Below are 72,089 nucleotides of genomic sequence, written 5' to 3' on the forward strand. Positions count from 1 at the left end.
TATTGACTAGAAAACTCTCCAGCAGTGAAAAAGCAGGTTGCTCCTGGATAGCCAGTCTTGCATTAGTACCGAAAATGTTCAGTGGAAGTGATGGCAGCTGTGTCATGTACCTGGAAAGAGCACTACATTTCAGTGGGAAATCCAAGTCTTCACTACGACAAGCCCATTTAGCGTTGCTGAAAAATACAAATTCCTTCTACGCTATAGATAATCTGGGTCAATGTGATGAGGTAGGTATTAGTGACTTTGGATTGGGAGGAAGGCTGTTTTGAGGAAAAAGCAGAGAAGAGAGAGAGTTTATTTTATTTTGTATTTATTTATACTTGTATCCCACAATTATCCAAAAACGAGTTTTGGTTCAATGTGACTTACATTTAAGTTGTTAGAGAGTACATTACATTTACAAGGTTATATGATGCTTTGTTTTACAGTGGTTGGCAAGATAACTATTAGTGCTTATGGAATACTCATTGGTTTCTTGAGAAGGTATGTTTTAGTTCTTTTCTTAAATGAAAAGATTTGTTAAATCTAGAGGGGTGTTGTGTATTGTTGTTCCAAAATGATTAGTGCATATTTTACTCATAGAATTTCCTGAAGAGGTAGGTCTTTTAGGTCTTTTCTGAACTGGATGTAGTTCGTGATGCTTCTTATGACTATGAGAATTGAGTTCCACCATATGCCCAGGTAGCTAAATCCTGCCGTGTAGGTGGACTTGTATAGTATGTTTTTGCAGTTGGACAGGTGAAGTAGTTGGTAACTTGTGGTTCCTGGGTTTGCATTTCTTGGTGATAGTCTAATCATGTCTAGCATGTAGTCCAATAACATGCCAAACAGTATTTTGAAAATTGTACTAGTTTTGAAAAATAGTGTGGCCTTGATCGGGAGCCAATGTAGCATTATGAGTAGTGGGGTTGCTCTATCATATTTCAACTTTTTGGATATCAATCTCACTGCTGTGTTTTGGACGGTCTGCAACGATCGTAGTAGGTTTTCTTTGTAGCCTACATATGCTGCATTACAGTAGTCTAGTTCGGACATTATAAGACAGAATGACTGGGGAAATAGTCTCTGATTCTTCTCAGTTTCCATAGTGTTTTGAAGCTTTTTGACGTGATTGCAGCAACTTGGTCTTCAAGGATCAGATGTTTGTCGAGAATGATGCCTAATATTTTTATTTGTGTTTCAATTGCACAAGATTGTTGATCTGTTATGAGGTTTTGGTAAGTGGTGGGATTTTGCTGGCTGGATAGAACCAGGAGTTTGCTTTTGTCTCGGTTTAGTTTGTTTGACAGTTGTGGCTCAGTTTTCCATGAGGTCGAGTCCTTTTTTGACCTTATCCAGCATCTCTGAGATTCCTTTGTTGAAAAGTATGTAGATTGTGACATCATCTGCATATACGAATGGGTTTAACCCCATTTTATTTTCCAGTTTCTTGCCAAGTGGAGCCATTAGGACATTGAATAATATATTGATGATGTCAGGGAACCCTGAGGGACCCCGCATTCAGGGATCCAGGAGGCAGAAAACTCATTGGATATCTTGGAGATAGGATCTAGTTCTTAGAAAACCATTGAACCAGGCTGCTACTACTCCAGTTATTCCTATGTTGTTGAGCAGGGTTATTAGTGTGATCTACTAGGTCGAAGGCGCTTGACATATTGAATTGTAGTAGTAGTATTGACTGACCTTGGCTTATTATTCTTTTGAATTTTGTGATTAGGGTGTGTAGGTTATGACTGTTTCAGTGCTATAATGCAGAGTAGAGGCAAGGCTGACCAAAGGATGAATCCACCACTGGAGACAGTGCTTAAAACACTATGGGACAAGAGGACCCGACACGGTCCATGTTTCAGCGTCACAAAACGCCTGCCTCAGGGTTCTTGTTAATATTCAAAGATATATACTATGTAAGCAAAGCTGCCCAAAGGCATTCACTCAAAGAGAGATACTGTGCAAAGAAAGCTGCCCGAAGTCATCTGCTCAGGTGAAGATTCTGGATGGACCAGCGTTCCCCGATGGAATCTGCGCATTGAGCAGTATGGCAATACTTATGTACTGTCTACAGCAGGGGTCCTCAAGTCCAGTCCTTGAGTTCCACAACCCAGCATGCTTTTCAGGCTTTCCACAATGAATATGTATAAGATCTATTTGCATACAGTGGAAGTAGACTGTCAGCAAAAAAGATTTGGCAGCCTTTGATCATATTCCCTGTTACATAAGTACGTAAGTATTGTCATATTGGGACAGACTGAAGGTCCATCAAGCCCAGCATCCTTTTCCAGCAGTGGTCAATCCAGGTCACAAGTACCTGGCAAGATCCTAGAACAGTACTTTCCCAAGTCTTTTTAATAACGGCTTATGAACTTTTCTTTTAGGAAGATATCCAAACCTTTTTTAAACCCCGCTAAGCTAACTGCTTTTACCACATTTTCTGGCAACGAATTCAAGAGTTTAATTACACATTGAGAGAAGAAATATTTTCTCTGATTTGTTTTAAATTTACTAGTTGGTAGCTTCATTGCATGCCCCTAGTCCTAGTATTTTTGGAAAGAGTAAACAATTGATTCATGTCTATGTATTCCACTCCACTCATTATTTTATAGACCTCTATCATAGCACCCCTCAGCCATCTTTTCTCCAAGCTGAAGAGCCCTAGCCTTTTTAGCCTTTCCTCATAGGGAAGTTGTCCCACCCTCTTTGTAATTTTAGTTTTCCTTCTCTGTACCTTTTCTAATTCCACTATATCTTTTTTGAGATGCGGTGACCAGAATTGCACACAGTATTCAAGGTTCGGTCGCACCATGGAGTGATACAAAGGCATTATAACATCTTCGTTTTTATTTTCCATCCCTTTCCTAATAATACCTAACATTCTATTTGCTTTTCTTTTCCACCGCAGCACAGTGAGCAGAGGGTTTCAGAATATCGTCAACGATGACTCCTAGATCCTTTTCTTGGTCGGTGATTTCTAATGCAGGACCTTGCATCATGTAGCTATAGTTCGGGTTCCTCTTTCCCACATGCATCACTTAGCACTTGCTCACATTAAAAGTCATCTGCCATTTGTATGCCCAGACTCGTAAGGTCCTCTTGCAATTTTTCACAATCCTCTTGCGATTTAACAACTCTGAATAACTTTGTGTAGTCAGCAAATTTAATTACCTCACTGGTTATTCCCATATCTAGATCATTTATAAATATGTTAAAAAGCAGCGGTCCCAGCACAGACCCCTTTGGAATCCCACTATTAACACTTCTCCATTGAGAATACTGACCATTTAACCCTACTGTCTGTGTTTTCTATCCTTTAACCAGTTTTTAATTCACAGTAGAGTACTACCTCCAATCCCATGACTTTCCAGTTTCCTCTGGAGTCTTTCATGAGGTACTTTGTCAAACGCCTTTTGACACAATATCGACCAGCTCACCTTTATCCATATGTTTGTTCACCCCTTCAAAGAAATGTAATAGATTGATGAGGCAAGATTTCCCTTCACTAAGTCCATGTTCGCTTTGCCTCAATTCATGATTATGTATACGCTCTGTAATTTTGTTCTTTATAATAGTCTCTACCATTTTGCCCGGCACCAACATCTGGCTCTCACTGGTCTATAATTTCCCGGATCACCTCTGGAACCCTTTTTAAAAACCGGTGTTACATTGGCCATTTTACTATGGATCAATCCTACACAGACCTTCAATGCTAGCAAAATATCTGGCCTCTTTCAGGCACACAAAGCACACAGACCCCCACCAAGAACAGGATAATTTAATTATGAAATGAAAATAGAAATATGTAAACAAAAATTAAACTGAAACTCCAGGAAACCAGACTCTACAGTGTAGCACCAGTGATGTATGTCCCTTTTGTACTGTGACAAGCAAACGTACAGTGGATCCAAAAATAACCTCTCACAATGAGTGTCTTCCTGAACAAGGTCTTTATTCAAATCTGCACAACTGACCCAACACGTCACGTGTCGGGTCAGTTGTGCAGATTTGAATAAAGACCTTGTTCAGGAAGACACTCGTGAGAGGTTATTTTTGGATCCACTGTACGTTTGCTTGTCTTCGTTTCTTCTGTGGAGAGATCACCTTCTGTGGGTGTTTGCTCCTTTTGTACTGTGCACAACAGATAGCAGCTGTAAATTTCAAAAACTGATACATTTCAATCACTAAATGTAAATTTCTTTTTTCTACCTTTGTTGTCTGGCCATGTTTTTCTAAATGTGTTGGTCCTAGTATCTTGTTTACACTTTCCTCTGTCTTCTCTTAACTTTTCCCAGAATCTCCTGTCCATTTCTCATTTTTGTCTCTGCTTTACTTCCTCCCCTACATCCATCTTTTACATTGATCTTTTCCTTTCAGCTTTCTTCCATTTATTTTTCTCTCTCTCTAACCACTCGGATTTCACGGCTTCCTATCCAGTCTTCAGTCTTCCTTTTTTTTTTACTGCTTTCATCTTGTTCCCTCACTTTGACCTTCCTAGCTCCTGTCTTCTCAATTCCCCCGTCTTTTGTTACCTCTCCACTTACTCCCCCTTCCATCCAACATCATGGTTTCTCTCTCCCTCTGTTTTCCCATCCATCCATCATCTCTTCTCTCTCCCCTCCCCCACTGTCCAGCATTGCCCACCTTCCCTACTCCTCCCACTGCCTCCAGCATCTCCTCTCTGTGACCCTACTTTCTTCTGCTCCAGCATCCTGTCCTAGCCTTCCTTTCCCCCTCCCTGAGCCAGCATCTCCCCTCTGTCATCCTATCAGTTGCATACCAAGGGCAAGGCGGTGGGGACGGTTCGCCCTGGGTGCACAGTGCAAGGGGGTGCAGGGAGCAACCATGTGGCTGTCTGCTTCGCCAGTTCCCTGCTCCATCTGGCGTTACTTTCTTTCCGGGGCAGGGAACCAGCAGAACTGACAGCTACACGACTGCTTCCTGCACCTCCAGAAGGTAAGAGCGATGCGCTTGGGGTGTAGTGATTCACCGGGGGGGGGGGGGGGGGGGTCTGATTTGCTTGGAGGGGTGATGGGCTGGGGGGGAGAGCAGTGGCAATCCACCCCACCCCCGGGTGACAATCGACCTAGGAACACCACTGCATCCTATTCCCAACCCACTATATTCCCTTTCTTTTTCCCATCTTCCAGCATCTGGTCTCCTCTTTCCCCTCCCGCTTCCAGCCCTGCTGCTCCCTAGGAGCCGCAGTACCAAAACAAAAACAAAAAAAGAGCATAAATGTGATCTATGCTACCCATGGCTCTATGGGTCCCACCCCTCAGAAAAAGGAAGTCCCTGTCAGAGGGGTTGGTATCAACACATTATTAGTGGTGCAGCCTAGAGAGTGGTCCCACATGTGATGTGGTTTTGTGTTTTAGGGCTGGGCAGGGAGGGGTTGGGCGGAGTTGGGGAAGGAAGATGGTGGATCTGAGGGCTAGGCACATTTTTGCCTGAACTCAGAGTCAAATTGACAAGCACTGTAAATAACAGTGCTTCCTGTTAGTTTGACTCCAAATCTGGAGGGTAGGTCGCAGATGGGCCTAAGGAGACTTACCTTCCCCAAGCCCCCCTCCCCCTACAAGTGTGGTAGTTTTGCTGTTCGATTTTTCTGTGCTAAAAACTTTCGGCATCGGGAGTAAGATTAGAATGGAAACATTGGAAGTAAAGTGCTACACTAAAGAATACATTTGTGAGATGGAGAGACTGAGGCCTGTGAAAAGGAAAGCTCTGCCTAACTGGGAAAAGATCTGGGGGCCCTTTGTGAAAGCGTGTCCTGGATAAAAGGTGAACGGTTTGGAAGGGGAGAGGGGGCATTTGGAGGGGTGGGGGTAGGGATCTAGGAGGGAAGGGAGGTTTTTGAGGGGAGGGGGGTAGGTAGGTTATGGGAGGATACTCACAAATAAAATCGAAAAATCTGAAGTATAATCTGTATTTGAATAGGCATTGCAAATTTTCTTTTGCATTCTTTGTTATGCATTTGGCACAATGTTATGTGTACTTGTTCTATTTTGTACTGAGGCAGTGTTGAGTACACTATGTTCAGCATTAACAATGTTCAATAAAGACTTCTAAAAATTTTAAAAAAATAGTTCTACACTAAAGGATAACACAGCTTATTACATCAGCTGTCCCCAGCAACAACTTTCCCTCCCAACTGAAAGTCAGACTGACAGGAATTGGGGAGGCAAGGGCCTAGTCACCCCCCCCCCCCCCCCCCCCACCAACACACACACACACCCCTGTCCAGCAAGAAATCTTTCTGAATCTGATTTGCTGTTTTCTGTTTTCTTAACTGTCTTGCCTTTTTCTTTCTTTCTGTTCAGTTCACCAATGCTCAGCTCCTTCTGATCTCACCGGGGTGGTTGTGAGCCACAGTTTCTTGCTGTGCAACTGTTTTTGTTATCTGGTGCGTATTGTGCTTTGGGGGAAAAACAATTATGTAAAAGTACAAAAATGTTTTCTTTTTCTTTGCTTTGTACATGCAGGCAGAGAAATTGAAAGGCATGCCTGTGGAAGATCGAAAAGCAAAAGCAGCTGCGGTCAGCACTAGCCGACTCCTGACACAAGAGGACTTTCAGAAGATACGCCTTGCCCAGATAGCAACAGAAGTGAACGCTGCCCCAGGCAAAGCACAGAAGAGGAAGAACATCTCTATAGAGAGTGATGAGGAGAGCAGGTAGCAGACAGATGGCCACTCTTCAGAAAGAAAAAGAGAACTGGCTCCTGTGGTTTGACCATAGCGCTGTAGCACAGGGGACTGTGGGTAAAGTTGGCTGGTGGTGCCTGAATTGCAGTGTTGATGTATGTGAGCTCCAGGGAGGGAGGGAATGTGATGGACAGTATTACAGTAACTGCTGACAAAAATGACAGTTTTGGAAATGATCTCCTCTCTAGTCTTTGTCCACTGAGTACCCTGGAGTCTCCTGGGCATTTCGCCTGGGGGCACAGAAGGAAAGGAAGGACTTTGAAAACTGGGAGGAAATTAAGGCAGTAATCACATGTGTAGACAGTAGCTGGTGGCGGTGAGGGTCAGTGACAATTGTGGTGCATCAAATACACCCAGGGAATTTGAAAATTATGTAAAACTATAAAAAATGCTGTCATTTTTATACAGTATATTAGACTAGAATGTTATAAATCTTTAGGGATGAGAGACTCAGTACGTGTGTTAGTACAGTAGCAAGGAGCGCACAGAGTGATTGTGTGTTATCTGTGCTGTTGTAGTGATGAGGGAGTACAGTGTGTGCGTATGCTGCTTTAGGGGTGAGCGGCACACAGTGAGCTGCAGGAGTGAAAAGTGTAGTATGTGGGAGGATACTGGAGTGAAGGGTGATCCCAAACCCAGAGCTCTTCCTTTAACTCCCCTGCCACATCGGTTACCCTAGCCTTTCTCAACCCTCTCCCGTGTCAGGTCGCCTGCTTCTCTTAGGACACCCTCCTCTCCCTCACCAGCTTCCCTCGTCTCCCCATCGCCTCCCCCTACTTCTTAGAAAACTGGGTCCCAGTTCTACACTATTAACTGGGGTAGAATATCCCTGCATTACATGAAGAGAAAGGTAGATGACTTTGCTTTTCACCAGTTTCATCCCTTTTCTCTGACCTGGTTCGAATTCCACTTTCTCTTTCATCATTTCCTTCCTCGTAAGTTCTCCAGCCCTCATCTCTGTCCTTGGCACTCCTCCACCAATCGGCACACACTGCCAGTTCATGTTTGTGCAGTTTTCTAGCCTGCTATATGAATCATTCCTGCCACTGTGGCTTGTCTCTTGCTGCCAGAAGAGCCTAATATTCCTGCTGCCACCATATTGCTGAACACTATCACCATCCTCTCTCCCCCCCCTTCCCCCACATAGTGCTGGAGCTCAGGGGTTTGGGGCAAACAATGCCAGATGGCCTTTATTTTGTTTTCAACACTATATTTTATTTTATTTATTTGGTACATTTGTATCCCACATTTTCCCACCTATTTGCAGGCTCAATGCGGCTTACATAGTACCGTAAACGGCGTTAGCCGATTCCGGTATGAATAAATACAAGGTATGCACAATTACAAGGTGATATTGTGGTAGAATGAAGTATATGCAGAACGGGAAAGGTAACCTGGTACAAAATCACAACAGGGAGAAAAGAGAATGAGGAGAGTGTTGGTCAGCATTATTGTTCATCCAAAACACCCTCCAGTGGGCTGTGATACCAGCAGCTGCTATTAGCCTTGCCTAGAGTGGTGGTGGAGGGAATTATGCAATTTTATGCAACTTTATGTATTTATTACGGTTTATTAACTGCCTTTATGAAGAGATTTACCCAAGGGGGTGTATAGCAGGTAAAGTTTAACACAAAACGTACGATTTTGTCGGCAGCATAAACACCTTTAAAGAAGGCATGGTCAAAACATAGTAACAGTAGACGATGGCAGATAACGACCTGTACAGTCCATCCACTCTGCCCAACAAGATAAACGTCTTCATTCCTGTATCGGTTACCATAGAGCTTTTTTTTTTGGGGGGGGGGGGATCCACTGTAAATAAAACTAAAAATTCTCATTTTCTGACCAGTAAGGTAAAACCTAAAAAATGAGCATTGAGAACCAACCAGAGATCTGCCCATATTGGCCAACAGTAGTGTCTCAAAAAAGATATAGTGGAATTAGAAAAGGTTCAAAGAAGAGCAACAAAAATGATAAAGGGGGATGGAACTGCTCCCATTACTGTACACCACCTTGAGTGAATTCCTTCAAAAATGCGGTAAATAAATCCTAATAAATAAATATGAAGAAAGGCTAAAGAGGTTAGGGCTCTTCAGCTTGGAAAAAAGACGGATAAGGGGAGATATGATTGAGGTCTACAAGATCTGAATGGTGTAGAACGGGTAGAAGTGAATCAATTTTTCACTCTCAAAAAGTACAAAGACCAGGGGACACTCAATGAAATTACATGGAAATACTTTTAAAACAAATAGGAGGAAATATTTTTTCACTCAAAGAATAGTTGAGCTCTGGAACTTCCGGAAGATGTGGTAACAGCGGTTAGCATATCTGGGTTTAAAAAAGGTTTGGCAAGTTTCTGGAGGAAAAGTCCATAGTCTTATTGAGACAGACATGGGGAAGCCACTGCTTGCCCTGGGATTGGTAGCATAGAATTGTGCTACTAATTGGGTTTCTGCCAGATACTTGTGACATGGATTGGCCACTGTTGGAAGCAGGATACTGGGCTAGATGGACCATTGGTCTGACCAACTATGGCTATTCTTATGTACACATAGAGCCTTGGGCCTGAAGACAGAACAAAGTTATTGTGCTTGGCTAGTGCTGCTGTTTAAAGATCACCGTGTCTGTATGTTAGTGTTATGGGACTAAGCACTGTGGCTTATTTTCAGACTGTTCCCTGTCTTTGTAATTACAGAGGTGAGCTGCTTTCACTCAGGGACATTGAGCACCTCCATAAGAAACCGAAGTCTGACAAAGAAACGCGGCTGGCCACAGCCATGGTAAGCAGTCTTGTACTCCAAATCCTTTGTTAGGCATGCTGTATGGGTACATGTGTAATGCTTACACGCAGTGTCTCAAAGGATAATCTTGCGACATGTAGGAACAGCAGGTGTCTGCTAAGACCAGAGCAAGCTGCCATATCTGCTGCTTCAGTGTAGTGCTGCTCAGAATGTGAGCTGTGCCTGCTTTTCCTCCTTTGACTGAAAATATTTTACATGTTGCTGCATAAAGTGTCCGGGTACTAATAATAATAATTAAAAAAAAAGCAAGTGTGGGTTAATGTTTTAACATATTATTATAGGTCTCTGATGTACAGTCTGATTTCTCTTTATGTATAGATTGAAATGCTTCCCAGTAATAAAGGGAAAAATGTTTATTAGCTGTCGGTTGTCGGAGTAGCTGTACTATAGGAGAATCTGTTTCAAATCTCCAGACTTAAGTAGAGAGGTGTGGTAGCCGTGTTAGTCCACTTTTAAAGGTAATCAATAGAAATAAAACATGGAAAAGAAAATAAGATGATACTTTTTTTATTGGACATACAGTGGGGGAAATAAGTATTTGATCCCTTGCTGATTTTGTAAGTTTGCCCACTGACAAAGACATGAGCAGCCCATAATTGAAGGGTAGGTTATTGGTAACAGTGAGAGATAGCACATCACAAATTAAATCCGGAAAATCACATTGTGGAAAGTATATGAATTTATTTGCATTCTGCAGAGGGAAATAAGTATTTAATCCCTCTGGCAAACAAGACCTAATACTTGGTGGCAAAACCCTTGTTGGCAAGCACAGCGGTCAGACGTCTTCTGTAGTTGATGATGAGGTTTGCACACATGTCAGGAGGAATTTTGGTCCACTCCTCTTTGCAGATCATCTCTAAATCATTAAGAGTTCTGGGCTGTCGCTTGGCAACTCGCAGCTTCAGCTCCCTCCATAAGTTTTCAATGGGATTAAGGTCTGGTGACTGGCTAGGCCACTCCATGACCCTAATGTGCTTCTTCCTGAGCCACTCCTTTGTTGCCTTGGCTGTATGTTTTGGGTCATTGTCGTGCTGGAAGACCCAGCCACGACCCATTTTTAAGGCCTTGGCGGAGGGAAGGAGGTTGTCACTCAGAATTGTACGGTACATGGCCCCATCCATTCTCCCATTGATGCGGTGAAGTAGTCCTGTGCCCTTAGCAGAGAAACACCCCCAAAACATAACATTTCCACCTCCATGCTTGACAGTGGGGACGGTGTTCTTTGGGTCATAGGCAGCATTTCTCTTCCTCCAAACACGGCGAGTTGAGTTCATGCCAAAGAGCTCAATTTTTTGTCTCATCTGACCACAGCACCTTCTCCCAATCACTCTCGGCATCATCCAGGTGTTCACTGGCAAACTTCAGACGGGCCGTCACATGTGCCTTCCAGAGCAGGGGGACCTTGCGGGCACTGCAGGATTGCAATCCGTTATGTCGTAATGTGTTACCAATGGTTTTCGTGGTGACAGTGGTCCCAGCTGCCTTGAGATCATTGACAAGTTCCCCCCTTGTAGTTGTAGGCTGATTTCTAACCTTCCTCATGATCAAGGATACCCCACGAGGTGAGATTTTGCGTGGAGCCCCAGATCTTTGTCGATTGACAGTCATTTTGTACTTCTTCCATTTTCTTACTATGGCACCAACAGTTGTCTCCTTCTCGCCCAGCGTCTTACTGATGGTTTTGTAGCCCATTCCAGCCTTGTGCAGGTGTATGATCTTGTCCCTGACATCCTTAGACAGCTCCTTGCTCTTGGCCATTTTGTAGAGGTTAGAGTCTGACTGATTCACTGAGTCTGTGGACAGGTGTCTTTCATACAGGTGACCATTGCCGACAGCTGTCTGTCATGCAGGTAACGAGTTGATTTGGAGCATCTACCTGGTCTGTAGGGGCCAGATCTCTTACTGGTTGGTGGGGGATCAAATACTTATTTCCCTCTGCAGAATGCAAATAAATTCATATACTTTCCACAATGTGATTTTCCGGATTTAATTTGTGATGTGCTATCTCTCACTGTTACCAATAACCTACCCTTCAATTATGGGCTGCTCATGTCTTTGTCAGTGGGCAAACTTACAAAATCAGCAAGGGATCAAATACTTATTTCCCCCACTGTAACAATACATTTCTTGATTAGCTTTCGAATGTTGCCCTTCTTCATCAGATCAGAAATAAGCCAATGTTGGTAGATGACAGTATATATAAGTGAAACATCAAAGCATTCCAGTGGCAGTCTAACAGGATGGGGGTGGATAGGTGAGAGACAGGAAGAGGGACAGGTGAGATATGCATGGAGACAGGAGGGTGACAAAGCAGTACAATTTTCAATCTCCAGACAAAAGGGGCTGAGGAGGATTGGGGATATCAGAGATTGAGGCCCTTGAGCTCCAAATAAGGAGGAGGGCAAGGCTGTTATTACAGTGACCCTTACTGGCAGAAAGACAGCATTGAAAGTTTCTCTCGAAACACCTCTATGGAATAGGAATTTTACAGGCAAGCTTATGGAAAGTATGTATTTATTGCAGCGTGAGCCACTTGCTCTATAAAAGAGATCCAAGACAGGATAAGGGGAGAGGAGGCATTGATCACTAGAAAGAAGCAAAGTTTAAAAAAGAGGAGGACGTGGGGAGGAAGAGAAGAGGCAGACTGAAGAGGAAAGGAAGAGACGGGGAGGGGAAGAGAGGACTAGGCCGGGAGAATGAGAATATTGTTTCACTCCTTTGTAGCCTAGGTGTCCTATAAAAAAAAACAAAACTATAAATCCAAGGACCCTGTTCACAAAGGCACGCTAGCATTTTTAGCGCTTGCTAACCGTGGCAACGCCCACAGGAATATTATGGGCTCCAAGTTTTGAAAATCAACCATAACAAAGAAATTTAAAAAAGCCCGATAGATAATATCCCTGGATTTTTCTAGTATTGTTTGCTAGGAGTGTGAAAGTCAATTTCAGTATTGCCTTTTGCATAGCACTTGAACTTCCCTCTAAAGGAGGGGAGCAGGGGAACTAGTATTATTTATTATATAGCCTAATTCAGCATTCACTTCAGAAAAAGAATGATTTCACTTTTGTCCTGTCTGCGGTCAGAACCATGATGTGACTTGGTGCATGCTCTATTAGTAAGTCAGTAAATGAAAGAGGTTTTTTTTGCATTTCCAATTTCTCTGAGGACAAGCAGAATGGCAAGCCCTCACGACATGGGTGATGTCACCAGCAGAGCCCAGTGTGGGAAATACTACTCCAGCTTAGAGTTTCTAGAAGCTTTTGAGTAGACTTGCAGCACATGTATACCAATTCCCACCTGCCACTGTCATGTGGGACCACTTCAGTCTTCATCCTTCCACAGAGACAGTTGGATATGTATCACCAGAGCTCACATCAAAATGTAATTTTTTTTGAAATTGTTCAAGAAGTTTGTCGTTTCTCTTTGTGTTCAATTACAGTCATGTGGTGATTTTTCCCATTTGCACTTTTAGTTACGTTTTTCTATTTACTTTCATTTTTCACATTCAGCTTGCTGTGGGCTCCAGTCAGGTTGTGGCCTCCCAGTTGAGCTAAGTTTTTCATCAAGTCATTTGATTTCATATTGGCTGTTTTTCCAAACAATATATCCCAAAAGAGATACCCCAGTGGCTTTAAGACATGCATCCAGGGCAAGAGGACAATATCCATAATGGGTACTTATAATTGGTTCCTTCAGTTCCCTGGAGCCTGACATCATGAGAATGCTCGTTCACAGAATCCTTACAGATGTCCAGATGAGAATGCAATTCTCTTCTTGTATCTCCTATCCTCAAGAAGGCGACTTGATGTGTACAGTCCAGAAGGCTCCTGGATTCAAAAAGGAGCAGCTTCTTCACCATTCCATTAGGGCAGATCTGCTCTCAAAGAGCCAGAAGTACCAAGACTCATTTCTTGGTGCCCCTGCAAAAGAAACGCGGATATTTTTCAGAATGCTATGCTCAACATCTTACATAACCTTTTACCAGATTTTCATGCGCATGTACTTCTGGGATACTGTATGCAGTGTGGCAGAATTTACTGACACTCTTCCTTGGGAAAAGGCCAACAAACTCCATTCACTAGTGGACAAATGGAAGGAGTACAGAAAATAAATAGGCCAAGTGACCTGTAATGTTTTTGATACAGCATCGAGAGCTTCTGCAGTGGGTATTGGCACCCAGAGACTCACGTGACTTTGGTTCTCAGACCTAAAGTAAAATGTATAGGAATTGCATGTTGTTGTGCTATGCTGTGGAGAGAATCTCTTCAGGGGTAAGATGCAGGAGGCTGCTACTTTGATTAAGCAGCGTACTGACATTTGTAAAATCCTCTCCAGCCCCACTTCTGAAGACATATCAGAGTGTAGAGCAAAGGAGCTTCTACTACTCTGAGGCACAGGCGTCTTTCTCCCTTTCACTCATCCCAGACAAAAAAAGGTTGTCGCTTGAGACAGCAGAGGGCCCCAAAAACCCCAGAAGTTTTGTCTGCCTCCACAAGACAATAGCCAACATTTTGATGTCTCTACTGGACAACCTCCTGGTAGGAGACTTTTTTTTGCAAATCTCTGGCCCTTATAACTTCCAATTGGTGGGTTCTAAAGATCATCTGACTTGGATACCATCTTCATCTATTCAACCTCCCCTCCAAGTCGCCCATTGAGAGATCACGGTCAAGCTCTCGGGACATGCTTAAAAAGGAACTCTCTTCTGTCTCCAGTGCAGTAGAACCCTTTCTTTGAGGAGAAAGAGGGCAGAGGTTTTATTCCAAGTATTTCCTGGCCACAGAAAAGATGAGAGGATTCTGTTCTACCTATACCTGAATAAATACCTACTTGGGTAGAAGTTCAGGATGGTTTCCTTAAGCATTTTAATCCCTTTCCTCCAAAGAAGAGATCAGTTATGTACTTCGGACTTAAAGGATGCTTACACTCACATAGAAATACATCACAGTTGTAGGAAGTGTCTCTCAAATTTGTCAGGAAAAATACCACATACTGTCTTTTGGCATTATGTCAGCATCTCCAATATTCACAAAATGTTTTGGGTTGTAGCAGCGTATCTATGCAAACTGGGAGTGCATGTGTTTGGACAAGTGATTACTCGAGAGCATGTTTCTGAAAGGGGCAGGAAAATCAGTGTGCACAACCATTCTGGTGCTGGAGTTACAAGGATTTGTCCAAGTTTCACCTAAGCCCATCACAGCCCTGCTGGACCTGATTTAGGCAACAGCCTTTCTTCATGGCAGAGGATCACCACCTTGGGGGGTGGGGTTGGAGTTCTTAAGGTGTGACAAAAGGCATATGTTTTCTGCACCTTGATTTACCATGGGAGTCGGCAACCTGTGGTATTCCAGTGGCCTGAAAACGTTGGGCCTCAAAGCTGCAGCTCAGTGGTACCAGGCTGGTGCTTTAAGGGGCTACGATGCCAATCCAGACCCCTTATCCCTCAAAGGACCTCCATATATCAGCGATAGCCTAAGGTCTTGTACCTGATGGGCTGGTGGTCCTAGGGCAGGAGTGATCCCCCTTCGTTTCTGCTCTGGTGCTGTCTCCAAAATGGTGCCCCTAGTAGTAGTCTAATGCTATTAACACTATGGGTCATGTTTCTCTATAACAAAAAGAGGAGGGGTCTGGTTCAGAACTGTGGCCCCTTTAAGCTTTGGCCTGGGAGCATGTGGCTGCTGTTTTGAGGCCTAATGCACCTAGCACAGTAAAATAACCCCAGCCAAAAGCAGGGATTATTTTACCATGATTTTATGGCCATAAACCAACTTGCAGTGCGCACCTGGTGTTCAACGCAAGTCGGGTTATGGTGTTTACATAATAATAAGCTGCTTTACATTTATTTATTTATTGCATTTGTATCCCACATTATCCCACCTCTTTGCAGGCTCAATGTGGCTTACAATGTATCATGGATAGTGGAAATGAAAGGAGAATTGACATCTAGTGTTACAGAAGTATTTTGGGTTGCATGGTAACGGAAAACATGATGATGATATAATGTTAGGCATTCTTAACTATTAGATATATGTGGGGGTTTCACATGTTTTGGTCTTTGTGGTATGTCTTGTCGAAGAGATGGGTCTTCAGCAGTTTGCGGAAGTTGGTGAGTTCATAGGTCGCTTTTAGGTTGCGTGGCAATGCGTTCCAGAATTGCGTGCTCTTATAGGAAAAGGTGATGCGTGCATTAGTTTATATTTTAGGCCTTTGCAGTTGGGGAAATGAAGATTCTCCGAGGACAAGCAGGCTGCTTGTTCTCACGACTGGGTTGACGTCCGCGGCAGCCCCCACCAACCGGAAGAAGCTTCGCGGGACGGTCGGCACGCAGGCCACGCCCACCGTGCATGCGCGGCCGCCTTCCCGCCCGTGCGCGACCGCTCCCGCCAGTTACTTTTTTTCCCGCGACTGAGAGAGTGGTGCGTTTGCCTCTCTCTCTGTTCAGCCGCCGGATTTTCGACCGCGTTTACGCGGATCGTCGCTTGGACCGTTCGGTTCCCTCTGTTTTTTGTTTGTATTGTTTTTAAAAAAAAAGAAAGAAATTTTTTTTTGCGCGTGTGGAGCACGCGCTCCCCCTTTTCCCTCGCTTTCTAGCGGGGACGCCACGTTGCGGCCTAGTGGCCGCTCGGTCGGTTGATTTTTTCGTGGTGTGATTTTAGCCACCATTGCCGACTTTGACTTCGCCGACGCGATTTTTCCGTCGATGTCCTCGAAGGTCCCGAGTGGATTTAAAAAGTGTGGTCGCTGCGGCCGGCCGATCTCGCAGACCGACACCCACGCTTGGTGCCTCCAGTGCCTCGGGCCGGAGCACAATCTCAAGTCGTGCGCTTTGTGTCTCGGTCTCCGGAAACGGACTCAGGTTGCGAGGCAAGTTCTGCGGGACCGTCTTTTTGGAACTTGCGCCGGCCCCTCGACGTCGACCTCGACGGCATCGGTATCGAAGGCCGGTTCTTCGGTACCGGTATCGATGCCCGAGACATCGGCACCGATGGCAGCGACCCCAGGAGAACAGGTCCCGTTGGCCCGCCGGTCCGCCGGTGAGAGTGGGGTTGAGAGGCCGCGTGGGCAGTCGGCCCCGGTCACTCCCTCAACTCGTGAGCCACGGGACCGAACCCTGTCGGACCCGGTACCTCGAGACCGAGGGGGATCGACCTCCTCCTCCTCCATGCCCTCCGGCACCGGTGACGTGCACCGGAAAAAAGATAAGAAGCGCCGTCACCGGGAGCCCTCGGTGCACCCTGAAGAGGAGTCGACGCCGAAGCGTCATCGCAGAGAGGAGAGATCTCCGTCGGTGGTGGAGGTACGACGCGTCGGGGTTCCGGCACCTCGGTGCCGTCTCCTGGCCCCCAGCAGCTTCTGGCACCGACACCCTTACCGGCCCCACCGCCTTTCCCGGCAGCGGGCCTGGACGAGTGCCTCAGAGCCATCCTTCCGGGGATCCTGGAAGGGCTGATGCGCCAGGCTGTGCCGGCGTCGGGGGTGCTTGCGCCCCCGGCGCCGATGACTGTGGCGCCGGCGAGCTCTAGCCCGGCGCCGGGGCTGTCGACACCGCCGCCGCTTGCGGTGCCGGTCTCGACCGCCACGCAGGTGGAGTCCCCGTCGACGTCGATGGAGGGAGCTCCGTCCCCGCCGGCGCGGGAGTCCACCGCTCGACGACACCGAGACCTTGGTGCCTCGACGTCGAGCCGGGCCCGGTACCGGACTCAGCTACATGAGCTAATGTCCGATACCGAGGATGAGGACTCGTGGGGGGAAGAGGAGGACCCGAGATATTTCTCCTCAGAGGAGTCTACGGGCCTTCCCTGGGACCCCACGCCGTCACCGGAGAGGAAGCTCTCACCTCCTGAGAGTCTCTCCTTTGCCTCCTTTGTGCGGGATATGTCTATAAGCATTCCCTTTCCCGTGGTCTCTGTGGAAGAGCCGAGGGCCGAGATGCTCGAGGTCCTCGACTATCCATCACCACCTAGAGAGTCCTCCACGGTACCGCTGCACAATGTCCTGAAGGAGACGCTGCTTCGGAACTGGGTGCGACCACTAACTAACCCCACCATTCCCAAGAAAGCAGAGTCCCAGTACAGGATCCACTCTGACCCAGAGCTCATGCGGCCCCAGTTGCCCCATGACTCAGCGGTCGTGGATTCTGCTCTCAAGAGGGCACAGAGTTCGAGGGATACCGCCTCGGCGCCCCCGGGGCGGGAGTCTCGCACTCTGGACTCATTTGGGAGGAAGGCCTACCAATCCTCCATGCTCGTGATCCGCATCCAATCTTACCTGCTCTATATGAGCATCCACATGCGGACCAATGTGCAACAGCTGGCGGACCTGGTCGATAAGCTCCCGCCGGAGCAGTCCAGGCCTTATCAGGAGGTGGTCAGGCAGCTGAAGGCGTGCAGAAAGTTCCTGTCCAGGGGGATTTTTGACACCTGTGACGTGGCATCTCGTGCTGCGGCCCAAGGTATAGTGATGCGCAGGCTCTCATGGCTGCGTGCCTCTGACCTGGACAACCGCACCCAGCAGAGACTGGCTGACGTCCCTTGCCGGGGGGATAATATTTTTGGCGAGAAGGTCGAGCAGATGGTTGACCAACTGCATCAGCGGGAAACCGCTCTCGACAAGCTCTCCCACCGGGCGCCTTCAGCACCCGCCCCCGCGGGCGGGCGTTTTTCCCGGGCCCGGCAGGCTGCACCCTATTCTTTTGCGAAGCGTAGGTACAACCAGCCGGCCCGAAGGCCTCGTCAGGCACAGGGACAGCCCCAGCGCGCTCGTTCCCGTCAACAGCGTGCGCCTAAGCAGCCCCCTGCGCCTCCACAGCAAAAGCCAGGGACGGGCTTTTGACTGGATCCATGGGAACATAGCCGCCCTACAAGTGTCCGTACCGGACGACCTGCCGGTCGGAGGGAGGTTAAAATTCTTTCACCAAAGGTGGCCTCTCATAACCTCCGACCAGTGGGTTCTCCAAATAGTGCGGTACGGATACGCCCTGAATTTGGCCTCCCTGCCTCCAAATTGTCCCCCGGGAGCTCAGTCTTTCAGCTCCCATCACAAGCAGGTACTTGCAGAGGAACTCTCCGCCCTTCTCAGCGCCAATGCGGTCGAGCCCGTACCACCCGGGCAGGAAGGGCAGGGATTCTATTCCAGGTACTTCCTTGTGGAAAAGAAAACAGGGGGGATGCGTCCCATCCTAGACCTGAGAGGCCTGAACAAATTCCTGGTCAAAGAAAAGTTCAGGATGCTTTCCTTGGGCACCCTTCTGCCAATGATTCAGAAAAACGATTGGCTATGTTCCCTGGATTTAAAGGACGCATACACTCACATCCCGATACTGCCAGCTCACAGACAGTATCTCAGATTCCGCCTGGGCGCACGGCACTTTCAGTATTGTGTGCTGCCCTTTGGGCTCGCCTCTGCCCCACGAGTGTTTACAAAGTGCCTCGTGGTGGTAGCGGCCTACCTACGCAAGCTGGGAGTGCACGTGTTCCCATATCTCGACGATTGGCTGGTCAAGAACACCTCGGAGGCCGGAGCCCTCCGGTCCATGCAGTGCACTATTCAACTTCTGGAGCTGCTGGGGTTTGTGATAAATTACCCAAAGTCCCATCTCCAGCCAACTCAGTCTCTGGAATTCATAGGAGCGCTGCTGAATTCCCAGACGGCTCAGGCCTACCTTCCCGAAGCGAGGGCCACCAATCTCTTGGCCCTGGCTTCGCAGACCAGAGCGTCTCAGCAGATCACAGCTCGGCAGATGTTGAGACTTCTGGGTCATATGGCCTCCACAGTTCATGTGACTCCCATGGCTCGTCTTCACATGAGATCTGCTCAATGGACCCTAGCTTCCCAGTGGTTTCAAGCCACCGGGAATCTAGAGGATGTCATCCGCCTCTCCACCAGTTGCCGCACTTCACTGCTCTGGTGGACCATACGGACCAATTTGACCCTGGGACGTCCATTCCAAATTCCGCAGCCCACGAAAGTGCTGACGACGGATGCATCTCGCCTGGGGTGGGGAGCCCATGTCAATGGGCTTCACACCCAGGGTCTGTGGTCCCTCCAGGAAAAGGATCTGCAGATCAACCTCCTGGAGCTCCGAGCGATCTGGAACGCACTGAAGGCTTTCAGAGATCGGCTGTCCTGCCAAATTATCCAAATTCGGACAGACAATCAGGTTGCAATGTATTACGTCAACAAGCAGGGGGGCACCGGATCTCGCCCCCTGTGTCAGGAAGCCGTCGGTATGTGGCGTTGGGCGTGTCGGTTCGGCATGCTTCTCCAAGCCACGTACCTGGCAGGCGTAAACAACAGTCTGGCCGACAGACTGAGCAGAGTCATGCAACCGCACGAGTGGTCGCTCCATTCCAGAGTGGTACGCAAGATCTTCCGAGAGTGGGGCACCCCCTCGGTGGATCTTTTCGCCTCTCAGACCATCCACAAGCTGCCTCTGTTCTGTTCCAGACTTCAGACACACGGCAGGCTAGCGTCAGATGCCTTTCTCCTTCATTGGGGGACCGGCCTCCTGTATGCTTATCCTCCCATACCTTTGGTGGGGAAGACCTTACTGAAGCTCAAGCAAGACCGCGGCACCATGATTCTGATAGCGCCCTTTTGGCCCCGTCAGATCTGGTTCCCTCTTCTTCTGGAGTTGTCCTCCGAAGAACCGTGGAGATTGGAGTGTTTTCCGACTCTCATTTCGCAGAACGACGGAGCGTTGCTGCACCCCAACCTTCAATCCCTGGCTCTCACGGCCTGGATGTTGAGGGCGTAGACTTCGCTGCGTTGGGTCTGTCTGAGGGTGTCTCCCGGGTCTTGCTTGCCTCTAGGAAGGATTCCACTAAAAAGAGTTACTTTTTCAAGTGGAGGAGGTTTGTCGTTTGGTGTGAGAGCAAGGCCCTAGAACCTCGTTCTTGCCCTGCACAGAACCTGCTTGAATACCTTCTGCACTTATCAGAGTCTGGCCTCAAGACCAACTCAGTAAGGAATCACCTTAGTGCGATTAGTGCTTACCATTATCGTGTGGAAGGTAAAGCCATCTCTGGAGAGCCTTTAGTCGTTCGATTCATGAGAGGCTTGCTTTTGTCAAAGCCCCCTATAAAGCCTCCTACTGTGTCATGGGATCTCAACGTCGTCCTCACCCAGCTGATGAAACCTCCTTTTGAGCCACTGAATACCTGCCATCTGAAGTACTTGACCTGGAAGGTCATTTTCTTGGTGGCAGTTACTTCAGCTCGTAGGGTCAGTGAGCTTCAAGCCCTAGTAGCTCATGCTCCATATACTAAATTTCATCACAACAGAGTAGTGCTCCGCACTCACCCAAAGTTCCTGCCGAAGGTGGTGTCGGAGTTCCATCTTAACCAGTCAATTGTCTTGCCAACATTCTTCCCCAGGCCGCATACCCGCCCTGCTGAACGTCAGTTGCACACATTGGACTGCAAGAGAGCATTGGCCTTCTACTTGGAGCGGACACAGCCCCACAGACAGTCCGCCCAATTGTTTATTTCTTTCGACCCTAACAGGCTAGGGGTCGCTGTCGGGAAACGCACCATCTCCAATTGGCTAGCAGATTGCATTTCCTTCACTTACGCCCAGGCTGGGCTGACTCTTGAGGGTCATGTCACGGCTCATAGTGTCAGAGCCATGGCAGCGTCGGTGGCCCACTTGAAGTCAGCCACTATTGAAGAGATCTGCAAGGCTGCGACGTGGTCATCTGTCCACACATTCACATCTCATTACTGCCTCCAGCAGGATACCCGACGCGACAGTCGGTTCGGGCAGTCGGTGTTGCAGAATCTGTTTGGGGTGTAAATCCAACTCCACCCTCCAGGACCCGAATTTATTCTGGTCAGGCTGCACTCTCAGTTAGTTGTTCTTCGTAGGTCAATTTCTGTTGTACCCTCTCCGTTGCGAGGTTCAATTGACCTGGGTTATTGTTTTGAGTGAGCCTGAGAGCTAGGGATACCCCAGTCGTGAGAACAAGCAGCCTGCTTGTCCTCGGAGAAAGGGTATGATACATACCTGTAGCAGTTGTTCTCCGAGGACAGCAGGCTGATTGTTCTCACCTACCCTCCCTCCTCCCCTTTGGAGTTGTGTGTTTCATATTTTATTGCTTGTCATTCAACTGGCGGGAGCGGTCGCGCACGGGCGGGAAGGCGGCCGCGCATGCGCGGTGGGCGTGGCCTGCGTGCCGACCGTCCCGCGAAGCTTCTTCCGGTTGGTGGGGGCTGCCGCGGACGTCAACCCAGTCGTGAGAACAATCAGCCTGCTGTCCTCGGAGAACAACTGCTACAGGTATGTATCATACCCTTTAAGGAATGTGCGAGATGATCTTTTGGTATTCCTGGGTGGTAGGTCAATCAGGTCAGATATGTAAGCTGGGGCCTTGCCGTGGATGATTTTATGTACTAGGGTACATACTTTGAACGTGATGCGTTCTTTGAGTGGTAACCAGTGTAGCTTCTCTCTTAGGGGCTTTGCACTTTCGTATTTTGGTTTTCCAAATATGAGTCTGGCTGCTGTGTTCTGGGCTGTCTGGAGTATTTTGAGTATTTGCTCTTTGCAGCCAGCGCAGAGTGAGTTGCAGTAGTCTAGGTGACTGAGTACTAATGATTGTACCATAAGTACATAAGTACATAAGTAATGCCATACTGGGAAAAGACCAAGGGTCCATCGAGCCCAGCATCCTGTCCACGACAGCGGCCAATCCAGGCCAAGGGCACCTGGCAAGCTGCCCAAACGTACAAACATTCTATACGTGTTATTCCTGGAATTGGAGTTTTCCAAGTCCGTTTAGTAGCGGTTTATGGACTTGTCCTTTAGGAAACCGTCCAACCCCTTTTTAAACTCTGCTAAGCTAACCGCCTTCACCACTTTCTCCGGCAACGAATTCCAGAGATTAATTACACGTTGGGTGAAGAAAAATTTTCTCCGATTTGTTTTAAATTTACTACACTGTAGTTTCATCGCATGCCCCTAGTCCTAGTATTTTTGGAAAGCGTGAACAGACGCTTCACATCCACCTGTTCCACTCCACTCATTATTTTATATACCTCTATCATGTCTCCCCTCAGCCGTCTCTTCTCCAAGCTGTATAGCCCTAGCCTCCTTAGTCTTTCTTCATAGGGAAGTCGTCCCATCCCCGCTATCATTTTAGTCGCCCTTCGCTGCACCTTTTCCAATTCTACTATATCTTTCTTGAGATGCGGCGACCAGAATTGAACACAATACTCAAGGTGCGGTCGCACCATGGAGCGATACAACGGCATTATAACATCCTCACACCTGTTTTCCATACCTTTCCTGATAATACCCAACATTCTATTCGCTTTCTTAGCCGCAGCAGCACACTGAGCAGAAGGTTTCAGTGTGTTATCGACGACGACACCCAGATCCCTTTCTTGGTCCGTAACTCCTAACGTGGAACCTTGCATGACGTAGCTATAATTCGGGTTCTTTTTTCCCACATGCATCACCTTGCACTTGCTCACATTAAACATCATCTGCCATTTAGCCGCCCAGTCTCCCAGTCTCGTAAGGTCCTCTTGTAATTTTTCACAATCCTGTTGCGATTTAACGAATTTGAATAACTTTGTGTCATCAGCAAATTTAATTACCTCGCTAGTTACTCCCATCTCTAAATCATTTATAAATATATTAAAAAGCAGCGGTCCTAGCACGGACCCCTGAGGAACCCCACTAACTACCCTTCTCCATTGTGAATACTGCCCATTTAACCCCACTCTCTGTTTCCTATCCTTCAACCAGTTTTTAATCCACAATAGGACATTTCCTCCTATCCCATGACCCTCCAATTTCCTCTGTAGCCTTTCATGAGGTACCTTGTCAAACGCCTTTTGAAAATCCAGATACACAATATCAACCGACTCCCCTTTGTCCACATGTTTGTTCACTCCTTCAAAGAATTGAAGTAAATTGGTCAGGCAAGATTTCCCCACACAAAAGCCATGCTGACTTGGTCTCAGTAATCCATGTCCGCGGATGTGCTCTGTAATTTTGTTTTTGATAATAGCCTCTACCATTTTCCCCGGCACCGACGTCAGACTCACCGGTCTATAATTTCCCGGATCTCCCCTGGAGCCTTTTTTAAAAATGGGCGTTACATTGGCCACCCTCCAATCTTCCGGTACCACGCTCGATTTTAAGGATAAGTTGCATATCACTAGCAGTAGCTCCGCAAGCTCGTTTTTCAGTTCTATCAGTACTCTAGGATGAATACCATCCGGTCCAGGAGATTTGCTACTCTTCAGTTTGCCGAACTGCCCCATTACGTCCTCCAGGTTTACCGTGAAGTCAGTAAGTTTCTCCGACTCGTCCGCTTGAAATACCATTTCCGACACCGGTATCCCACCCAAATCTTCCTCGGTGAAAACCGAAGCAAAGAATTCATTCAGTCTCTCCGCTACGTCTTTGTCTTCCTTGATCGCCCCAGATTTTGGAAAACAGTTCTTGGGAAGAATGGTTTTACTCTTTTTAATTTCCACATTGAATGGAACATCTTTTTGGTTGTGATTTTCCCGTGATTCTCAAGTGTTAGGTGCCGGTCAATGGTGACTCCAAGAATTTTCAGGGTTTCCGAAATTGGTAGATTTAGTTTTGGGGTGTTGATGGTGGTAAATTTGCTCGTGTTGTGTTGGGAGGTGAGTATTAGGCATTGGGTTTTTTCTGCATTGAGTTTTAACTGAAAGGCATCTGCCCAGGAGTGCATGATATGTAGACTTTGGTTGATTTCATTGGAAATTTCTTTTAGGTCTTGTTTGAATGGGATGTAAATCGTTACATCATCAGCGTAAATGTATGGGTTGAGGTTTTGCTTTGATAGTAGTTTGGCCAAGGGTGTCATCATTAGGTTGAATATAGTCGGTGAGAGGGGAGATCCCTGTGGAACTCCACATTCAGGTGTCCATGTGGCTGAAGTAGTCGAATTTGATGTCACTTGATATGAGCGTGTAGTTAGGAATCCTTTAAACCAATTAAGAACGTTGCCTCCGATACCGAAGTATTCAAGGATGTGTAGTAGCATTTGCATGTTTTGCATCTCATTGCTGTGTAACCCAGTGACCACGGTAGGGCAAGACAAGCTGCATTTAGAGTCCTCTAAGTCATTTTAATGTGCAGTTAACGCCACTTAAGGCCATAATGCAGCTTGATAACTTCCCTCCTACATGCGCATAGTGAGAGAAATTGAAATGAATCAGCAGATATCAGTGCAACAGATATTCAGGATGTTGGGCCACATGGCTTCAACAATACATGCTATCCTGCTTGTCCTTGAAGAAAAACAAGTTACTTACCTGTAGCAGGTGTTCTTCATGGACAGCAAGATGCAGGTCCTCACATGCCCTCCCATCTCCCCGAGGAGTTGTGCTCTCCTACAAGCTTTATAAATGGACTGAAGCAGTCCACAGTGGCAGGTGGTATGTGTCATACATGTGCAGTAAGCCTACTCAAAAGCTAGAAACTCTAAGCTGGGAAGAGTGCTTCCTCTGCCTGGCTTCTTTAGTGATATTACCCATGTTGTGAGGACGTTTATCTTGCTGTCCGCAGGTAAGTAACTTGAGTTAATGATAGCCACGTTGTGTTGTTGAGAGATATTGTTGCTCACTGTCCTTACAGGCTGGAAAGACGGAGAGAAAAGAGTTTGTGAGGAAAAAAATGAAACTGAATCCATATTCCAGCTCCACCAACAAGGAAAAAAAGAAGCACAAAAACTTCATGATGCTGAAATACAGCCAGAACATCCGATCCAAAAATAAACGCTCCTTCAGGGATAAGCAGGTGAGCCCCGCCTCATACTGCAGGCAGCCCAGCAATTCTAATTCCTGATTATAAGCAAAAATCCTAAATAAAACACTTCTGATGGGGAAAATAGTTTATAGATGATTGTAACTTGCTAGACCACCCTAGCTGACAAAACAGTGCAGAGCAGTGTACAAACTAAGATTAAAGGAAAATTTGAAAAGAACTCCATAATTTAACTGGAAAGTTCAGCAGTCATACCAGGAAAGATAGAAAAGGGAAAGAAGAAGCTAATGTTCCTACTGGGTAATCCGAAAACAGCCGATGTCTGGTTTCTCAAAAGCCTGCTTAAATAGCCAAGTCTTTAAGGAAGATTTAAAGCTCTTGAGAGGGTTCAGAGCGGAGGGAAAGAGAGAGGTTATTCCAAATGTGAGGACCAAGGAGAAAAAAAACGTGCTGTGTCTGATTGATTCATAGTGAGCTATTTTAGGATTGGGAAGGACCAGGCAACAGTCGTTTTAAGGAATGAAAAGGACAGGGAGGGAAATAAGGGATCATAAGGCAGGCAAGATAGTCGGGGAGTGTGGAACATGAAAATGGCTATCTTGTAAGTAATACGTTGCTTGATGGGTAACCAGTGGTGCTGTTTCAGTAAAGGGGTACTGTGATCTGAGTGTTGGGCATGGCATAATAGCCTGATTGCTGTATTTTATAGTGTTTGTAACATTTTCAGTGACAACTGTGGTAGCCCTAGACAATGTTACAGTAATCTAGCCATGCAATGAAGAGAGCAGTAGTGCTTGATAATCTTTCTGACTGAAGTAGTGATGAACAGCTCGAAGCTGCCGAAAAAGAAAGAAAGATATTTTGGACAGATGTTTCGGTTTGAGGCTTAAAAGAGAAGGCAGAATCCCAAATAATTCCCAAATATCTGAAACTAGTAACCGGAGTGGTTTGTGTTTCGAACAATGTGAGGGGCATAGATGGAGGTGTGGAAAAACCTGTAAACCAACAAACTGCAGTCTTTTATGGGTTGAGAACTAATTGATGGTCCCTTACCCAATTATTAACTGCATCTAGGCATATCTGAAGGGGAGTAATCACGGTGGGGGGGGGGGGGGGGGGGGGGAATAACTTGGATGGGTAGGGTAAATAAGAAAAATGTCATCTGCATAATAATAAGCTGAAATTCCTAGTGACTGGATGAGTGTAGCTAAAGGGCTTAAAAATAAATTAAATAGAAGCGGGGAAAGAATTGAGCCCTGAGGTACACCACAGTGAAGTTCCGTAGTCACCGAAGCAGAGGATGCTGTGTGGACCTGGAAAGAACGTTTTGAGAGAAATTAATTAAACCAGTTAAGACTTCTCCCGAGATACCAATAGAGAACAGATGGGAGAGAAGCAAAGAGTGGTTAACGAGGTCAAAAGCTGCACTAAGGTCAAGAGAAATAGCCAGAACAATTTTATGTTGGTCCAGGTAACTGTGGGTTTTCTAGTTTTAACAGATTAAACCCTGAAAATCATTCTGCTCTACCATACTCCAATGACATTACCCAGTTCTTGCCATTGCAGTTGGATGAAGTCATTGGAGCAGGACTGGGCTCTACCCCTGCGGAGCATGCTAAACATGAAGAAGCAGTGGCTGCATTAAGTCGCAGAAGCTGCTTTGATCATGGAGCTTGTGCTGCTTCTGCCCTTCTGGGAATGTGGGGCTCCTGCTCTCTCATTTCTTCTTCTGGAGATCAGAATGGCGTCTTGGCAGCTAGCAGGAAAAAAGTGAGACACTGGGTATATCAATTGAGTTATGTTGTAAAAGACTTATCACCCGCTAACTCCCTCAACTGAGATTCAAGGCAAGATACAATAATCAAAAAGAGACTGATACAATCAGAAATTACAAAATATATTAAAAAAATAATTAAAATATAACATCACATCTTACTAGACTTAAACAAATGTGTTTTCAGGGCTTTATGAAAAGAATAGTAGCATCTCACAGAACGTAATTCTATTGGAAGTTCATTCCATAATTGAACTGCTAAAAATAAAAAAAATGAGAAAATAAAACCTTAAATCTCACATTCTTAATCACGAGGAAGGCCAAAAGCACTCAATTGCAGCTCCTAGAATTTACATTAGGATTTAACAGTCTCACCAATTGAGGTGGACCTTCCAGACAGGAGCCCTCCAAAATCTTAAAAACGAAACATAGCACTTTAAAATAAATCTGAGCCTGCACTGGCAACCAGTGCAGCTCCCTCAAAGGAGTCACATGATCATTTTGAGATTTGCAGAAGATTAATCTAGCAGCTGAGTGTTGAATTAATTGAATTTTAGAAAGCAACTTAGAAGTTATACCCAAGTACAAAAAATTTCCATAATCTAATATAGCTAAAATTGAAAGCTGCACAATAAGGGCCCTGTTTTACTAAGCTGCGCTATAGGCGCACTAGAATGTTCAGTGTATTCTAACGTTAGAGACACCTGTAGGAATATATGGGTGTGTTTGGCATTAGCGTGCCCTAATTTTTAATATGTGCTAAAAAACATTCGCACACCTTAGTAAACAGGGCCCTAAGTCTGAAATGATCCCACAGAAAATAAGAACATAGGTGTGCAATTGCTTCAACTTAAAATAAGCTCTCCAAACCAGACTATTAATAATGGGGTTCCGTCGTCAACGAGAAGTCCAGAAACATCCCCAAACCTTTGAATACCCTCTCAACATTTAATTGAAGCCCATCATAAGTTGGAATAACCTGTGGAATATTTGATAAATTAAGAGTAAATCATAGTATTCTAGTCTTATCTATCGTCTTTTATGTTGTACAGGCATGGACCATGGACCAATCTCTAATCCTACTAATACAATCATTGATAATAGAAAAGATAGAATCAACATCCCGAGTAATAGGAACCAGAACAAAAATATCTGCATAGGACAGCATAAATTCGCCAGGATTCAACAGAACTTGTCTAAGTGAGCTCTTGTATAAGTTGAACAAGGGGAGAGATGGGTCAACCCTGGGGAACCCCATAAGGCAGCACCCATGAAGATGAAAAACTACCTTCCTTTAATACCAATTATTGTCTGTTTTTCCAAAAAGACGAGCCAGTTGAGAACAGAGCCTATCAATCCAACTTCAGAAAGTAAATCTAATAAAATATTGTGATTAACGGTATCAAAGGCAATTGTAACAGCACCATCTCAGCACCTCTGCACAACATCCGCTTAACTTCAGTAGTTAACAGCAACAACAGTCTCGGTACTATGAAATGAACGAAACCCATGCAAAGCACATCTGTCCAAATCATCAGATAGCTGAGAGCCAGCTACCACAATCTTCTCAACTTTGTGTCAAGCTAATACAGAGGAGCAATAGAGATACAGAAGCAAGTCAAAAGAAAGGAGAAGTGTTCTAACATAAAAGTCAAAGAAACAGAGCGAGAAAGTTGTCCAGAATTAGAAATAATACAAAAAAAAATGGGGGGGAAGATACTGAGTTATATTCTTTAGCAGTAGAAACCATTCACCAGGCAATATTACCAAGCATTTAAAAAAAAAAAATCCTTTTGAACAGTCTCCCAGGTATCAGTCTTCAGTTGCCACTTGTGGGGCAGGTACTGGGCTTTGGCCTCCAGTTGAGCAGGATCAAAGGGTCAAACGTGCTCAAGGAAGGGCAGAAGAGCAAACTTGTGCATATGTTAACCTTCAAGTAGTCTTTGAAAGTATTCTAATTTTTTTTAACAACTGGCAAACTTACTTTTTAATTCTATACCTCAACTTAGAATTCTTATTTTATTTCTACATTGAATTTCAAATTTTATTAAATTTGATGTACCGCTGTCCCAAAGAACCTTTCAAAGTTGTTTACAATTGTTAATAAAAAAAAAAAAGGGGGGAAGTGAAAAGAAAAGAGAGAGTGGAACTACAACAATCAATAGAAAAGATAGAGCAGGGAAATTGTATCATAGATCCAGTCCCTGCAGCCCCAGGCAGATCCCTCAGAGGGAAGGGGGAGGAACCAATTATTGAAGGCAAAATGGAAAAAGGAATGTTTTAAGCTTCTCAAAAGAGCTTTCTAGGTGGAGATGATGAAGGAGGAAGTTCCAAAGAGAGGGCCAACCACACTGAAAATCTGCGTTCTGAGAAAATTATAATATGTTGAAAAGAGGGGACTATAAGAGAATTAGGTTGGGAAGATCTGAGGCAGTGAGTAGGTAAATAGGGGATCAGTAGACAGGACAGGTACAGTGGAGAGCCAGAGTAGTGGTTACGTTAGGGGATGGGGTGGGTTGGGGTTATATGAAGGTTATGGTTTTCATGGTATATTTTTGTTTAAAAATGTATAAAAATGGAAACCTAGAAATATTCTTAATTTAATGTTATCTACTATAATAAAACGCACCCTCAACGTTCTGCGGACACTGACGTCACTGCAGGCACTTACACACCGGTTCGTAAGTTCATGGTGGTGAAGCCACAACATTCACCATGTCTTCATGCCCCGCCCTCGCGTCACACGTGATGACGTCGAGGGCGGAACATGTACGTGTTTCCCTACTCCTCCCCTTCCAACAAATTGCAGCCACCAAGGACATGCCCATCACCCCACCCCTTTAAAGGTACCGCCCCACCCCCATCACCCCCTCCCCTCCCCTTACGCCACTATCCCTGGTGGTCTAGCGGTACCTGTTCACTCGGGCAGGAACGAAAGAGCCCCCGCTTTCCTGCCCGGAGCGCTGCTGCTAGCTGCCCGGCTGCATCGTGTGTGAGTCCAGCTCTCAGAGTTTCAAAATGGCTGCCGAGACTTCAACTCTCGGTGGCCATTTTGAAACGCCGAGAGCCGGACTCCCACATGATGCAGCAGGGCAGCTAGCAGCACCGCTACGGGCAGGAAAGAGGGGGCTCTTTCTTTCCTGCCCCGACCAAACAGGTACCTCTAGACCACCAGGGAGACTAGCGTAAGCGGAGGGGAAGGGAGTCCCGTGCCCGCTAGCGCCCGTTTCATCAGAGGCAGAAACGGGCCATTTTTACTAGTATAATATATTCTACTCCGAGTAGTCTGAATAATGGTAAGTCCAACTATTTTCAAAAAAGGAGGAAGAAGCTCAGCGACCTACCCTATAACAAGGGTCTTCTGGCTAAGCAAACATCTTCACCAGCTTAAAAAATCCTCCTTCTGCATCTTGTACTTTTATGAAAATTTTCTCACATCTCACATGATGTCTGACTGATGAGATTGCCACAGAGAGCTCAGGGTTTGTTGGAGCCTTGCTTACATAACAAATAAATCATCCTGCAGCACCAGCACTTATTCTAATTCTAGGAAGGCTGAAGGGTTTTTTTTTGTTTGTTTTTTTTTTATGTAATCTGTTGGCCCCTGTAAGCCCAAAGGCAGTCAGTCATCTGCATCAAAAAGAATTGTTACAGATTGTGTCTGTTGACAGTCCCTCCAAATTACTGACTCACAAAAGGCTTTGTGAAAGTTGATGTAAGGATTTTCCATCATAGCTTTTACCTTTTAAAATAATTCCCCCAAAGCTGGTGTTTGTGCTGAAACATGGTCATGGACACCATTTTATTCCTGATCCTGTTCTTTAGATTTGGTTTGATCCATGTAGGTCAGTCTAATTCATTGTGTATGGTTTATAAATTATTTTATCTTTTTGGTCATTGCTTTAAGTGGCTGTTTTTTGCACTTAAATTTGTGATCCTGCTACCTCTTTTGAGTGCCACCACCATTTGCTTTTGGCTTCTCTTGTGTGGTGATATTACTCCCCTTCCCTCCTCCTATTTTAGTAAATAAAAGAGAAATAAAACAAGTCTTAGAAAGCAGACTTGCAAAATGATGTGTTACTGTTTCTTCATGTATTCCAGATTGCTTTGAGAGATGCACTTCTGAAAAAGAGAAAAAGGCTGATGAAATAACTTCTAGACCATCACATGGAAACCTTAATTAACCACTGCCTAAGAACCCCAGGCACAGAAAATTGCAGTCTCTGTTGCTAGTGAAGGACTGAATATATCCTGCGCGTACAACTGAAGAAAGTTTTAATAACCATAAAATAAATTTTGTATATACAGCAGTTCTTTGTATCTAGGCAAGATCTTGAAAACCTTAGACAGAAAAGTTGTCTGAAGGATTTATCATACAACATGTACACGCTGCTGTGCATTGAGAGAGAAATGGCCCAAACAGGTGTAGGAAATGGAGGCTCCTCCCCAGCTCTTAACACATGAGAATCCCGTTTGCTTACTGTCCTGGAAGTGTCCTGATTCTGCGTGCAGAAACAAATGGAACTTTGAAGTGCCTTTTTAAAAATGAGGACAGTAAAATCAAATATTTATATACAGACTTCTGGTCCAATATTTTTTAAAGCCTTTTAGTAAAGCAGTGTGTTCATGTAATATGTTCTGCATGGCTGTTATGGGTGTGTGTGTTTTGGGGGGGGGGGGGGGGGGGGGTGTGCGCACACACATGTGTTTCGAACTTTCCTAGAGTGTTTGCAGCAGTGGCGTAGCCAGACAGCCAATTTTGGGTGGGCCTGAGCACAAAGTGGGTGGGCACAAAATTTTTTCTCTTCCCCCCTCTCCCCCAGCACTTCCCAATTCAAAATATAAATACTTTAGCAGATGAGGATCCCCAATCTCTGTCAGCTGATGGCCTCCAGTAAAGATGGCCAGAACTCCTCTCCACCAAGCCCAGTAGGCAGCAGCAACTCCTCGAGCCACTGATGCCAGCACCCCATACATGCTTAGTTGTCAGTGGCTCCAAGGTGCTGCCCCCATCTGCCAAGCTCAGTAGAAGAAGGCATCTCTGGCCAGCTTCAGAAGAGACCCCAGCTAGTAGGGCTTGGAATCCCCACTAGCTACAGCAAGGGTCAGGGCTGCTGTTAGCCATGCTGGTGACCAGGGCAGAAAATAAAGCCCCTCCCCCAATTCCCTCTCCTCTCCAATCTCCTCATCTGCAGTTAAAGTCACACTGACAGACCCTCACAAATTAGAAATAAAAATATATAGACAAAATTGAACTGGGAACTTCAGCATGTACTGCAACACTGGAGAAAAAAACCCCCAAAACAAAAGCACATTTCCTTTTCTACTTAACACAATAAAAAGACATCCGCTATGCACATTTCCCAAAGTTAACATATTCCATTTGAAACATTCAAAGTAAAATGATTTTCCTACCTTTATTGTCTGGACATTTTATTTTTCCATCGTGTTGGTTCCAATTTCTCTTTCCCGCTTTCCTGTCTGTCTGCTGCTAATTCTTCAAGCGGTTGACCATTTGTCTTTTTTCTCCTGTTGTTTCATTTCCTCACTACACCTACCTCTGAAATATTGATCCTTCCATTTTAGCTCTTTCCTTTCTTTTTTTTTATTTTCTGCCTCTGTACACACAAATTTCATCCTCTTTCTAAATCTTTTCCGTCTTTTTACTTTTCAGATATCTATCATATTTCCATCTCCTTTCACTCACTAGCTCTCCCATTCCCTTCCATCTTCGATCTACGTGCCATTACCATATTTCTACCCCCTGTGATCACTATTCTCTCATTTTTTCCTTGCCATCTCCACTCCCTGGGCCTCTCCCCCATTCCCAGTGTTTTCCTCCCTCCACCCTTCCAGTCCAGCATCTGTTCCCTCTTTCTACCCTCCTCACCCTTGTAGCCTGATATTTCCCTATCCCTTTTACCTCCCACCACCAGCATCTTCCTGTCCCATCTCTCTTCCCCTCCCCCATTGTCCAGCATTTCTCCCTTTCTCTTCCCTACCATCCATTGTCTATCTTCTCTCCCTGGATCCATCTTCCCTCTTTCTCCCCTCCCCCACTTGTGCATCTCTCCTTTCCTCTCCTCTTCTCCACCTTCATGTCCAACTTTTCTCCCTCTCCCTGCCTTGAGCCCCTGGTTTAACATCTCTCTACCCCCCTCCCACACCCACCACCATCTCTCCATCCTTCTTTCCCTCACCTCAATGCCATGTTCAACATTTCCCCTCTCATCTCTCCCTCCCTTCCACTGCCATGTCCAACACGTTTTTTTCTCTCATGCCCTTTCCCTCCCTCTCCCCATCCCACCCATATCCAACAATTCTCCCTCTCTTTCCCCTTGCAGCATCTCTCTGTCCCTCCCCCACCTAGCTGTACCCTGTTTCACTCCCTCATCCTCATCCCAACAGTGCTCCTGTCTTTTCCCGGCCCCCCCACCCCCAGACACACACACACACACACAAAACCACCCACCCACCAGCATGCTGCAGTTTTGTTTCCCTCCCTTTCCCCAGCCACCTCTCACTGACACGCTAGCTGCAGCACTTCTTTCCCTTGGTCCTACTCCTGCCGTCGGCTTTCTCCACCACGGAGGTCTGGGAGGGTCTGGGCGTTGGATCGCTGTCGGACCTTGACTCCTCTTTCGGTCTTGACTGGGGCTGATCTGGGCACCGCGTGGTCATGTGACTGCGGGGCATGCAGCATCTGACTACTGTGCTTCCTGGTTCGCGCCAGAGCAACGGAGAGGTGAGAGGTGGGCGGTGCAAGTCGCGAGGTGCGGAGCGGCGGGATCAACAGGACGCCACGTGGCAGATGTTCTTCCTCCACGGCAGAGTTGTTAGTTCTGCCTGCTTATCTGTAGCGAATCCGCGTGTTGTCTGCTGCTGCGACTGCTTCCTCTGCGCTGGCCTCTAAAGAGGCGGGGCCAGGGCAGAGGAAGCAGTCGCAGCAGCAGACAGCTCTGGCAATGTGTGGATCCGCTGCAGATAAGCAGCAGAAGAACTAACAACTCTGCCAAAGATGATGACAACGGAGCGTAGCAGCAGGACGGACCTGGTACCGTGCAGCTTTGATGTAGACTGCAGTGCTGCCCAAAGGGGAGGGTGGGCCCGAGGGAAAGAAGTCCTGCAGCGTGCACCGTTGCTGGGTGGGCCTGAGCCCAAAGTGGGTGGGCCCAGGCCCACCCGTGGCTACGCCCCTGGTTTGCAGCCCCTTGATGTTGAAGGGAGTAGTGGTCATTTTTTAAGGGTGATACCTAGTGGCTGGATTCAGGACTCATGATCACCAGGTTCTGGAAGGATCCCTGGTGCGTGGCTCAAAACTGCTGCAGCAATGACTAGACTTAAGTGTATAAGGGATATAAAATAGGAGAAATATCTCAGGGTAGTGTGAATCAAAGTTCATGGTGCCAGATTCCAGCCCTGATTCTGACTGAGCTTGAAAAACTGCAAAGGTGCAAGAAGAAACTTCTGGGTTTGAAAAAAATGCAGAATAAATAGAAAACATGTGTTGGGATTTATTTTTATTTTGGTCAAATGAGAGAAGTACCTCATCTTTCAGTGCTTTAGTTTACACTAGTGGTTTTCGTATTGGTGTGCTGCCAAGAGCTAGAAGGATGGAGATAATTCAGTGGGATCAGACACTCCTCTTCAATACCGGGTCCTGTTTTATCTTAGGAGAGGGACAACACTAAATTAGAATCCCCAGCTACAACTGGTGCTCTTTGTGTAATAGCTAAAAATTCAGATAACAATTGAAATATATAAAGTGTCTCCTGAACGCAAGAGAGCCATATGTGCAATTTCTGAATGAAATGAGAAAGACATATACAGTACAGTCTCGCTTATCTGACCATCCGGTATATCCAGTGGTGTGCTGGTAAATTTTTAACAGGCTGTCTCCCCGGTCCACCTCTGCGCCCCCCCCCCCCCCCCAAATTGCAAAGCTGGCTATACCCGGGGAGAGAGCGTGCTTTTGAACAATCCTTACATCCAAATTTACCTTCTTTTAATGTTAAAAAAAATCCTTTATCCTCCATCTTTTAAGACACTGCCTACCTACTGGATAGTGATGGCACAAGGAAATCAAGTTTGGTCCAGTGAAGACTAACTCAAAATAACCTGTTCCTTAGATGGGCCCTAGTATTACCATATCAAAAATGCAACCATACCATGACATTTTGGTTATGCTCCACTAATAAGTTAAAAGATTAACTGGATTTCTTTAAGGGATTATATAAACTTAGGATGCATGACTGGACACGCACACGCATTTAGTCAATATAGTTCTTCATGTACAGTCACAAAACAACCTTTTAGGGTGGTTAGTGTTCACAATGAGCTCCTTTTATTATCGACCAGATAGAAGAGATAAGTTTTCAGTTTTGGCACAGTATAATTTATCACAAGAACAAAAGAAAACCAATGAGCTGCATTAGGGGCTTATTGCCCATTTATGTTTAAACAAAAGAAATCTGCATGAAACAAAATATTTTTATTTTGACTAATAAAACTGCTTGCCTCTGAAACATGTTCAAAACAGAATAATCCATTTGTGTAGCTAAAAGGTAAACTTCTACAAAACAGATGAAGATGTGATTGCACGTGCCCCAATGAAAGGAGAGTTTAATTCTACTTCCATTTAATTTCAATATATTCCATCATCTTTATAACACCAGGCTTCCCAAGGCAGATTACAACAACAGTTAAGATGAACCCATCAGGAAACAGGATATCCTCACTGAAATTTGGCCATCTGTATTGTATACAGTGTATTATTTTTTTTTTTTGTATAGAAAAATGAGCACAAAATACAGAGCATAAAATTGCTGTTTCTACTAGTTATAATATTTTTTTAAGGGACGCTTTCAAATAAATTAAAAAGCTGTCCAATAAGTAAAAAAAAAAAAAAAACTTTTGACCTCCACCTTTTAAGGTACTGCCTATCCAGTTGAAACAGCTTTAGACTTGTTACAGATGCACAAACAAAGAAAGACAACGTGGATGCAGCAGCTCATAGGTTTGCTTGCTTTGGTTTGAGTGTACTAGAGGAGATGATGGCTGTGTGTGTGGGTGTGGGGGGGGGGGGGGAGTGGAAACAGAGATTAACCAAATTGGCTTCCTGCTTACCATGAACTAGAGGCTCACTTCCATTAAACCTTCCTGGTGCCGACTGTGTCCTTTGACTGCCGGGTCCTGCCTATGGGGAAACAGCAAGTTGAATCAGAGTAGGTGGGACGTGGCAGCAGAAGGACCCAGACACCGGTATCCTGTCCTAATCACTGCCTGCCTGCAAGTATGGTCTGGTCCGGAGCACTTCGGGGGAGGGGGGGAGGACGAGGATGAGGGAGGGAGCGGATGCAGGAGGGACAAGAAAGGACATCGGGCAGGGCAAAGGAGAGAGAATCAGGAACTCGGTGCAGCAGTGTTTGGGGGGGCAATAACCCCCTATGTCGACTCGACCCCCAAACCAATTTCCATTTGTTGTCCTCCCCCTTGGGCCCAGCAAGACTCTGGCAAACAACTGCTTCTTAAGTTCTTATCAGAGTAAGAGGGTAGTGCACTTCTGCAGCAACGATCAGCGCAGGGCTCTCCTCTGTCCTAGATCGTGGGGAGGCTGCAACGCTGCAGGCAGCTGAAATATAACAGGAGGACAGCGGCCGGGCAGCCAAGTTGATGTTGGTGGACCACGACCACCCATGGGCTGTGATCAGGAGGAGCGCTGCCGCCTGCAGACAGTCTGTAGCTTGAAGTGAGCACACGAACCTAGTCCTGCTTGCAGTGCACCACAAGGCAGGGTTGCTTGCCACACACCACGCATGCACCAGTATCAGGTGACTTAACAGCTGGTATATTTGGGCATGCGTGCCTCCAGCCTCTCGCTGCAATTTGTGAGGAACCCCCCCCCCTCCTCAAGTCACGGCTGACAGGACAACAACCGGCTCACAAATAATTTGTGTCCACCTAACAGCAAAACAACCAGCTCGCAAAATTGTTCTAAAATTAATCGGCTCCAGCACACCACTGGGTATATCCAACAGACTCCCCCCCCCCCCCGCCCAGAAGGGGAGAAACATGATCCAACTTCCTTGAATTGTTTACAAAATTGGAGAGCAGTGTTCTCAATAGTCTGAAGCCTTGTGATTGAATTAAAGTTAAGGCTGTTATGTAAAGAGTTACAAAGAATCACAGTACAAAGGAACATACATAGATATTTTAAGGGCAGTTCTATAAACCAGATGCCCATAGTTACATGCCATATGCGTGCATAAATGCACAGAAAAACTGTCACCTACATGTGTAACCTCTCTAAGCACTCTTCTGTAAGGGCAAGCATAGCGCATAAATGAAAGGGCTGTGTTCATGGGTGGGACATGGGCGTGTCTACCACTTACCCCCAAAATCTATATATCATGCTGAAAGCTGTGCGCTGAATTTAGGCCTGCGCCTGAGGTGTGTCCAATCGAATTGATTAACTAACCCTTAACTAGCAATAATTGGGGGATAACAACCAATTTTTGCAGTTAATGGGCTTTGATTGGCAGTTGTGCATGCTAGCACGTATCTGAAAATGGGGTGTGTTAGAGACTTTCCCAAAAGCTGCGTGTGGAATTATAGAATTAAGCTGATCCACACCTGTATTGCTTTGGTATTGCCAGTGCTTTTTTTGTAGAAAAAAAGGTGCCGGTACTCATTATGGGCGGGGTCACCACATATGGCTCCACCCCTGATAGCCACACCCACATTGGCCACACCCCTTATAGCAGCCATGGCGCATATAAACAGACAGACAGACATCATTCTCCTATACTAGTATAGGAGAAAAAAAATAACATGATTTTTTTTCATTATAAAAAATTTCTGTAAGCTGTTACAGCTCCAAGTATACCCAGTGCAAAATAAGACAGCAGATGTAAACACTAAAATGAAAATAAAATGATTTTTCCTACCTTTGTTGTCTGGTGACTTTGTTTTTCTATCCATATTGGTCCCAGCCTCTGATTCTGCTGCTCTCTATCTGTTCTTTTAACTCCGTTTCCAGGGCTTCCTTTCCATTTATTTCTTTCCTTTCCTCTTCTTCATTTCTTGCCCTACATCCATAAGTAAAAGCTGGATCCTCCTCTGCGGAATTGACTGGAGGAGATACAACATGGATCCAGCTTTTGCCTATTTTCTCCATCCATGTGCAGTTTCTCTCCTCTCTTTCCTTTCCCTCATCTCCATCCATGTGCATCTTCTTTTTTCTTTCCTCCGCTCCATCCATGTCCAGCATTTCTCCTCTCTCTTCCCTCCCCTGTATCCATATAAAGAAATAATTCTCTCTCCCCTCTCCTCCATCCAAGTGCATTTCTCCTCTCTCCCTGCCAACCCCTCCATCCATCCATGTCCAGCAATTCTCCTCTATCTCCTGCTCTCTTCTACATCCATGTCCAGCATGTCTCCTCTTTCCCTTGCCCTCCCCTCCCATGTCCAGCAATTCTTCTCTGCCCCCTGTCCTCCCCTGCCATCCATGTCCAGCAATTCTTCTCTGTCCCCTGTCCTCCCCTGCCATGCATGTCCAGTGATTATCCTGTCTCCCCTGCCCTCCCCTTCCATCCATGTCCAGTATGTCCCCTCCTTCCCCTGCCCTCCCCTCCCATCCATGTCCAGCGATTCTTCTCTGCCCCCTGTCCTCCCCTGCCATCCATTCTTCTCTGCTCTGTCTTCTCCTGCCATCCATGTCCAGCAATTCTTTTCTGTCCCCTGTCCTCCCCTGCCATCCATGTCCAGTGATTATATTGTCTCCCCTGCCCTCCCCTTCCATCCATGTCCAGTATGTCCCCTCCTTCCCCTGCCCTCCCCTCCCATCCATGTCCAGCGATTCTTCTCTGCCCCCTGTCCTCCCCTGCCATCCATTCTTCTCTGCTCTGTCTTCTCCTGCCATCCATGTCCAGCAATTCTTTTCTGTTCCCTGTTCTCCCCTGCCATCCATGTCCAGTGATTATCCTGTCTCCCCTGCCCTCCCCTTCCATCCATGTCCAGTATGTCCCCTCCTTCCCCTGCCCTCCAGCCCCAGCATCAGACCCTTCTCTACAGATCAGCCCTAAACCTCAGCGTCTGTCCTTGGTCCCTTTTTCTCCCAGCCACAGAGTCAGACTCTTCTCCCTAAATCAGCTCCCTTCTCCCAGCCCCAGCAAAATATCCTCTCTCCTCAACCCCTAGCGCCCAGCATGTGCCCTGTTCTCCCATCCCCAGGGTCTGCCATTCATCCAGCCCCCACATCATCAGACCTCCCCACCCGACGTCGAGATCCAGTGCCCCTGCCCCAGCTGCCTGCCCTCTTGGCTTCCCGACAGCCCTGCTGCTTTCCGGTCCAAACCTCCCCCCCCCCTCCGTGATGCGTTTCAATCTTTTATTTATTTTTTTTACGTGCAGTCACAGCGCCGGCATTGCTGAGAGGACCACGCTCGCCTCCTCCTGCCTTCCTTCCTTTCGCTGTTCGCTGCCTCTCAGTGTCCCACCTTCCTGTGACGTGTTTCCTGTTTCCGCGAAGGCGAGACACAGAGGCAGTGAACAGCGAAGGGAAGGAAGGCAGGAGGAGGTGAGCCTGGTCCTCTCAGCAACGCCGGCGCTGTGACTGCACGTAAAAAAAATAAATAAAAGATTGACACGCGTCGCGGAGGGGGGGGGGGGGGGGGGAGAGGTTTGGACCGGAAAGCAGCAGGGCTGTCGGGAAGCCAAGAGGGCGGGCAGCTGGGGCAGGGGCACTGGATCTCGACGGGCAGCAGGAACGGATAGCAGGCGGCAGGAAAAAAAGGTGCCGGTACACTGTACCGGCGCGTACTGGCACAAAAAAAGCACTGGGTATTCCAGCCTGCTCACTTGATCACCACAGACTGCTCACAGAATAAAATGCTACAGATTCTTTTGGATTCGTTTTGGGTAAATTAAACTCTTTATTAGTACTTTAAATGGAGAGTATATAAGTCATTATTGTTACTGCATCACTATGATTAAGAGATACACACACTAATCAAGTACATTACTAAAGGAAGGCTATAGAAAAGTAAAATAAGATATTATATATATATATATATATATATATATATATATATACACACATACATACATCACTGGTCAGGAATTACATCATTCAGGCCCTTATCTTATCAGCTGGGGGGCCCGCTGCAGTGAAAGCCTGAAGTCTCCATATGACCAGGAACAAGTCTTTTCTGCACGATGTGTCTGTCCACAGAATGAGCCCTAAGGCTCTGCTGCAAAAAGCCCCCTTTTTATTAAGCTAAAACTTATTCAGGAATGTACATGAGGTTTCAGTCATATGTTCTCAGTTCAGGTAAACAAACCACTGGCCAGGTGGCTTATCTCCTGAACCGCCTCCCTCCTGCACAAGCTGGCTTCAGAGGCATTCTAACCTGTTCTTGAGATGTGCCTTATCTATATAAATAAATCCCACCTCGAACATTCTGAAGCTCACTGCAAGGCAGTGAAGCACTGAACTCCTGTAGTCTTCTTAGGCTAGGCTATCAGGACCACTCACCCTAACTCATAGACCCGCCCTAAGCCACGCCCCCAGCCATGCCTCATCTGGACATACCTCAACGTTCTGAAGACAACCTGGTGAAAGTCATCCCTAAACAGTTCGTAAGTTCATGGTGGTGAAGCCTTCAAAATCACCATCTCTATGCCCCGTCCTCGCGTCTAATGTCATGACGTCGAGGGCGGAACACAGACAGTGAAGGGACTGCAACCCCCTCCAACAAACAACGAACCAGGCGTGTTTCCATACTCCTCCCCCTGACTACGAATCGCTACACACCCTCCATTGCCCCAGGTAAAAATATTGACGCTACATCATGAAGCCCCGCCCCCTACCCCTTCCCTCCTCCACACATCATCCGACCCCTCCCGCCGCCACATCACAAAACCCCTCCCCCCAATCCACTGCCTCCCCACCCGCAACGGCAGCCAGTACATAAAGAAAACAAACAACTCATACAACGCACCTCTGTACACAACCATCTCAGATTGCCAGACGTCTCTGCAGCCGCTCCTCCTCTACCCTCATCGTCACTGCCCCTGCAGGGAGACCCCAGAGGAACGCACAGACATCAGAGGGGAGAGGAGGAGCGCCTGCAGAGACGTGTGCCAATCTCAGATGCTTCTCTACGGATGTGCGTTTTGCGACACTCTGTTGTTTTGTTTTTCTTCTCTTTATCTACCGGCTCCTGCTGCTCAAAAGGAGAAGCAGCAGGAGCCGGCCACCGTTACCATTCGCGGTTCTGGGTGGCAAGGGGGGAGGGGCTTCATGATGCACCCGGGTAGGGGGGGTCGGGTGATCGCCAAGGGGGGGGGGGGGGGGCAAACCTTGCTAGCGCCCATTTCATTAGAAACAGAAACGGGCCTTTTTTTTACTAGTCTCATATATTGTTCTTAAGATGTTTCTTACATTCCAGCTTGTTCTTTGAGATATACCTGGAAAGTCACTTTTGGTCAAAGACAGGGGATTTAAAAAATGTATTATCGAATAAAGCAAGACTGAAAAGCAATTTTTAATATTTTCCATCACAACGCCTAGTTAGTCTTTGGCCTTTACGCTTGCTGTTAGCAGGCATAAATTATGCACCTAAGCACAATTCTATAAAGCGCACATGCCCTTTGAGCACCACTTACTGTATTCCCTCCTTAGAATTCAACTTACAAAATACTGTACAGCAGTGCTTCCCAACCCAGTCATCAAGGCACATCTAGCTAGTCAGGTTATCAGGATATCCACAATTAATAGCAAAAGGAAAAAAAAAAAAAAGCAGCCCAGAATGTTTGTAATCTAAATGTATTCACCACAAGCAAGTTAAAAGAATAAGAGTTTTTTAAAAGCCTAATGTGGCCAAGTTTTGCCCTCCTTAGGGCTGCATCAGGAGCAGAATAAGAACAGTTAGTTAATAAATAATATATAAAAGGATGTTAGTTTATGGTATGTTTGTGTGTTTTGTGATTTATACTATCTGTGATGGGATGTACATCCCGGCACAGAGAGAGGAGAACTTCCAGCTCAGCAGATACGGTACAGCATGACCTTATGGAATCACTACTTGGATCTGAGGTTAGTCCCATGGCACACCCTTACAGTTAAGGTAAAGACTTGGGTCTCCTGTGTGGGAGAAAGTAGCCATCAGGGAACCTACGCGGGAGGTAATGGGGGGGTGGGGGACTAACCTTTCTCGAAGCTAGTGGCATAATTCCCTGACAGCTGGGAATGAGTGATAGGTGCCCAGTGACTGAGCAAGTACCTTCATTTCCATATGGTTTTTATAGATTGTTGAACTGTGAATATTTCTTATAAATAGGACCTGAAAATGGAGACCAAGCTCCTGTAAGGCCAACAGGGGAAAAGCTATCCTTGCCAGGACTTGTTAGGGCCAAGGGGGGAGGGGTGGACTGCTGGAAAACTAAACACCCTGACCTAAAGGGGGGAGCTAACTCTGGACCCTGTGGCTGGTGGATATGCTGGCAAAGTTACCATATCAAAAAAAATTCAAAAGTTTGGGTGGTTTTTATTGCTAGGGTCTGTAGAGTGGTGGGTTTTTCCCCTCACCATCCTAGTGGTCAAATTTGATCAATAGGATTGGTGAGGTAGGTGGGATCTAGCCCGCTTTAAATGCTTGGCACCACCTGCGCCTGTTCACTCTCTCTCTCTGACTTGGTTCATGCACTGCTGTGCTGTTTGGGTGCGACCACTCTTTCCCCTTATTCTCTTTCCTCTCTCCTTATTTTTAAATCTGTGTAGATGACGGCAGAAAAAGATCTGCACGGTCCATCCAGTCTGCCCAAGATAAACTCATGTGTATACCTTACCTTGATTTGTACCTGTCTTTCTCAGGGCACAGACCGTATAAGTCTGCCCAGCAGTTTTTCCTGCCTCCCAACCACCTGTCCCGCCTTCCATCACCGGCTCCGGCACAGACCGTATAAAAGTCTGCCCTCCCCTATCCTCGCCTCCCAACCACCAACCCCTCTTCCCCCCACCTGCTCTGCCACCCAATTGTAGCTAAGCTTCTGAGGATCCATTTCTTCTGCACAGGATTCCTTTATGCATATCCCATGCATGTTTAAATTCCGTTACCGTTTTCATCTCCACCACCTCCCGCGGGAGGGCATTCCAAGCATCCACCACCCTCTCTGTGAAAAAATACTTCCTGACATCTTTTCTGAGTCTGCCCCCCTTCAATCTCATTTCATGTCCTCTCGTTCTACCGCCTTCCCATCTCCGGAAAAGATTCGTTTGCGGATTAATACCTTTCAAATATTTGAATGTCTGTATCATATCACCCCTGTTCCTCCTTTCCTCCAGGGTATACATGTTCAGGGCAGCAAGTCTCTCTTCATACGTTTTGGAACGCAAATCCCATACCATCCTCGTAGCTTTTCTTTGCACCGCTTCCATTTTTTTGACATCCTTCGCAAGGTACGGCCTCCAAAACTGAACACAGTACTCCAGGTGGGGCCTCACCAACGTCTTATACAGGGGCATTAAAACCTCCCTTCTTCTGCTGGTCACACCTCTCCCTATACAGCCTAGCAATCTTCTAGCTACGGCCACCGCCTTGTCACACTGTTTCGTCGCCTTCAGGTCCTCGGATACTATCACCCCAAGATCCCTCTCCCCGTCCGTGCCAATCAGACTCTCCCCGCCTAACACATACGTCTCCCTTGGATTTCTACTCCCTAAGTGCATCACTTTGCATTTCTTCGCATTGAATTTTAATTGCCAAACGTTAGACCATTCTTCTAGTTTCTTCAGATCTTTTTTCATGTTTTCCACTCCCTCCGGGGTGTCCACTCTGTTGCAAATCTTGGTGTCATCCGCAAAAAGACAAACTTTACCTCGTAACCCTTCGGCAATGTCACTCACAAATATATTGAACAGAATCGGCCCCAGCACCGATCCCTGAGGCACTCCACTACTCACCTTTCCCTCCTCCGAGCAAACTCCATTCACCACCACCCTCTGGCGTCTGCCCGTCAACCAGTTCCTAATCCAGTTCACCACTTCGGGTCCTATCTTCAGCCCATCTAGTTTATTCAAGAGCCTCCTGTGGGGAACCGTGTCGAAAGCTTTGCTGAAATCTAAATAGATTACGTCCATAGCACGTCCTTGATTTAATTCTCCCGTCACCCAGTCAAAGAATTCAATGAGATTCGTTTGGCACGATTTCCCTTTGGTGAAACCATGTTGTCTCGGATCTTGCAACTTATTTGCTTCCAGGAAATTCACTATCCTTTCCTTCAGCATCGCTTCCATTACTTTACCAATAACCGAAGTGAGGCTTACCGGCCTGTAGTTTCCAGCCTCTTCCCTATCACCACTTTTGTGAAGAGGGACCACCTCCGCCGTTCTCCAGTCCCTCGGAACCTCTCCCGTCTCCAATGATTTATTAAACAAATCTTTAAGAGGACCCGCCAGAACCTCTCTGAGCTCCCTCAATATCCTGGGTGGATCCCGTCCGGTCCCATGGCTTTGTCCACCTTTAGCTTTCCAAGTTGTTGATAAACACTCTCTTCCGTGAACGGTGCTCTATCCGCTCCATTCTCAGGTGTACTTTTGCCAGTCCCTAGCGGTCCTTCTCCAGGATTTTCTTCTGTGAAAACAGAGCAAAAGTATCTATTTAGCAAATTGGCTTTTTCTTCATCATTTTCTACATAGCGTTTTGTTGTATCTTTTAGTCTCACAATTCCGTTTTTAGTCTTTCTCCTTTCACTAATATACCTGAAGAAGTTTTTGTCTCCCCTTCTTACATTTCTAGCCATTTGTTCTTCCGCTTGCGCCTTCGCCAGACGTATCTCTCTCTTGGCTTCTTTCAGTTTCATCTGGTATTCCTCCCCATGTTCCTGTTGTTGAGATTTTCTATATTTCTGGAACGCCAACTCTTTAGCCTTTATTTTCTCAGCCACTTGCTTGGAGAACCATATCGGTTTCCTTTTTCTTTTAGTTACTCTCCTTACATAAAGGTCTGTGGCCCTATTTATTACTTCTTTCAGCCTGGACCACTGTCCTTCCACTTCTCGTACGTCCTCCCAGCCCATCAGCTCCTTTCTCAGGTATTCGGCCATTTTACTAAAGTCAGCACGCTTGAAATCCAGGACTTTGAGTTTAGAGTGTCCGCCCTGCACTTCAGCCGTCATATCAACCAAACCGTTTGATGGTCACTGTTTTTCAGGTGTGCACCCACTCTGACATTTGACACACTATTCCCATTTGTGAGCACCAGATCCAACGTTGCTCCCCCCCTCTTGGGTTCCGTCACCATTTGTCTGAGCAGAGCACTTTGGAAAGCATCCACAATCTGTCTACTTCTTTCAGATTTGGCAGATGGAACCTTCCAATCTACATCCGGCAGATTAAAATCTCCCAACAACAGCACCTCTCTTTTCTTCACCAACTTATGAATATCAGCGATCAGATCTTTATCTAGTTCCTCCAATTGTGTCGGGGGTCTGTAGACAACGCCCACGTGGACAGAGGTTCCATCCTCTCTTTTTAAGGTGATCCATATCGCTTCTTCCTTTCCCCAGTTTCCTGTCATTTCATTCGCTGCGATATCATTTCTCACAAACAGAGCTACTCCTCCACCTTTACGCCCCTCTCTGTCCTTCCTAAAAAGATTATAGCCTGGTATGTTTACATCCCATTCATGGAAACCATTGAGCCATGTCTCTGTGACTGCAACTATGTCCAAGTCTGCCTCCAACATCAAGGCTTGAAGGTCATGAATTTTATTGCTTAGACTATGAGCATTTGTTGTCATCGCTTTCCATCTACATTTCCTAGTATGTGTTTTGGTTTTAGTGATTTGGGGGTGTCTTTTCTCTTTGGGTACCTTCTTATCTTTTTGTTCCACCTTCCTTGGACAACTATCGATCCTTCTTCAAACGTCAAATCATTTTCGTCTTTTATCCCCAAACAACCCCCCCACCCTCTCTTCAATATTTTATCCTTTTCCCCCTCCCTCCTCTCCAACCATTTCACTGTAACCAAAATATTTACATTTGTATTGTTAAATGAGCAGCAAAATAAAATGGTAAGTTCAACTTATACTCATATTGTGTGGTATTTATTGGTATTGTATCTAAATTCCTTCCCTCCCCCCCTCTTACCTATGGGTAAACCCATTCTTGAACATTTAGAAATTCAGTGTATTACAACAGCCAATATACTTATTTATTACATTTTTAAGAATGTACCCAATTACAACATATGTATTATTTGGCAAAATTCCAATAAAGTATGAATAGTGAACCAAACACTTTAGCCATTATTTGGTACTGCCCTGTTACATTGAGCTCTAACTCCACCCCACCCTACATTGTGATTCAGCAAATCGACATTTTTATTGGCCACCGAGCAGGAGAAGCACATCCATCCATTTATTGCCCCTATTACTATCCTGCCCCCAACCCTCCCCCCTTACTATCTACCTCCTCTTCCTTCCCACCCCCTACCCTCCCAAACTAAGGAGACCTCCAAAAGTTAACATATAATCTGTTCCCACCCCTCAGAATCAAAGGGAATTGAGTACCATACTTCTACCTCTTGTATGTAGTGACTGAATGTATGGGCCCCAAATGTCCAAAAATGACTTCCTCCTCTTAGAAGAGCCTCTTACCCCACGGCGTTCAAAAAGCATCAGCTCATGGAACCTGTTTCTCCAGTGCCAGAAATCCAGGAGAGAACTGCCTACCCACTGACTGAGAAGCAGTCACTTACCAACCAAGCAGGCTTTACGAACCAAATGCTTCCCAGATGTACCCTGCAAGGCAAAGATCTCATACTTGTCCAGCAGTATTCCTACCGGTGAACATACAATTTTTGAACCCAGCAACAAGGACAAATAATGCAAGACCGCTGTCCAAAAATGCTGTACCTGGTAACACTCCCACAAACAATGGATTAAAGATCCCGGTAGCCTCCCACACTTCTCACCCAAAGGATTTTCTACCCCGCCCATCTTAAAAAGCTGAGTTTTTGTAAGGTATGCTCTGTGAAGAATTCGGTATTGGCATTCATGGAGGCCCGCATTGCCTGTCATTTCCGGTATCCGAGATGTCATTTTATCAAAGTCCAAGGACAGTCCTGGTCTTGCTAAATCTTGAGCCCAACGCATTCTTATCAACTCTCTATCCTTCAGAAGTGGCAGTTTCCCCAACAACTGCTACAACCTTGAGACCGAAAGCCGAGCCGTTCCCCCTCCTTCCAAAAACTGTCTCACCTTGTGACAATGTCTGGATCGTAGAGCCTCCGGATCTAAGGACCTCACATAATGTGCTATCTGACTATAGGCAAATATATTGTTCATATCGTAACCGATACCCAAAGCTCCCAGGTTTAACAACGTCCCCTGCTCATTCAAAAGATGTTCCAAATGACTAATGCCCAACTGCCCCCAAGTTCGAAATGTCCTATTATCTATCCCAGGCATGAAAAATAAATTCCCACAAATTGGTAACATGTCCGACGTTTCTGTCTGCAAGCTCCAAATGCCCATCAGATCTTTCCAAAGGGTTCGCAAAGATGCCAGCAGCAAGCTATTCCTCAGATGCTCTGGAATGCAAGCTCTAGGTGCCTGTAATAGAAAGTAGAAATGACAAGGGGCAAAGAACTGTCCTTCTATTTTTTTAGGCGTGTAATCTTCTCGGTCAAAAAACCAATCCCCAAAATACCTCAGTAAACATGCCCTATTATAATGTCTCAAGTCTGGTAACCCCAGCCCCCCCTCTTTCCAGTGACCCATCAACAAGGGTAATGGCAGTTTAGTTTGTTTCTTTCCCCAGCAGTACCGTCTAAACAAACGATATAGTAATTTAAGGTCTCGTTGACATATGAGGACTGGCAGTAATCTCAAACAATACAGCCACCTGGGGAATTCTACCATCCGAAACAACTGAATGCGGCCATATGGTGTGAGGGGCAGAGTCACCCAGCTGTTCAATCGCACCTCCGTTGCACCTAACAGTCTGTTTACATTTAGGCGATATACATCTGAGGAATTCATGGCCAGCCAAATTCCCAGATAGCAAAACGACTCCTGTGCCCACTTAAGAGGAAAGGTCCGTCCCCATTCCCTTTTCTGCTCCTCTTGAGAGGCCAATGCCAAAGATTTTGTATAATTAAGCTTAAACCCTGCATAGTCACCAAATTCTTGAAAAAGTTCTAACAGAGCCGGGAGTGACTGCAGGGGCTGTGTCAGGTGTACTAGCAGGTCATCTGCGAAGGCAGACAATAAAAATTGTGATAGTCCTATCGGTACCCCCTTTATCTCTGGATGGGATTGTATTGCTCTAACCAGGGGATCTAAGGACAGGACAAATAATAAGGGAGAAAGCGGGCAACCTTGCCGTGTGCCTCGAAAGATATTAAATGAACGGGAACGCACCCCATTTACCCAGACATAAGCTGAAGGCTCCAAATATAGCACCCTAATGGCATCTAAAAAAGACCCCTGAATACCATATTGCTTCAACGTCTCAAACAAGTAGGGCCACCTCACCATGTCAAAAGCTTTCTCTGCATCAAAGCTGATTAACAGAGAAGCCAAACGTTGATATTTCACCGTCTCCAGGGAGGCCAATATGGCACGGATATTCCGAACCGCTGTTCTCCCTTTCACGAATCTTACTTGAGCCTCCTCTACCAGATCTGGAAGCACCCTGGCCAACCTATTTGCCAATATTTTAGCGTACAACTTGACATCCGCATTGAGAAGGGAAATTGGCCTATACGATCCAGGGTCTGTTACGTTCTTGCCGGCCTTCGGGATAACTACAATCTGGGCTTCTTTCATCGTATCCATAAATTAAACAGTGCCAGAAGCGGGTCTTTAACATTCTCATGAAATTGCTTGTAAAATTCAATTCGATAGCCATCTGGACCCGGCGTTTTATGAGATGCACTTTGTTGCAATGCTAGCATAAGATCTTCTTCCACAATTGGACTATTCAGCCTTTGCACTTGCCGGGGGGACAGCTTAGGTAACTCTACAGAATCCAAAAACATTTCTGCGCTCAGCCCCTCATCCTCCGGCTTAGCATAGAGAGCCTCATAAAACTGGCCAAAACAGTCCGCTATTTCCTGCTCTGTTCTCAGCATCTGCCCATTTAAGGCCTTCAACTGTAGAACTCTAGAAACTCCACTCTTGCTCCGCACCATATTTGCCAGCAACTGCCCGGCCTTATTACCATGTTGAAATAGTTTATATTTATAATAAAATTGGGTCTTTACGGCCCTCTGGTGTAGTAGTTCGTTCAGTTCTTTTTGTGCGACCAAGAGTAGTGTCCTATTCTCATCAGTAGCATGTCGGCCATATTGCCTCCTATAGTTGCGAATCTGCAAGTCTAAACGCAAAATCGCCTTGTCCCAAATCTTCCTAGCTCGAGCACAGTAGGAAATAATGTCCCCCCCGCAATACAGCTTTTTTTGCTTCCCAAAATAGGGGCGGCTGCTGCCTGTGTATATCATTGTGGAATGCATAATCTGCCATCCTCTCTGTTAAAAATGCCTGACATTTCTGATCCTCCACTAATTCTAAGGGATATCTCCAGAGACGCATACCACCCCCCTTTATAGGCCTCACCCATCTCAGCCACATCAAAGCATGGTCCGAGACTGCATAAGGACCAATCTCCACCTGTACTATCTGTGAGAAAAGAGAGCTCGAAACAAATAAATAATCAATGCGAGACTGTGACGCATGAGCTTTGGAGAGATGGGTGAAAACTTTATCTGACGGATGTAAGACACGCTACACATCCACTAAGTCTAGTGCTTCACAAAGCAGAGTCAAGGCCCGGGCACCCCCTCCCGAACTCCCAGAACCAGATTTATCAAGCAGGGGATCAACCACTAGGTTGAAATCTTCTCCCACAATAAAGTTCCCCCCTTTAAACGTAGTTAACTGAGTAATTAACCCCTGAAAAACATTTTCATCAAACAAATTTGGGGCATATACATTACAGAGCACCAGATTTTGACCCTCAATTTCCATTGAGGCCACAATGTATCGCCCCTCCGAACTCATTATTGTAGATATAGTCTTAATTTGTAAACCTTTCCTGAAGAGAATTAACACCCCAGCCTTCCTCCCCACTGCTGGGGCCTCTAGCAATGAACCTACCCAGCCTGTTTTAAACTTTATATGTATGTTGGGCTATGGAGGAGTGAGGACGCGTGGACACGCTGCTCCGAAGCGCCCGACAGAGCCGTTGTTTAGAATCAGCTGATATTCTCCCCGAAACGATCCAATTCTCCACCTAGCGTAAAGCACAGAGCGAGAGTGGCAGAGAGGTGACGGATGCAAGGGGTATGGCGTCTAAAGCGATGAAAAAAGACAGCCGTGAGAAAGGGCGCGGAGCGGAGGCCAAGATGGCGGACAAGAGCCAACCGCCGTCTCCGACTCCGAGCTCGCAATGGGCGGCGGATATAATAAGAGAAGTGTCGGAGGCAGTGGAACAGTCGGTAGACTGTAAATTTCAAAAAATATTGGACAAATTAGATGGCATGGAGGAGCGCTATACAACAATGGTGACAGAGCTGAGAGAAATACAACAACGTGTTAGCAGTGTAGAAGACGAGGTGCAGAAACTAACAGGGGATGCCCCAGCACTGCATAAACGAATAACAGAGCTGGAGGAAAAGTTGGAGGACATTGAAAACCGCTCAAGGCGGAACAACATACGATTGGTGGGTCTTCCGTAATCCCTGGGAGATCGAGATCTGCGAAGCTTCCTTGAAAAATGGATACCGGAGGCAGCGGAGCTCCCAGAATTGGTGGGGGAGCTCCGTGTTGAGAGAGCACATAGACTGGGGCCACGACGGCCGGGAGAATCCCGACCAAGAGTGACAATTCTTAAAGTTCTAAATGACGCCCATAAACTACAGATATTGCAGGCGCTCCGAGGCGGCAAGCATCTGAGGTACCAGAATAACAAAGTCCTCTGCTTCCAGGACTATTCAACCAAGGTGGCAGCGGCGCGGAAGGCGTTTGTGCCCGCATGTTCCGCACTCTTCGCTAAAAAGATTCGCTTCAGTCTCCTATACCCAGCGAAACTGAGGGTTGTGGAGCAGGATAAGGTGCACACTTTTGAGAGGGTGGAAGACGCTAACACATACCTGGAGGCATTGGCAAAAAGGGGAGCAGAGCATGATTGAACGGTTGGGACCGCAGACGTGCAGCAAGGCGACAGGTGTTAAGGCTGAAAACTGGCGCAAGGACCCACCAGAAAATGGCAGCACTTGCAAGGTGCTGCAGTTAGGGGATCACTGCAAAATGTTAAAATTTGTTTGAAGTTGATATTTTCTAATTTGATTTTTTTGCCTGGAATTTTGAGAAGAGGGCGTTTTCACGCTGAGGATGGACTGAGATCACGACAACCACTCATAATTGGATACAATAGCATAACTAGAAGTGGCTAATGCATACAGTAAAGAAGGACTCTTCTGTACTTGTAAAGCTACACGTTACAAGGTGGATGTCAGTTGCTCAGGGACAATAGGAGCAATCATGAACGTAGAGCCAAGCATCTAAGTGAACGTGACAGCGCTGTAGTTGTGGCCAGGCAGAAATGATATGGGGTATCGGGAGAGGATGGCAACTACTTTAGACAGGGGACCATCTGTTTTGAAACAATTGTTAGTTGCTGTAGACCAAAGGGAAGTTGTACACATGTCAGGTCTACTTGTTGCTGATGCTACCCTGACCCACAAGAGTCGAAAGAGTTGAGCCAACACAGATGAGAGCGATTATAGCAGACGCTTCATTTTGGATAATGAGAACCAACTAAATTGAGCAGGAAATACTACAAACCTGGATAGGTGATGAAAGACAAGACTGCCATGCACTTATGGACTCTCTGCAAGTATATAATATTGTCTGGACTGTAAAAAAGGGGAGAGATCCCTGATCAGGTTTATAAGAATATGTGTGGTGGCGCTCCCTTTAAGGGAGCGCGGGCTCTTCATAAAAGGCTATTCTGGGAAGGGAAGAAGGGGAGGAGTTTGAGGGAGGAAGATTAGGGAGATATAAACCTGCTCATGCTTAGGGGGGGAGAAGGGGGATAGAAGCGGCAAGTAAGGAATTGGGTAGGGCGACTTCAGGTCCAAAATGGAAGAGTTCCGGATAAATACCGGACAAGTGATGGGATATGGGGGCAGGAAAGGGAGAGGGAGGGGGAGGAGGGGGGAGATCTGTGGTTATTGGGATATGTTTTTGGTTTTTTTTTTATTATTATTTATATGCTGGCTTCGCGCGCGGGGGGAAGGGCGGTGGAGGATTCAATGGCCAAGAGGGAGGGTGCCTGGGGGCTGGGAGGTACGCTCTCCAAACAGTAGTAAGCAGACTACATTGAGATATGCACTGACTTGGAGCGCTGGGGCAGGTTAAATTGCTGTCTTGGAACGTGGGGGGAGTCTCATCGCCCGTAAAGAGGAAAAAAATTCTACAGGCTTTGCAGCGTCATACGGCGGATATAGTGTTTCTCCAAGAGACACACCTGACTTCCAGTGAACATGATAAATTCAAGCAGGGCTGGGTGGAGTCAGTGATTGGAGCCCCAGCCCAAAAAAAGAAGGCAGGCGTGTTGATTTTATTCAGAAAGGGGCTACAGTTGACTATCAAATCGATTAAGAGGAGTGCAGTGGGGAGATATATATTGGTAGATGTAGTGTTAGGGGGGATACCCTATATTTTTTGTAATATCTATGCACCCAACGTCTATGATAAGAAATTCTACAAAGAGATTGTGGCACTGCTGACCCCATATCAGAGAAGCAATGTGGTGCTCGGGGGCGACTTCAATATGGTTTATGACCCATTAGTGGATAAGACAAGTCAGGGGAATTTGGGGTATCGCCATTACCTGAGGGGACTGCCATTTTTGTGCACTACGCTTGATTTGATAGATGCGTGGAGGGTGTTACATCCGGGTAGCAGAGACTACACACACTTGTCTCGGGCCCACTCCTCCCTCTCCAGGATTGACTACATACTGGTCTCGAAACCTCTCTTCTCTAAAATTGTGGAGGCGGAGATCGGGCCAGGTGAAATATCAGACCATTCCCCAATATGGGTGACATGGGAACTGGTCGGAGACAGGAGAGGGCAGGGGGGGTGGACATTCCCATTCGAACTTTATCGGGATGCAAAATTTCAAGAATTTTTGCAGAAGAAATGGAGAGATTATGAGTACTATAATAGAGAACACATAGAACAACATGGGTTATATTGGGAAACAGCAAAGGCGGTTCTGAGAGGTGAGATCATTGCATACAGGGCTTGGAAAAGGAAACAGAGGGATAAAGAGATATTACGCTTGGAAAGGGAGGTTCGAACACACCGGATGAAGTATGGGGCTGCCCAGACACCAGAACAGAAGTTAGCATACTTGGAGGCTCAGAGGGAATTAAACGAACTCTTACAGGAGAGGGTGCAGAAATCTATCATGTATTACAAACACCAATTGTTCATGTATGGGAACAAGGCGGGGAGTATGCTGGGCCGGTTAGCCAAGGGGAAAAGAGGTACAACCCGAATCCTACAAGTAAAGAGCCAAGATGGGAAAGCACTTAGATTGGAGCAGGACATAGTGGAAAGCTTCCGACAGTATTATGCGGGTCTGTACGGGAAGGATGCGGACATAATGTCTGACAGTGCTTTGTATTTAGATAATGTTGATATCCCAAAGCTGTCAGAATCACAGAAAGAATATCTCAATGCCCCTATTGAGGAGGGGGAATTAATTCTTGCATTCCAACAGAGTGACATACATAAGGCACCGGGGCCAGATGGATACAGCATGGCTTTTTACAAATTGTTACAAGAACAGGTGACTCCGCCTTTGCTGAATCTATTCAATTCTATGGCGGCTTCAGGGTCGGCCCCAGAGACTTTTAATATGGCTAAGATGATCGTGCTGTTGAAACCGGGTAAAGATCCAGAGGAAATGGGTTCCTATAGACCAATATCTTTGTTAAACTGTGATGTTAAACTTTATGCAAAAATTCTAGCGAATAGGTTGGCACGAGTGCTCCCAGACCTGGTGGCGGCGCCACAAGTGGGGTTTGTAAGGGGCAGATCAGTGGTAAGTAATGTGAGGGCTCTCATTGCCTCGCTAGAGAGAGTGGAGGAGCAGAGACAGCCTTCTCTGCTTGTTAGCTTTGACGCAGAGAAGGCTTTTGATCGGGTGGTATGGCAGTTCCTATTTGCAGTAATGCAGAGAATTGGTGTGGAGGGTTTTTTCCAAAGTGCAGTGGGAGCCCTTTATTCGAGCCCTCAGGCTTTCCTGTGGATTAATGGTGAAAGGTCACAGACATTTCAGATAAGGAGAGGAGTGAGGCAGGGATGTCCCCTTTCTCCATTATTGTTTGTTCTGACGCTGGATCCCCTGATAAGGGAAATTGAGTCACATCCGGAGATAGTTGGAGTAGCATGGGGTAAGATGGGATTTAAGATATCCGCATTCGCGGATGACATTTTGGTACATCTTACTGACCCCAGGAAATCTCTAGACGCACTGTTAGAATTGTTCAGAGAATATGGGGATTTCGCAGGATTCCAAATCAATTTCTCGAAATCCCTGGCATTAACCGCCACAGACACAGTGAGGGGGGAGTGGGGGATGGGATTCCCATTGAAGTGGGCTACAGACAACTTCAAATATCTGGGGGTACAAGTGTCTATGAAAACGACAGCTTTTTATAATCTCAATTTCACTAGGCTATTGGACAATATGCGATATAGGTTGCAGAAATGGGCAGTATTACCGCTTTCGTTATACGGGAGGGTCCAGCTGTTCCGTATGGCAGAATTCCCCAGGTGGTTATACATTTTACAGGTGCTACCACTGAGATTGCGAAACAAAGATCTTAAGCAATTCTATCAGCATTTAAGAAAGTTCATTTGGGGAGGGAAAAAACCCAAACTATCACTGGAAGTATTAGTAGGTTCGTGGAAAGAGGGAGGTATAGGTCTCCCAGATATAAAAAAATATAACCAAGCCTGTCTGTTAAGACATTTGGGAGACTGGCTGCTTGAGAAACAAGATTTCACACCACGGCAGCTGGAACAGGCCTTTTTTGCGCCATATCACTTGCATTATCTACTTCACGGCCCACAGAGTTCAGTGCCAAAAAAATTTAAGAGCAGTCTGTTGTTGGGTCCGATGAGGGCAGTTTGGAGGGATTTAAACGGGTATTGGGGTTTGGAAGCGGATACATCCGATATCTTGCCACTGCAAGGCAACCCATCATTTTCACCTGGGTCAGATAACAAGATATTCCGACGATGGGCATCCATGGGAATAATCAGGTTGGAGCATGTATTGGAGACAGAAGGGGGCCTACTGAGCCTGGGGGCGCTAGGGGTGGGCATTACTGCTAGTCATGAGTTTGCATATCAGCAACTAGCCCATTATGTCCGATCATTAAATATGGAACACCTGAATAATGGACATGGGAGGAAAATAAGAGAGTTTTACAAGGCGAGCCCAGGAACGCGGCTCTCAATATCGAGCCTGCATAAGCTACTAAGGGGGCTGGGCCCGCAGAAACCTACTGCCGTAATTACTGCCCGATGGGCACGGGACATGCAGCGACCCAACTTAGTTTTAGATTACATAAAGTTGGTGTCCCGTATTCCTGAGATCTCGGTGAACGCCTGTCTAAGGGAATGTCAGTTTCGTATATTATACAGGGCTTACATGACTAGACAACAGGTGTTCAAAATGGGAGGGGTGTCGGACCCGCTTTGTGCCAAGTGTCAGCAGAAGGACGGCACTCTTTATCATTGCCTCTGGGAGTGTCCTGTTATACAAGGGTATTGGAACATGATCATACAGTACCTGGAGGGCTTAGTTAAATCACGAATTAATAACACACCTTTGGGGATTTTATTTGATAAATATGAACTTTTTGGTTTCCAGCGGGGGGGCCCACGACAGTTGATACGCAAGGCCTGCTTGATGGGGAAAAAAGTGATCATGCAGGGGTGGATGAGCGTGGCCCCACCAGACTTCTGGCACTGGAGGAATAGATTTCATGAGCTATTGGTGCATGAGCGCAGGGCGGTGGGACCCTCCCAAAAGAAAAGAACACGTTTCCTGGAGATCTGGGGTCCTTACGTTCAGTCCTTGTCTCCACGCGCGCGAAGTTTGATATTAAATGGTTTATAACAGGTTTTTTTTTTTTTTAAGTTCATGGTGAATAATTGAACGGAAAGAGTGGTTAAATAAGAGAGATTGGGAATGCAAGATAAGTCCATGTACTCTTTGGTGTTGCTAAAGGATGGGGGGTATGCGGAGGGGGGAGGGAAAGGGAATATTAACCATGAAAGTGGCAAGCAACAACAACAAAAAAAGGAAAAAGAAAAGAAGGAAAGGGAAGGAAAGGGGGAAAGGGAAGAAAAAGAAAAAGAATATGTTCAGTTTTCTGTTTGGGAGGGGAGACGGATAATGGGTGGGTTGGGGGGTGAGAGGAGGGTGGGGAGGGGGGGGGATAAAACCAAAAAATACTCATTGTACTGTTCATTTGTATTTGATCGGTGTAAGCAAGTCTTTCAACCATATATGTTAAACAAATAAGCTGTGAGTTGTTTGCACTGTGTTCTTTAATAAAAAACGTTGAAACATAAACTTTATATGTTCTTTCGATGACAGATGTGTTTCTTGCAGCAGGGCAATATCTACTTTCTGCCGCTTCAACGCCTGGATCACTTTTGTCCTCTTTATGGGGGATGAGACTCCCCCAATGTTCCAAGAGACAATTTTAAGTAACCCCAGTGTACCAAAAGTCAAATATTAACACATAAAAGGTTATATGTGTGAACAAAATCAGAGAATCCCCCCCAGCCCATGGGGCTCCCCTCTTCAATCCCCTATGACTCTGGCTCGGAGAATAAAAGCCTGTCAGATACCTCCTTCCCTTCCCTATCCCCCTTCCCCTCCCTAGAACCGCTCCACAGTTTTACCGTGGTCTAGGATCATGCGAGCTCCCCCCATTCCCGCCCCCCTCCATATCCTCCCCATGTATTACCCTCTTGTCAAAAACCACCATTACATCTTAGCTCCAACTTCCCTTTACACCTATCACACCTAATTGAATCCACATTTATACTACCAAATCCCCAGAGACCACTATCATAATAATCTACCTCCTCCCCCAGTAAACTCAATCACTAAACATTTACCACATTTCAGCCCTTTGTCCCAATCAAACAAACAGTCAACAATTTAAACAGTGGTAACAGGTATAGTTAGACCGTTGCAGCAACTTCCGGTTCCTGGGCCAGCTACCGCTCTCTGAGCTAACAATTTTCCAGACTTTGTCCAAGTCCTCCTGATCTGCAAGCTCCACTATAGCCTCCAAGAACCACCAGCTGCAATGTACCTTCAAAGTCTCTACATGTGCTCCTTCACGCTGGCTCTTCAGCAACCAGGTCCCTCTTCACAAACTGCATGGCCTCTGCTGCCAAGGTGAATATGATCTGTTTCCCCTTGTGCCAGATCTTTAAACGGGCCGGGTAGAGCAAAGCAAATTGAATTTTTTTGGCAAATAGCTGTTGACACACCTCACGAAATGCTCTCCGCTGCGTGGATACACCAGCCGAGAAGTCCTGGAAACAGCGCACAGTGTTATCATATTGTACAGTTCATGTCCTCCGAAAGACTCTAAAAATCTCCTGCTTATGAGCAAAATTGAGGACTTCGAAGATAACAATTCGGGGGCGCGGATCTTTCGGGTTTCCAGGTCCCAGCCGATGAGCACGTTCCACTCTTAAGGGTCCCGCCAGCGATTGTAATTGCAGAGTTTTTGGTAGCCAGGTCTCCAAGAAATCTTTCAACTCTGAGTCTTTAATCTTTTCAGGCAGGCCTACCATTCTGATGTTACTCCTGCGAGCTCTGTTCTCCAGGTCTTCCAGCTTACTTTCCAGCTTGTCCACCTTGCTTTTCAAGTCATTTTGCGTTTTCTCCTGTTGTTGTACCTGGTCCTCTACATCGGAGAGCCACTGTTTGTAGTGGGAAAACTCTGACTGGATGGTCTCCAGCTTAGTATCAATACCTCCTAATTGCTCTGCTATCTTTTGGAGTTTTATATCTACCGACGCTCCCAGCATGGCAGAGACTTCCGCCGCCACCTCCGCCGCCCACGCACAGCTGATTGACTTCGGGCCTTCTTCTTCTCTGTCCATCATCTTTGCATCTGCTGTGCGGGTTCGTGCGCCGTCTTTCTTCACCGGTTTAGCGGCCATCGCGCTCAACTATGACTCCGCAACACTCCTCAGCGAAGCCCCGGTCTTTCAGATCGCTGTCAGTGTGTTTTACCGCTGTGTAAAGCAGCGAAGGTAAAGTTTTTAATTGAAAAAACGGCGCGGGGGAGGCGGGAGCTCAGCACGACGACACCCGCTCTCTAGCTGCGCATCACGTGACCCTCTTTCCTCTCTCTTTATTCTTTATTCTCTTTTTCTCTCACAACCCTTAACTCTTTCCTCCTGATTTCTCTCCTCTCACCTCATTCTCTCTCCTCTCTTCTTCCCTGACCTGGTCCTGTCTTACTCAGGGCACTACCCATGCCCTGCAATTCCTCCAGCTGAATCAGAAAACAAGGGGAGACTCTGGCCCAATCAGCTCTTACCTCAGTTCCACTCTGCTCCTGTCCCGCTTCTTTAAAGCTGCAAGATGACGTCATGATAATGAACCAGGAAGTGAGTCTGAAGTGCCGTATTGAGAGAGAGAGAGCAGAACCGAGGTAAAAGCCGCTCAGGCCAGAGTCTCCCCTTGTGATTCAACTGGAGAACTCTTCTTCCTGGTACCGACGCCGCCCATGCCACATGCATCGAGGCGACGAGAGAGACTGACTGATGATGGGGAGAGGACGGGCACACCAGGTCGCGAGTGCCAGTGAGTGAGCACTGGCAGCAGAAACTGCAGATAGAAGAGTAGGAGGACTCGGCACCACCACCCCCTACCAGCAGAGCAGTGCCAGTCAGACTGTGTCCACGTGACTGCTCAGTGCACCTAAGCTCTAGGGAGCAAGGGAGGCTGCAGGAGTGAGGGGGGCAGGGGGCTGTCAGATTGTGGAGGGAGGGGGCCGTGCTCTGAGCTTTAATAAAATGCTTGCTGTGGTGGGTGGAGATAGGGGAGCAGTTAAAACAAAATTGAGCTGCTCTATCCATGTTCTTTATTGTTGGTAGCATTTTTATTTGATCTTGCATATTTTCTGTTGGCTCAGTCTGCTTGATATGTGAATATTCCATCACTATTTCATTATTGCTGCCAGTATTAAGGGCATTTGATCTGAATTGTTTTAATTTGTTTATCCAGGCCTTGCATGCACATGGTTTTGCTTTTTAAACCCAAAAGTGAATCCTAAGGGTGGCTGCACAATTGGGTATAAACTGTGTTTCGGACTTTACTTGTTTTGGACTGCTAAGTGCTTATACAAATTAAGTTTTAATGTCTACTTTTTATGAAAAAGAAAAATTAAGATGGTTTGATATTATGATTATGCAGATCATAATGGTTATCCTGATGATTACAATATCAATATCCATATTGACCTTATTAATATTGAGCTATTTTGGGGCTACTTTTGACCACAAATTGGGCTGGTCTGGAAATTGTTTGCCATCTGGCAACACACCATTCTCTCGCTTGCTGTGAAGGATCGTGAATGGATCTCTTTTTGGATTATTATTTTGCTTGAAGTCCTCCCACCCTTTTGCTTGTGGGACTTTTGCCAAGGATTTCTGGACCTACTTTGATCCTGGGTTGTGCTGCTCCAGAATTCACAGACATTCAGCCCACATCTTTGGGTGGGCAGTGTGAGAAGAAAGTCTGACACTAGGCCCCACACCCTTTGGGTGGGAGGTGCATGACACTATCATAGTCAACCATAACACATGCATAAGCTTAAGTAAGATTACAAAGCCAGATTGTGATACAGGACCACATAAATATAAAAACCATGGTTCTGTAGTATTTGTATTTGCTTTTATATGCTACGGTTATTATATCCGGCTCATTAGACCTGATGATATCGTTAAGAAGAATATGTAAGAGCAAGGAGGAAAAAGTGAAGGAAGAATTAAATAAGGAACTTAAATATTTGAAAGAGAATGATATGAAATGCTATATGGTGATTATAAAAAAAAAAGTTTCAGACACTTTTAACTGAAGTTAATAAAATTAACAGAGGAGCATATTGGAGCAAAAGCAGGAATGGGCTGCTGGTTTGTAGCACTCTGGATTTATTTATTTACTAGTAAAAAAGGCCCGTTTCCGAAACCAATGAAACGGGTGCTAGCATGTGGCTTTTTTTTTGTGTGTGTGTATGTGTCACAGAGTTTTCGTGTGTGTGTGTGTGAGTGTGTGAGGGTGGGGTGTGTGTGCAGGTTGTTGATGTGTGTCTTTTTTTTTATTTGTTTTTTGGGTGGGGGGTTGGGGGATGTGCTGTGCTGTGCTGTGCTGGCAAAGTGGGATGGATTGGTGTGTGGCTTTGAGGGTGTGTTTCTGTTGTATTGTGTGTGTGGTTTTGTCTGTCAAGGAGGTTTGTGGAGGGAGGTCTTTCTGTTGGTGAAATGTAAATGTGGTTGTAGGGGGGTCAGCCTTTGCTGAGTGATGGATTGTTTTGCGGTTGTTTCGTTAGTTTTGCAGCCAGTCTCCAGCGATTCCTAGGCAGGGAAGGAGTAGGGAAATTTGCTGCTGGCTGGGTCGTGGGTAATCCTTCCAGCTGGGCCACAGCTTGTCCTGTTCGCCCACGTCCCAGATGGTGAGGGGCACACTGTTCTCCGGCTCCACCGACTCCACGTCTAGCGAACCCAAATATAGTCTGTGCTATAGGCCCTCCGGCACTCTTCAGTACCGGCATTAGGCATTTAAAAATTTCTTCCCCCCCCCCCCCCCCTTCCAGTCTATTTTTGCACATACCCACAACAGGAATATTCTTCTCTCGTTCAAGCGGTGGTTCTGTGCTCTCCGTGCTGCACAGATAATGTGCCATTCTGCTGGTGAATGCTCCTCCCTTATTACCACATAGTTTCCTCTGATAGGTCCGTCTTACATTGCCTAGCGTTGCCTGGGAACGGTTTTGTGATGGTCCTTTGTGTTTCAGAATGTTGAGGGTGTTTTTTCTGATTGGTCCGTCATGCGAGGGCGGGGCTGAGAGACATGGTCAGTGTTGTGGCTTCACCACCATGAATCCATGAACCCTTCAGGGAGTGACTGAGTGACTTCAGAACGTTGAGGGTGAGTTTTATTATAGTAGATTTATTTATTGTTCGCTTATATCCCACATTTTCCCACTCATGCAGGCACAATGTGGCTTACAAAACGTTAAATAAAATTACAAAATAGGAAACTTATAAAGGTATACAAGGAGTATGCAGGGGGAAAAGCATCTAACAGGTTGAACTAGCAGGGTAGGGGTCAGGGAGGATACATAAGTCAGCGATATATTGTGAGGAGGAGTAGGTCGTGGCAAAGAAGTAGGTCTTCAGCAACTTCTTGAAGAGGGCGAGGTCCGCTTGAGTTTTGAGGTGTTGCGGGAGAGCATTCCAGTGCTTAGGGCTCCAATAGCGGAAGGACGAGGCGAAGATCTTCTTGTACTTGACACACTTACAGTTTGGGAAGTGAAGGTGGAGGTAGGAACGAGCAGCAGGATTGGCATTCCTGGGCGGAAGGTCGATCAAGGGGTGCATATACTCCGGGGCAAGCCCATAGATGATTTTATGGGTCAAGGAGCAGAGTTTAAAGGCGATACGCTCCTGTATAGGCAGCCAGTGTAATTTGGAACGCAAGGGTTCAGCATGTGCAAAGCGGCGCTCTCTTAGGATGAGTCTCACGGCTGTGTTCTGAATTGTTTGGAACTTTTTCAACAGTGATGTCTGAGGTCATTAGATACCTTCCTAGTGCCCTGGAACATACCTTTGTTAAATATTTGCATATTGCTCATTATTATGCATTTCCATCTCTTGAGTGTTATACTGCTCACCAGTGGCGTAGGAAGGGAGGGGCGGTCCGCCCCGGGTGCACGTGCTCGGGGGGTGCCAGCCCCGCTGGTTCCCTGCTCCCTCTGCCCCGGAACAGGTTACTTCCTGTTCCGGGGCAGAGAGAGCAGCGAACCAGCGGGGCCAACGCAGCTCCAAGTGACATGCACTCGGGGCAGATCGGCCCTCCCGCAGGTAAGAATGCGGTCCGGGGGGGGGTGTGCCGCAGAGGGGGGGGGGTCGTGCCATGCTGCACCCGGGGGGGGTGCGCAGCGGCGACCCGCCCCGGGTGCCATTAGCCCTCACTACGCCACTGCTACTCACAGCTCTACCATCTTGGGGGGGGGGGGGGGGGGTCCTTTTCAGTTTTGCCTGCCTGGTTCTCTTTCTAATCTACGGTCCTTATTCTGTAGTAGGTAAAAGTAAGCTGATTTTGCTAGCTAGCATATGATTTCTGAATGGGGATCTATAACAGTACATCTTGTTCTCTTTTTCCAACAGAAGGTGTATTGGTATTCTATATTTGAAATGCTGCCTTATAGGTAGGGTTGTTGTGGCTTGAGTTCTAGAAGGTAGTAGTGTTATGGTACGGAAGGTTTACTATATCGGTTCTGAATGTCTTTTCTGCAGGATTTGTTATTTCATGTGACGTGCCTGGAGCGTAGGAATTTTTATGTTGCTGTTACTGAGGTGACACCAGTGTTTGAATATATTTTTCTATGGTGAATTGTAAGGAGAAACGTCCTACTCTGCTCTGTAGGGACTCTAGAATAGATCAAACCTTTTTAACACTGGCAGTGAGACACAAGTGAGTATGCCTATTGTTCAACCCCATAGTGAAATAGTGAGCAGCACATCACTTCCAGAACGTTTCACCGATGTAGGAAGAAGCAAAGACTAAAACATATAAGTTTATAATAACAGTCCTTCCATCAATTTTAACAACAAAAAAACTTAGCATGTTTGTTCAGATATAGTTTGCAGTGTTTCATGAGCATGAATATTGTCCATCAGGTATGTTGAAATGGAAAAAGGATTGAGAAGAGCTAATCTTCTATACCACAGAATAAGAAATAGGGGTGTGCGTGAGAAAATAAAATACTTGGCTTATGCAGTTTGCTGTATATAGTTAAAGAATGAAATAAACCCAAAGAGGTTTTCATGGAATAAAGTTAATTACAAACTGAAACCTCAAACCTCCCAATAGCAGCCTGCAGTATTAACTACCACTCCTATCTTTGGTTTTCAACTATAAGGGGGGGAAAAGGAACAGTGTAAAAAAAAACCTACCATAAGGAGAAAACCGACCAGTCCCAAAAAATCTCCAATAAATCCAAAATCAAAAACCTTGTGGGTATGCCTTAAATTTAAATTTGTTCCTGAAACAGTAAACTGGGCATAAGTTTAGCACTGATAAAATTAATTTGTTGCTTTATACATTTTGAAAAAAAAAACTTGGATCATTTTTTGATTTTTTGTCTAACTTTCATACAATTTTTTTGTTTGAAGGAATTAATGCAAGTTAAATTTAATGCATGTAAAAAAATATATATGTTAAGGCTAAATAAATATTAGGCATATTAATTCTCTCTTCAGGGGATCACCTAAGAACGGCCTTATTTGATTGTAACTTATTCGGAACATGGCTGCATTTTGAGTGCTCTACATTGGATCCTATTTGGATCCCTGATTAACAGATCCAAATGTCAGGTTTTGCCCCTTGCATACAAATGTTGTTATACTGTTGTTCCATCCTATTTTGTGGAACAGTTGTGGAGCTATGAACATAAGCGAGTACTACTACTACTACTACTATTTAGCATTTCTATAGTGCTACAAGGCATACACAGCGCTGCACAAACATAGAAGAAAGACAGTCCCTGCTCAAAGAGCTTACAATCTAATAGACAAAAAATAAATAAAGTAAGCAAATCAAATCAATTAATGTGAACGGGAAGGAAGAGAGGAGGGTAGGTGGAGGCGAGTGGTTACGAGTCAAAAGCAATGTTAAAGAGGTGGGCTTTCAGTCTAGATTTAAAGGTGGCCAAGGATGGGGCAAGACGTAGGGGCTCAGGAAGTTTATTCCAGGCGTAGGGTGCAGCGAGACAGAAGGCGCGAAGTCTGGAGTTGGCAGTAGTGGAGAAGGGAACAGATAAGAAGGATTTATCCATGGAGCGGAGTGCACGGGAAGGGGTGTAGGGAAGGACGAGTGTGGAGAGATACTGGGGAGCAGCAGAGTGAGTACATTTATAGGTTAGTAGAAGAAGTTTGAACAGGATGCGAAAACGGATAGGGAGCCAGTGATTTCTCTCAGCAAGGTTTATTAGAATTGTCACAGTCAGGGATGGGTTGTTGTAAGTGCTCAATATACTTCACTCAGTTTGTACTGTGTTCATTTCTGGTCACCATATCTCAAAAAAGATATAGCGGAATAAGAAAAGAGTTAGAATATATTGCACTAAATGAAAAATTAGATATAATAGGCATCTCTGAGACCTGGTGGAAGGAGGATAACCAGTGGGACACTGTCATACCGGGGTACAAATTATATCGTAGTGATAGGGTGAATCGGATTGGTGGAGGGGTAGCATTGTATATTAACGAGAGCCTTGAATCAAATAGATTGAAAATTCTGCAGGAAGCAAAACACTCCTTGGAATCACTGTGGATTGAAATTCCATGTGCAAAGGGGAAAAGGATAGTGATAGGAGTGTACTACCGTCCGCCTGGCCAGGACGAACAGACGGATGCGGAAATGTTAAAGGAAATCAGGGACGCAAACAAACTGGGCAACACAATAATAATGGGGGATTTCAATTACCCGCATATAGACTGGGGTAATGTAACATCTGTACACGCAAGGGACATAAGATTTCTTGATGAAATCAAGGACAGCTTCATGGAACAGCTAGTTCAGGAGCCGACAAGAGAAGGAAAAATACTAGACTTAGTCCTTAGTGGTGCTCATGATCTAGTGCAGGGGGTAACGATACGAGGGCCGCTTGATAACAGTGATCATAATATGATCGGTTTTGATATTGGCATTGAAGGAAGTGAAACTAGGAAATCAAGTACGCTAGCGTTTAACTATAGAAAAGGTGATTACGACAAAATGAGAAAAATGGTGAAAAAAAGACTGAAAGGAGCAGCTCGCAGAGTAAAAAACTTGCATCAGGCGTGGATGCTGTTTAAAAACGCCATCCTGGAGGTTCAGGACAAATATATTCCACGTATTAGAAAAAAGGGAAAAAAGACTAAACGTCAGCCGGCGTGGCTAAACAGTAAGATAAAGGAAATCATTAGAGCCAAAAAACAATCCTTCAGAAAGTGGAGAAGAGAACCAACTGAAAGTAACAGGATAGATCATAAGGAATGCCAAGCCAAATGCAAAGCGGAGATAAGGAGGGCAAAAAAGGACTTTGAGAAGAAATTAGCGTTGGAAGCAAAAATACATAGTAAAAACTTTTTTAGATACATTAAAAGCAGGAAACCGGCCAAAGAGTCGGTTGGGCCGCTGGACGAAAATGGTGTTAAAGGGGCGATCAAGGAGGACAAAGCCGTAGCGGAGAAATTAAACGAATTCTTTGCTTCGGTCTTCACCGAGGAGGATTTGGGGGGGACACCGGTGCCGGAAAGAATATTTGAAGCGGGGGAATCGGAGAAACTAAACAAATTCTCTGTAACCTTGGAGGATGTAATGGGTCAGTTCAGCAAGCTGAAGAGTAGTAAATCACCGGGACCTGATGGTATTCATCCCAGAGTATTAATAGAACTAAAAAATGAACTTGCGGAGCTACTGTTAGAAATATGCAATCTGTCCCTAAAATCGAGTGTAATACCGGAAGACTGGAGGGTAGCCAATGTTACTCCGATTTTTAAGAAGGGTTCCAGAGGAGATCCGGGAAATTATAGACCGGTGAGTCTGACGTCGGTGCCGGGCAAGATGGTGGAGGCTATTATTAAGAATAAAATTGCAGAGCATATACAAAAACATGGACTGATGAGACAAAGTCAGCACGGATTTAGTGAAGGGAAGTCTTGCCTCACCAATCTAATGCATTTTTTTGAGGGGGTAAGCAAACATGTGGACAATGGGGAGCCGGTTGATATTGTATATCTGGATTTTCAGAAGGCGTTTGACAAAGTGCCGCACGAAAGACTCCTGAAGAAATTGCAGAGTCATGGAATCGGAGGTAGGGTATTATTATGGATTAAGAACTGGTTGAAAGATAGGAAGCAGAGAGTAGGATTGCGTGGCCAGTATTCTCAGTGGAGGAGGGTAGTTAGTGGGGTCCCGCAGGGGTCTGTGCTGGGTCCGTTGCTTTTTAATGTATTTATAAATGACCTAGAGATGGGAATAACTAGTGAGGTAATTAAATTCGCCGATGACACAAAATTATTCAGGGTCGTCAAGTCGCAGGAGGAATGTGAACGATTACAGGAGGACCTTGCGAGACTGGGAGAATGGGCGTGCAAGTGGCAGATGAAGTTCAATGTTGACAAGTGCAAAGTGATGCATGTGGGTAAGAGGAACCCGAATTATAGCTACGTCTTGCAAGGTTCCGCGTTAGGAGTTACGGATCAAGAAAGGGATCTGGGTGTCGTCGTCGATGATACGCTGAAACCTTCTGCTCAGTGTGCTGCTGCGGCTAGGAAAGCGAATAGAATGTTGGGTGTTATTAAGAAGGGTATGGAGTCCAGGTGTGCGGATGTTATAATGCCGTTGTATCGCTCCATGGTGCGACCGCACCTGGAGTATTGTGTTCAGTACTGGTCTCCGTATCTCAAAAAGATATAGTAGAATTGGAAAAGGTACAGCGAAGGGCGACGAAAATGATAGTGGGGATGGGACGACTTTCCTATGAAGAGAGGCTGAGAAGGCTAGGGCTTTTCAGCTTGGAGAAGAGACGGCTGAGGGGAGATATGATAGAAGTGTATAAAATAATGAGTGGAATGGATCGGGTGGATGTGAAGCGACTGTTCACGCTATCCAAAAATACTAGGACTAGAGGGCATGAGTTGAAGCTACAGTGTGGTAAATTTAAAACGAATCGGAGAAAATTTTTCTTCACCCAACGTGTAATTAGACTCTGGAATTCATTGCCGGAGAACGTGGTACGGGCGGTTAGCTTGACGGAGTTTAAAAAGGGGTTAGATAGATTCCTAAAGGACAAGTCCATAGACCGCTATTAAATGGACTGGAAAAATTCCTCATTTTTAGGTACAACTTGTCTGGAATGTTTTTACGTTTGGGGAGCGTGCCAGGTGCCCTTGACCTGGATTGGCCACTGTCGGTGACAGGATGCTGGGCTAGATGGACCTTTGGTCTTTCCCAGTATGGCACTACTTATGTACTTATGTACTTATGAGCAACCAAAATGATAGAGGATGGAAAAAATCCTGAGTGGTGTGGAACAGGTGGAGGTGAATCGATTTTTCACTCATTCAAAAAAGTACAAAGACCAGGGGACACTCAATGAAATTACACAGAAATGCTTTGAAAACAAATAGGAGGAAATATTTTTTTCAAAGAATAGTTAAGCAACTCACTGCCGGAGGATGTGGTAGTGGCGGTTAGCATGTCTGGGTTTAAAAAAAGGTTTGGACAAGTTCCTGGAGGGAAAGGGTCCATATTCTGTTATTGAGATAAACATGGGGTAAGCATGGAATGTTGCTACTACTAATTAGGTTTCTGTCAGGTACTTGTGACCTGGATTGACCACTGCAGGAAGCAGGATACTGGGCTTGGACCATTGGTCTGACCCAGTATGGCTATTCTTATGTTCTTAAATTACCTTTAGAGCTGAAAAAGCTGCCATTTATGGTTTCATAAATTGGCCGAGGCTTGGAGTGTATATATGATTTATTTTTCTGTTCAGCTGTGCCCAGGGCCATAAGTACATAAGCACTACAGTACTGGCATAGACTGAAGGTCTATCAAGCCCAGAATCCTGTTTCCAATGGTGGCCAATGCAGATCACAAGTACCTGGCAGGAGCCCAAAGGAGTAGATTCTGAGCTGCTTATTCAAGGAATATTCAATTTAGCAGACCACTATCTTACGTGTGGGGACTTCTCAAACATTATTATTATTATTTGTATCCCACATTTTCCCCACATATTTGCAGGCTCTATGTGGCTTACATAATACCGTGAAGGCATTCGCCAAATCCGGTATGGGATAGGTACAAAATGTTGTATTGGGATAGGGAAGATAAGATTCAATCAAGTTGGGTTGAGGTAAGAGAGTTCATTAATGTCCACTACAATCTTTAATAGTGAGGTGTTGCAGGGTTGAGTCATTTAAGTTGGGTCATTCGGATATGCCCTTCAGAATAGGTGAGTCTTTAAGGACTTTCTGAATTTTAGGTAATCATAAGTTGTTTTCACCACTTGTGGCAATGCGTTCCACAGGCGTGCGCCTATGTAAGAGAAATTGGACGCATGGGTTGTCTTGTATTTTAGTCCTTTGCAATTTGGGTAATGGAGATTCAGGTAAGACCGTGATGAACTGGTACTATTTCTGATTGGGAGATTGACTAGGTCAATCATGTAATCTGGGACTACTCCACAGATAATCTTATGGACTAAGGTGCAGATTTTGAAAGAGATGCGTTCTGTGATAGGAAGCCAGTGCAATTGTTCACAGAGTGGTGTGGCGCTTTGGAATCGTGTCTTACCAAAAATCAATCTGGCTGCTGTGTTTTGTGCCGTTTGGAGTTTCCTTGTGAGTTGTTACTTACATCCTGCATAGATCCATTACAGTAATCAACGTGGCTTAATACCATTGATTGAATTAGATTGCGGAACATTATCATCTATACCCTGTCCCAAACATCTAAATGTCTCATACATATGTTATTCATTATTTTTAACTCACTTCAAACGCATAACTCTCTATAGTGAGCAATACTCTGTCAATATAACCACCACTTTCAAACAGATTTTTTAACTTCGGGGATCATCAGATAATCCTGCTGCTCTCACCATACGAAGCCAGTGTTCAATTTTTAGTATCCACCAAGGGAAATGGTTGAGGCGCAAATCGTCATAGATCAACCCACATCACTATTTTTTTTATTTCTCTACTAGTTTGGGATTTTTTTTGTCCTTTTTGGTTTTTTCAGTTTTCTAAATTAAGTTGAAGAAAAAGCCCATAAATCACTATTAGTCATAAGGTAGAGATGCTGTGCTCAGTCAGTGCAGTGCCGCTTTGAGCTGAACCAGCCTGGCATATCTTATGTGCTTAACAATCACCATTCTTAAGTTATCAAATTTAACTGCTAAAAAAAAAGTACAATGCAAGTACTTCCTGATAGAGAGCGGGGCTCCTCCCTCCCCTTGAATTGATATTTTGTCCCAGGACCGAGACTGCATCAAAACTGCCTCACATGATACACGGGTGCAGATATACACACACGCACTCACTCACTCACATAGATGTGTGTTGCAGCAGGTCGGGATGGGACCCCACTCGAGGATTTTGCTGCCACTCTTCCTCTACTTCCTGGGCTGCTGCTGTGCGCGGGACTTGGCTCCTCCACTGGTGCGAGTGAACCTGGACACTGATCCCCAGTATCGCTGGGTACCTGCGCTCAGCCTCTTCGATCCCGATTCCATGCGGGAGTGCCTGAAAGTGATCATCAGGTAGGTGACGGTGACCGGGGAGGAGGAGGGGGAGATAAGGAGGGAAGCGTTGTTTCCTGTGAGAAAGACAAGACAGGAATATTAATTTATACCTATGGACCTTGCAAGGGAATTTTGATCAGAAAACGTATAAACAAATGCAGTAAATTAGAACGTTATTTATTATGCAGCACAGCAGCGCTATGGCTACAAGATTGGTAAGGAAATAGGAGGATCCCGGGAGAATAATCCTCAGCTTTAACTACATCAGCTGTCTTCTTCTAAAAACATTTATTTTGGAAGATATATGTAAAATGTCCACATGTAAACGTCTGGGCAAAGAAAAAAAAATTAACTTTTAAAGGTTTTTAAATCGAATCCGGGAGGATCCCGCTGTATCCGGTTTTTTTTTTTTTTACCTTTTGGCCATTAGGATCACTGCTTGTATCATCCGACTCTGTTGCGTTGCAGGTTGTCTTGCTTTTCCCCGCTCAATTTCACTTTTACTACTTCTCCAGGCCCCGTGATTGGCAGGGTGCAGCGGCCTCCCTTAGTTTCTCCTAGTCCATCCCGAAACGAGAACCCAAAGCTCGGTCGAAAAGATGGGGTGGATTTCTGTAGCTTAGAAGTGAGACGACCATCCTAGCAGGACAAGGAGGTTTAAAAGGACTAATCCGACCGCGCAACCAGCATTGCGCTTTCCCACTCATGGCAGGCTCAATGCGGCGGCTTACATGGGGCAATGGGGGGTTGTTAAGTGACTTTTTGGGACGGTGTAAAAGCCAGATCTGCGGGATACTCCGGATCTAAGTACTACCTTAAGCGGTTGTTTGTTTTGACGGCCGCAGCGATCACCAGTCGCATCGCTGCGAAGCGGAAATAATAAATGGGAGCGACAGGGAGCGAAGAAAATCTAGTTTTTTTTGGAGCCGGCTGCCTTTTCTTCGGAACCCTGCTTAGTGGAAGAAGGTGAAAGCTGACCTGTTAACATACAGACCTTTCCAAAACAGCAACTCAAAGCAGTACCATCTGGGACTGCAAGAGCACAGTCTTCCTTGGACGTAGGTTGTGCTAATTTTTATTCATTGTTCTATATCATACAGATGGCAGATTTCAGTGAGAATATTCTTTTTCCTGATCGGTTCATCTTAACTGGCTGTAATCTGCCTTGTAAAGCCTGGTGTTTATAAAGACGATGGAATATATAGACATTAAATTGAAGTAGAATTAAACTCTCCTTTTATTGAGTTTCATCTGTTTTGTAGAAGTTTGCCTTTTACATACACAAATGGATTATTATGTTTTGGAACATGTTTCAGGAGCAAGTGGTTTTATAACTCCAAATAAAAATAAATTTTTTGTTTCATGCAGATCTCTTTCATTTAAACATAACTAAATGGGCAAATAGCCCTAAATGCAGTCCAGTGCTTTTCTTATATTTTCTTCTTGTGATGTCTTATACTGTGCCAAAATTAAAAACTGTTATCTCCTTGAGGTTACATGAGGGGACATGGGATAAGTATATCTGGTCCACAGGAGACAGTATGACTATAAAATTGAAGCCAGTCCCCCAACAGCAGCCATCTCTGTTTGTCAAAAACTATAGCAAATTAGATTTGCAGTTATTTGTGCCTTCCTATCCAAGATGACCAGGATGCGGCAGTATGCGGGCTTTCCAATCAAAAATACACCAGGATCTTGATGCATGCCGGCCCTCTGAACCCAAGTACACCAAGATCATGGTGTATTTCGCCCTCCTGCGCAAAATAAACAAGGATCCTGGTGCTTGTGGCCCCTGACATTGCAAACAGACCAGGATCCTGCAGTATGCGGCCCTGCAGATCAAAAATACACCAGGATCTAGAGGTATGCTGTCCATCTGAACCCAAATACACCCAGATCCTGGTCTTTTTCACCCTCCTGCGCGAAATAAACAAGGATCCTGGTGCTTGTGGCCCTGACATTGCAAACAGACCAGGATCCTGCAGTATGCGGCCCTGCAGATCAAAAATACACCAGGATCTAGAGGTATGCTGTCCATCTGAACCCAAATACACCCAGATCCTGGTCTTTTTCACCCTCCTGCGCGAAATAAACAAGGATCCTGGTGCTTGTGGCCCCTGACATTGCAAAATACACCAGGATCTGGCCGTGTGCGGCCGTGCAGATTAAAAATACACCAGGATCTAGAGGTATGCTGTCCATCTGAACCCAAATACACCCAGATCCTGGTCTTTTTCACCCTCCTGCGCGAAATAAACAAGGATCCTGGTGCTTGTGGCCCCTGACATTGCAAACAGACCAGGATCCTGCAGTATGCGGGCTTTCCAATCAAAAATACACCAGGATCTAGAGGTATGCTGTCCATCTGAACCCAAATACACCAAGATCCTGGTCTTTTTCGCCCTCCTGCGCGAAATAAGC

General features: G+C 45.8%; 2 protein-coding genes across 2 annotated transcripts in view; both read left to right on the top strand.

The window, feature by feature from the left end:
• Positions 1-6,476: 6,476 nt before the first annotated feature.
• Positions 6,477-31,592, top strand: LOC115458874 (protein SDA1 homolog; the record flags this gene model as incomplete). The annotated part of the gene is given in 4 exon segments (XM_030188712.1): positions 6,477-6,667; positions 9,393-9,477; positions 25,117-25,278; positions 31,121-31,592. Coding segments are annotated over 4 exon segments (471 nt in total). The 3' UTR covers positions 31,172-31,592.
• A 37,818-nt stretch (positions 31,593-69,410) lies between these two features.
• The window catches only part of LOC115458875 (N-acylethanolamine-hydrolyzing acid amidase-like), a 181,107-nt gene continuing 178,428 nt past the window's right edge, over positions 69,411-72,089 (top strand). The window contains 1 exon segment of the mRNA XM_030188713.1: positions 69,411-69,686. Within this exon segment, the coding sequence (XP_030044573.1) occupies positions 69,502-69,686 (185 nt within the window). The 5' untranslated portion in view covers positions 69,411-69,501.

The sequence above is a fragment of the Microcaecilia unicolor genome, unplaced genomic scaffold, assembly GCF_901765095.1.
Source record: "Microcaecilia unicolor unplaced genomic scaffold, aMicUni1.1, whole genome shotgun sequence".
In the NCBI taxonomy this organism is placed as follows: domain Eukaryota; kingdom Metazoa; phylum Chordata; class Amphibia; order Gymnophiona; family Siphonopidae; genus Microcaecilia; species Microcaecilia unicolor.